This window comes from Solanum pennellii, chromosome 4, assembly GCF_001406875.1.
Source record: "Solanum pennellii chromosome 4, SPENNV200".
In the NCBI taxonomy this organism is placed as follows: Eukaryota; Viridiplantae; Streptophyta; class Magnoliopsida; order Solanales; family Solanaceae; genus Solanum; species Solanum pennellii.
The window spans coordinates 67369694-67441782 of record NC_028640.1 but is presented as its reverse complement, the minus strand read 5'-3'; the positions used below and the strand labels follow the sequence as shown (position 1 = coordinate 67441782).

The following is a 72089-nucleotide window of genomic DNA, read 5'->3' as shown; positions in this document are numbered from 1 at the left end:
ATCTGTCATCTTTGGAGAATGAGGACTCACCACTGATGCTGCTGATGAAGATTGAGAATCAATCTATGCGTAATTTGGAAGATGAGAAACTGAACCTATATCACGCGAAGATGTAGCGCAGAGTATGTGTCAGTACTAGAAAGGTACTGAGTATGCATGATAGAATAAAGCTGAACAATAAACATAACTGAACCAAAGCATATATCTGAGCAATGATAAAAGATAAGCATGACAATATGCTGAGAATACTGAACATGAACTTACCAGATGCAATGACCAAGTTTATAACATGTCGAGACTGAAATCTGATTGGTAACATGGTCAATACAATAGAATCTTACTGTAAGGGAGCTATTAATAGTCGACATAATACCACATGAGCTAAATTTGGAGTCTGATGTATACGCCCCATCGAGAGGACCCAACATACCCTGCTAGAAGTATAAAGGCATAACTGGTGTGCACACTAAAAAGTTATGCCCATTGGGGGAACTTATAAACCTACGGAGGCACGTAGTTTTGGGACTTGAGGGTGATTGAAGCGAGTCCACTCGGTATTAAGTTACTCCCAATTGATTATGTAATTAACAATGTATGACTGAATTTATGTAATACGAGATAGCTCAAAATACTAATGTGCTAACTAGAAATGCAACATTAATGTACTAATATATGAAACATTCAAATCTGAGGCATGTATATCTGAAACAATTGACCTAGCTTGTGTAATTCATGAACTAAAAGAACTAGATAACGAAGGTAGATAACCATGGTTCTGAATTTATGAAAGAATCTACACAAAATGATATAAAAAATCACGATAATATGATTTGGATCATTCTAACAGCTAAAACCCAACAATTTCTAACATGCAAGAAACCCTAGGTCTAGATAATATTAATGAAATCACGATTCTAACTGAATTACTTAAAGGGTGAAAGAAAGTCACTAGTGAAATCCCACATACCTATGACGAAATTCAAGGAGAAATCTTTCGATTTCGGGGCTGGAACTGATGAAAACTCCTTGCGTTCTTGAACTAGGGATTGGTCGACCTTCTCCTCTGATTTGCTCCAAGTTTGATGAATCTTTGGAGAATAATTGATTAGGATAAGTTCTAATTAGTTAACTAGGCTAAAACTGATTAAAACCACATAGTTTAGGGGTCCAACACATAAGGAAAAGACCAAACGACCCTTTACGGTTGTTTTCTTTTTTTTTGGCATCTTCTGCGTTCTGGCTTTCGTAAACAATTCTTATTTCTCTTTTCTCTTCGGTTTTTGCTGACTTATAATTTGTTGAAGCTGCCCACTTGACTAATCGACGATCCGTGGATTGGTCCACTATCCAACTCGTCAATCGACTTTAGAGGATGGGTTCTGAGGGGTCCTGAGCTCTTTACCTACGAACTTATCAACAGCTCGTGGACTGATCCACAATCTGTCCTGTCAGTCCTTCGATCGACTTTAGAAGATGGGTTCTGGGGGTCCTGAAGGTCTCGACCTACAAACTGATCGATGGTCCATGGATTGATCCATGATCCGCCTTATCAGTTTGTTGATTGAATTCTGAGGATGGATTATGGGGAGTCGTTAGGGTCTCGACCTACAGACTGATCGACGGTTCATGGACTAATCCATGATCTGTCCTTTTAGTCCGTCGATCAACTTGAGAGGATGGGTTCTGGAGAGGCTGTATGTGGCCATCCACGGAATTGTGGGTCACCCTACAGTTCGTGGGTTGCACCTGGTTCGGTCTGTTTTTGGATACGAAATATTACAGCTTTCACGCCAAACCCAATGGCACCGTGGATGGAGAGCCCATACACGGGTGTATGCCTGGCTTTGATACCATGAAAAATTACCCTTTTGGGGTGGCTGAGTGGTTTGGGCTTGGGACTTTCATGTTGGAGGTCTCAAGTTCGAAATCCTTTGCTAGCGAAAGCAAGGGTTTGCCTTCTGGGTCGAGCTCGTCGTACCGAGCTTACCTAGTGCGGGTTACCTCTCCTCTATGGGTTGCTAGCTATTGCATAGTAGCGGAGTTTTTATTTTATGCGCACCCAAAGGTTAGCGGCTGCGAGTTCCCCTTGTCAACAAAAAGAAGAAGACAATGGAGAAAATCTCCTTATCGTATTATTCCAAGGGTGAGCTATTTGTTGGTGTACAAGTAAATCTATATAAGAAAATGAAATCATAAAATTCCTAAATATATCCACCTATGATTGTATTATGTATATTATGTTAAAAAACTTCTATATGTATTATATAAATATTTAAAACATTAAATAAAGGATTATACGAGTTGTATAAATTGACAAAGAAAGAATGAGATATCATCTCATTTCTGCACTTTTCTCCATCTTTTCTTCCTCACAATCACGCCAACTCTTCTTCATCAACTTTACCAGGTTAGCTTTCACTTTCTTTCTATATACTCTTTTTTTTTTCTTTTGTTTAGAATTTTTACTATTTGTGATGTTGGATTTTACTCCTAAATTAGGGTTTTGCTTGTTAGAGTTACACAAATATATTCCGGATCTCCAAAATTTTTGCCGCACTCATGTCAGATCCTCCAAAAATGCATTATTACTTTTGGTGGATCTGAACTGCACTATGCAATCTTATGATTTGTCCGACCAACATAGATGTGCTTATATATTAATGGTAATGATTTTGCTCTTAATTAAATTGGATCCACCTCCATTTAGACCATTCTTAGCATCTTCCAATTTTCAATTATTAAAAATATTTGCAGGATGTGCTAAGTTAAGCTTCTTCAGTTTCCAAGTGTTGTGGATTGATGTCAATTGAAAAGGGTGTGGTATTTACTTTTTCATGCTGCTTAAATTACCTGCGAAATGGTTGTGTGTGCTTAATTGAGATGGAGAGTTAAGAAAATAAAATAAAACCATTGGTTGGCTAATGGAAACAATAGAAAACTAAATGACTAGTTCTTTACTATGAGTTCCCATCTTTCCATTTTCCTACAAAAATAACATAAATAGCTGCCCATTGATATAAAATCGTCGGCAGATGTATGTCGCACATGTAATATATGTGTATTTGCTGATGAAAATGACCCCACACCAGATTGAGATGAGATTTATGGACTCATTATAAGGTTTGGACAATCCTTTGAACTAGTTTTTGAAGTGTCAATCCTAATTTGACAGTATTGACTAGTGGATGTTACATACTTTTGACTGAGCGGCCAAATGTGTAATCTACTCTTTTTTGTTTAGTTTCATAACATGTTAACACTTCTGCTTGATTTCTTAATTGAAATTTTGTTCTATTGTTTCATGTTTTCTTGATTTGTCCTCTTTCAATATGATTGTAAGTTGTTTCATTCTGTTTATTCTAAGCAAGAGATCTGCTTATATGTCCAGGTATAAGATTGGGACGCAAACCACCATCGGTATGGATTGTCAGCGTAATTTTCCAGAAGATCTGGTGGTTGATATTCTATCGAGGTTGCCAGTGGAATCACTCTTGCATTTCAAATGTGTGTGCAAGCACTGGTATGGTCTCAGCAAAAGTGCAAGTTTTAAGAGAAGTATTTTAATCCGAAGAACAGTGGTGCCCGTCTCCTTGTCTGCGACTTCAAAATAACAAAGATCCCACCCGTCTTCGTAAAGTCTGTGGTGTTCTCCTTGCTCCCGAAAAAATAGTTCTGGATGTGATCCCTAAACAAAAGTTCTCCTTCACCTTCCGAATGTATTTGATATTAATTGTGTTGCTGGCCCAGTTAATGGATTACTCTTAGTGTAGGAACAAATTTTTAGTGACGGTGTCCGCTTGGGATTATGGAATCCTTCCACTAGAGAGTTTCGGCCTCTGCCTTCTGCGCCTTTTAAGATTGAGCACTATCATCGATTCGGGTTGGGGTTTGACCTGTTGACTCAAGATTATAAGGTTGTATGGATTCAAGATTATAAGGGACATGGCGTTTACCCTCATGTCTCTGTCTGTATCTATTCTTCATGCGACGACTCATGGAATAACCTATAATTCCCTCCTTGTTATACCTCAGGTTTGCCCTTTGGCGCCACTTTTCTCAGTGGGGTTTATTATTGGTGTTTATTGCGTGTTAATGAGATGTACAAGATTCACTCATTTGACATGGGCATCGAACAATTTGGGGAGATGCAACTCCCAGTTATTCCAAATGAATACTGGAAGAAGCTTACATTGCGTGGCGACTCGCTTGCAATGTTATCTGGTTATAGGTCTATGACATTCATTTATGAAATGAAAGAAGAGGAAAATTGGTCCAAAGTTGTTACTGTTCAACCTCGTATAAATCCTCGTTGGCCTTGCGACATCTGGGGGAATGATAAGATTGATTTCGAAATTAGAGAAACTAAACAGTTGGTGCTATATGACCTTACAACAAGTGAGGTTACAAATCTTAGAATTCAAATGGACCGAAAAAATTGTGTTTTCTATCACAAGGAGAGCCTAGCTCTAATAAAGAGCGCAGATGAAACTCAGGATCAGGATAATGTTGTCGAGCAAATTGAACACTTTTCAGCGTCGGATCAACTGAGGACAAGGCGTTGCTTACTATTAGGGGTCGACCTTACAGACGATGAACTTAAATAGTTGGCTTCTTGGTTTGGACACAGATTTTTCTAGTAATAAATAAGATTTTTGTGAAATTAGCTGTTATGCTACCTCACTGTAACATTGTGTGTCAATTTAACATTGTTTGTTATTTTGTTGACGAAAAAATACTTGTGGTATTTTTCTATCACATGATTAGTGCAAAATCTGTTTTCCGATTATGACGACATGCAGGATTTTGGAGTACTTATTTTTATGAATGAAAAGAAAAATAGAGTTGTTTGGATTCGGATTGGGGTTTGACCTGTTGACACAAAATTATATAGTTGTTTGGATTCGAGTATCCTGTGATAATTCATATGTCTTTCTCTGTCTTTTCCTCATGCGATAACTCATGGAAGAAGCTACAATTCCCTTCTAGTTATACCTCAGGTTTTCCCTATTCCGCCACATATGTCGACGGGGTTTATTATTAGATTTGTATGAGAGAACATTTTGGGGGAGGCTTACATTGCATGGTGACTCGCTTGCAATATAAGGCAGTGATAAGTGTATGACATCCATATATGAAATGAAACAATAGGGAAGTTGGTTCAAAGTGTTTACTATTCAACCTCGTATAGATGCTGCTCATTTGCCTTGTGATATTTGGGAGAATGATAAGATTATTGTTTCAAGTAATCAATAAGAGAATGTCCATGATTGACCTCTTCAAAATTACCTATGTAATCCTTAAGACTACTTAAATTTTGATCTTGTCTACATAATCAAACAATTTTCCTAACTAGAGTCATTCTTAAGACTTATCTAGGTAAGATATGAAGTGACCATTCCTATGCCCCCTTCACACCTTAACTAGACAACCCTTAACTACTCTAGGTAAGTACCTATTCATTTAACATGCTTCCTAACTTAAATCATTACATTCATTAGTTCATTTAAGAGACATTCATCACATAAGGACATTCAAGTAATGATCTTGGAGAAGACCTAGGGACTCTCACTAACATCTTTAAAACCTATTGTGCAATGTCTAGATAACGTCCCATACCACCACCTAAACTTCATAGAACTTCTTCGATACTAGTAAGAAACCCATATGATGAGAATATGGAATAACCGACATAGATCATGGTAGCAAAGCATGGAATCTGGAGTTGTAACCTACTCCGATGGAGGGTGTTCTACTTGCCAATGGTCGAACTTGGACACATCCCATGTAGGCACATATTTAAGGAATATGAAGGGTTTCCTTGTACTCTAGTCTCGTTCTTCACTAGAGATACTTCCCAAACCATACTCGCTTGGTGCTAGCCTTTGTTCTCATAGAGTAATTCGCATTAAAGAATCATATGAAGGGGTTACATATCTAGTTTATCACTCAATCACATTCACCCTACCAAAGAGGTCCCCTAGGGCTGCCTTACAATGGAGACGAAGATAGCTTAATGACTTTCCTAAGGATGATATGATGCCATTCCATACAACCAACCTTAAGTCCATCTTAATGACTTTCCTAAGGATGATATGATGCCATTCCAGCCAACCAACCTTAAGTCCATCATTCATTACAAGAAGGATACCGTTACGGCTTACGACTTTCGACTTCAAGGTTCATAACCTTACCACTAGGTTTAAGGTTTCACATAAAGGACCTTCTTAGAATCATTCAAGGTCTCATACATACAAGACTAATAGGCTTTAGCATTCTAAGTCAAGACATATCATATTCACATTCATACATGTATCAAGTAAGGGACACAAGTCAACCACACAAGACACCAATACTTCACTTTAGCACATATTGCATATCATTCTAGAAGCACATAGGAATAACCATTATCATCTATAAGTCACACTATACACTACTATAACATCATCAATATAACCACTCATAGACTCATATTGTCAAGTAGGAATAATTATACATTAACTCTAAGACTACACACATAAGGACATAGTCATAGTCTAACATGATCACCTAACAAAATCAATAGAAGAACACATACTTTCACGTTACTCACATGTAGATAGATGTGATCATACTTCATATAAATCAACTACACAAATCATCATTATATATCAAGTAATTACCGACAAGACCATGATCATCATAATACATAAAGTGATGTCGACAAGACCACATCATTCACATAGCACCGCCACCATAAGTGGACCATACCAATCACAACATAATACAAGAGCTAAATTACATAAAATAAGTATAAATAGGGCAACATACCACCAATCCATTCTCACCACTTCAATCCATAGCTAAATCATCCAATTCAATACAAAAAAGCCCTTACCCATGGCCATGAACATCAATTCAATACAAAAACTATAATACTCAATGAATCTAGGTCAATTCTATATAAATTTATGAATCTAATACAACCTATACATCAATTGAATACAATCCTTACATCATTCAATAGCCCATAGAAACTATACTAGAATTCATAAGCATTAAGACAATATCAAGTCAACCATAAAGTAGTAAAAAACTATGGTTCATCAATTACATGGGTTCATAGGTTAATTGAGTTAAAATCATCTAATTAATATAAATATAATCAATATATAATGATTCAAAACCTTTAATGCAAGAACCCACTGATAGATCATAAAATTGGACAAGTTCATCTTTAGAAAACTTTGGAAATATCTTTCAATTTTGGGCTCCTTGATGACTAGAGTTTCAAGGATCAAAAACCATACCTCAATAATGTTAATTCATGAAATTGATGAATAATCACCACTCAAATCTCCAATCCAAGATCTTCCTTGAGTTTTGACTTCAATGGAGTTCTAGAGAATTTCTTAGAGATTTTGGGGTTTTGATTTGGAAGAATGAATTTATCTAGGTATTTTAGGACTTCTAAACCCACTTAAAATAAAATACCCCTAAGTAACCTCCCAAACTCTTATTTGAACGTTGGATCAATTTACCAATTCATCCTTGCAACTTACAGTGAAGCTGCACAGGAACAGACCCATCAACGACTTGTCCACAGAAGAACCCTTTGTCCACAAACGGACAGTCCTGTCTGGCCGTCGTTTGGGACTGAGACTGTCCATAGGGATCTTGGATCCCTAGGATAAGTCTTGACCAACAAATCCCATCGACGGGGCTTTGACTGGCCAACGAGTCGTCGTTTGCCTCAGTCGATTGGGGCTGGTCTTGACAGCCTTTGGCTCTAGGAAGGGTCCTTCCTCAAGGACCCTTAGATGGTCCTTGGGGACTTTTGCCCAGACATTTCCAACTTGAATATGTTTGTATACGAGTTTAGGACCTCTCATATCAATTTCATCAAAAATGAACATGTAAAATTTGACGAAACATGCTAAGAAACACAAGGTCATTTTAAGGCAAACCTTTCGAACGACATGAACGTTCTTGGACGTTTGACCTCCAAACTTCATGAAACATGACACACTGCCTATAAACACTATAATAACTCATATAAGAACCTCATTAACTGACAAAACACATATATAGGCGCATAACAACACATGAGGCACATAGGTGACTAGTCGTCGAACGTGTTGGTCATCTCTTGACATTTGATTTCCTATTCACCTAATACTTTAGACACTGCCTCAATACCACATTATAAACTATTTTAGGACCTTAGGTTATTATGACAAACATGTTAGGCTCTAACTTCACCTAAGTCATTTTTGAGGTGCCACACAAAGTTATCTCTTATGACTTCCCTAAGCTCATCAAAACAATCCCCGTCAATAAAAAATCTTGGTTTTTGAAACTCAAGCCTGTTTAACTTGTGTTTTGAAATCCTTTCAGACTTGGTTCTTTAGATAGGTATTCCATTAAGTTCAGGCTTATCTTTCTGTTTCTTCATCTTTTTTAACTTTTCCATATGTTAGTGAAGCTTGTTGCAGCTTCCCTAGCATCACTAATGATTCCTGTAAATCAAAGGCTCCTTTCAACAAATCTTTAGCAATATCATTGTAATGTCTTTTTATGGTGATACCCTTAGACCATAAGTCAATCACTAAATGGGTTAATGTATTTTTATTTTGGTTGGATCGGATTTTACTAAATGGGTCGGATAGAATACTAAATAGAAAGGAAAATTTAATTACTATTAAAAATATATACACATGGAGCCACATAGGCTCCATTTAGGTGCCACATAGACTAATAAAAATGGTGACACAACAGTTAACCGTACAAGGGAAGATATGGACCCAAAGTTGGATGGTAAGGGAAAATATATCAACAAAGTATGACGAAGGGTACATATGCCCCTTTTTTTAAGAGTTCAAGGGTATATATGACCCTTTCCCGTTTAATCAAACAATTTAAGGTGTTTTAAGTATATTTTTCTTAAAAGTGTTTTAAAAGGTATTGTAGAAACACAACTGATATTTGACTAGACTCCAAAATCATTTTATTTTGGAAAGTGCCTTTAGTAAAAATATTTTTAAATTTATACTTTTGTAAAAAGTAATTTTTGTTTAACCAAAATCTAAAAAATAATTGATTAATCATTAGTTTCACCAAACTAATAAAAATACTTATAAGTGCATTTTTTTCTCAAAATTATCTTTCTACCTTTTTAGCTTCTATAAAATAATTTTTGTTACTTTTCAAAAAAATTTATTATCTCAGCAAAAATCTAATCAAAGATCTTACTTTCTTAAAAGGCAAAATTGCTCATTACCTCCATGAACTTGAAGCTTTTTATTCATTGTCCACCTAAACTATATTCTGTTTTAATCACCCTCAAACTTGTTTATTCCTCCATCGCGTACACCTTTATTGTCCACCTGCTCCAATCGTGACTACACACACGTGACAGGTTGACAAAAGTGGTGATGTGGACTTTCAGCTGGATAAATATTAGCCACCTAGAGAAATAAATATGGCAAAAATAAATATCAATTCTTCTAACCTAAAACTTTTAGACTTAGCTTCTCGTTAAGCTCAAAACTTCTCACTATGCTCCAAGAAGTGTAATCGACGACGAGAAGTTCTTGAAAATTTCAAAGCTTTTGGCTATCTAAGAAGTGTAATCGACGGAGTAAAGGGCAAATTACGCAGAAATCTTTCTGGATTTGGGTCTTCTTAGACTTGACATTGTTCGATTAAATTTCAAAATTGTCTGAAATTCTTAGCAAGTAAGTGCTACTGTTTGATTCCTTTACTGTATCATTTAAATTTTTCCTTATTTTTCGTTTAAGATGTTGCCATAATTCGACTAGGTCTTCATATTTCCGATTGAGTTTCCGGTTGATCTTCCAATAGGGGTTTGATAGTTTTCAACTAGAATTTTCACTTAAGAATGCATTATTATGAACTGTTCAGCTTATGTATGCCAGAGTATTCGGGTTTCTGGTAATTAGTTCAAATAAATTAGGGCTATTTAGTAAAATTAAGATTCTAGGGTTTTGATTTCAATATTCTATTTTGGTATTTTTGAATGTTGAGTTTTTTTTTGTAATTTCCTTATGTATGTTTGTATGATGTTGAGTAAAATCAATATTTTAGGGTTTTAGGGTTCCAATTCATCTATTATGTTTTTGTATTGTTAAGTATTATAATTTCCTTGTATAATTGTATGCTTATGAGTAAAATTTGGTTTTGTTGCCTCTATTTGCCTGTTGTTGTCTCTGTTTTGGTGTTGTTGCCTCTGTTTTGCTGTTGTTGCATATGTTTTGATGTTGTTGACTTGTAAAATAGATTGATTATTATTGTGGTTATAGGTTGACACTATGACTACTAAGTACCTCTATTTAAGGTTCAAAATTGGGTGTATCTTGGTGAGTGAGGTTGGTCCAGTATATGTTGGGGGTAGGACTGAATATGTAGAGAATGTGAATGAAGATCATTTGTCAATTCCTGAACTTGCAGATTATGCTATGTCTTTTGGGATTAGTGAGTTAGGAAAAACTTATGCAGTTCCAGTTTAAATCTTAAACAAAATATTTCTTTTTTGTATTCTATTATTTTTCAAAGGATGCATGTACATGCTTATATAACTACAACTAAGTTACAATATATGGAAAGAACTAATATCTTCCTATTTTACAAGGATTACTATAATCGAGTTCCTTTTTTAAAAGATTACAAAGTATCTCTACAAGTCCTAAAAATATCTCTACACTCCCCCTCAAGTTGGTGCATAGATGTCGAACATGCCCAACTTGCTCTCAAACCTGGAGAACATTTTACTCGAAAACTGCTTTAGTAAGAAGATCAACCAATTGGTCCTCCGATGAATCTTGGGTAACTCTAATATCTTTCCATCCAACTTTTCCTTGATGAAAAATCTGTCTACTTCTACATACTTGGTATGATCGTGTTGTACCGAATCGTGTGCAATATCACATGCAGCCTTATTATAGCAATATAGTTGGATTGGTGCCTTAGATGGATAAACCAAATCTGTTAAGAGAAGTCTCAACCATAATGCTTCACATTTTCCAAGTGCCATTCCTCTGAATTCCGCCTCCGCACTTGAGTGAGCAACAACCTTTTGTTTTTTTATCCTCCATGTAACAAGATTTCCTCCCACAAAAGAAAAATATCCCGAAGTAGACCGTCTATCATCATAGCTCCAACCCAGGATCTGTACATTTTGTGAACAAAATTCCCTTTGCTGGAGCAGACTTCAAATATTACAAGGTGCACATAATTAACTTACCACACTTAAAGAATAAGCAAGGTCTGCTCTTGTGTGTGTGTTAGGTACATCAATTTTCCTATGAGATTTGATCAGGTTCAACACTTAATATCATGCCTTCTTCAACGTACATGTGTATCATCATGTTGGCAAGCTTTCATGTCAGTTTCCTTTTAACAAATCTAAAGTATATTTTCTTTGGGATAAGAAAATTCTTTTAGATGATCTTGACACTTCAATTCCAAGGAAAAACTTTAATGGACCAAGGTCCTTCATCTCGAATTCTTTAGAGAGGTAGCTTTTGAGAGCTTTCCTTTCTTCAGAGTCATTTCCAGTGACCACCATGTCATCAATATATACAATAAGGTTACCTTGTTATTGTCACATCCGGGAATACACCCTAGACGTAACCAGCGTCGTCATCCTCTTTGAGGACTAAGACTAGCCTCTTAGCTTACATCATTACATTCATAGGTCAAATTTAGAGGAAAATTTAAAACTTTTTATTACTTCTACTCAGAGGTTTACATAGACCTCTACACACATAGTATATATATATCGAGTATACATAGACTCTTTGTATATAAAGATTACTTAGTCTTCTACTTCTATTGCACATAGATATATAGAATATAACATAGTCTTAAAATAGTTGTCTCATCTCATAATCATCTAACAAGAGTATATCAAATTGGGCCTAGCCCATACATCAATTCAATAAGACCACATATAGGTCATACAACCTTTAGTACTCAAATGAAAAGGAAAGAAGCATAAGAGTCTTAATACTAAAAATAACATCATAGGCTTGATAGTGGCATCACCCTCAGAAAGTGAGGACCTACCCAACTTGGATGATCAAGAATTTCAAGTCTTCTTCAAAGTCGTCTTCAAAAGCTCTTCAATGATCGAAACCTAAAGTGTTGGGGAAAAGGAAGATGGGGTTAGTACACTACTTGTACTAAGTATGAGACCATATGCACACATACTTTGAAATCATGCTAAGAAAAGGGACATTTCAATAAGTATGCACTTTTCATTAAAAACCTTTATGCACATTTAACAAGACCATACCAACCAATGGGACATGTTCATTAGGTCATAGGTATGTACATCACAAGAACAACAACATCAAGTCTAGTCAAATCAACAAGCATATCATATAATTGAATACATAGTCAAGTAACTCTTTCATCAATTTATAATAGCAACAAGCATGAATAAGAGTACATTTCATCCTAACAAAAGCAATACACTTACCCATGAACCCTATCAAGTCACAAGTGCAATGACCAAGTAAAGCCTCATAAACTTAATCAATCAAGTAACCCAACAAGAAACATGACCAACATCTTACTTCACATAGCATAGAATTTAAGAGTACATATCATTTTACTTTAACAATGTAGACCAACACATATTCATAAGTGAAACTAATTAACATATAGTATCAACAATGTGTAAGTTCATAATATACATATCATATATCATCATAAGCATATTCATACATAAGAACATCCTCCTAAGACTCCCCTCAAGGATAACTAGTGCAATGTTTAGGTAGAGTCCCATAACCCTACCTAGACTAAGCTAGACCCCTTAGGTTATCTTAGTTAGAGTTCATTCCTTTAGTTAATTTTACCTTTTGGGAACATCTTCCCTAACCGACATAGATCACATGATCTAATGTGGAATCCGGTGTCATGGAACCCTACACCGAAAGAAGACGGACTACTTGCTAAGATAGTACCAAAACATGAACATAGCAACTACGTGGATCCACTAGCTAGTATTCCTATGGGGCAACATAGTTCAAGAACTAGGATATATAGTTGGGACCCTCTTTATGCTACATGCATTGTAGTATCAATCTCAAGAGTACATTAGTGATCCTACCTTCCCTATGTGGGAAGGGACACTCCTCACTCCAGTTCACTCGGTGCTAAGCTAGAGTCTCTTTTGAAATGTCTTTATTAATCATCATAGCCTATTATAGGTCATAAGGTCTAACCTTAGTATAAACATCATCATCATCATAGTTCAATAGGAATTGCATGAGTATTGTCCTTTCATTATAATTCATATAGGTGAGGTTAGCACATTAACATTTTCATATCATGATAACGCACATTGGTAAATCATTCACCATCCTTATAACATATACATCTTAAGCCAACACCTCAAAAATCATAGTCAAGACATTTCAATTCAACATCATACCGCCCTATCAATCCTAATACAAGGCATACTCCAATACAACATCATGACTTAATCACAATTAACCATAATTTGAAGTAAAGGATAGGGATCATAAGACTTACCAAGTCTCCTTCACAATTCATCATCAAGGTCTTACCATCAACCCTTAATTCAACCCAATTAGGATATAACATCATCATAATTCAATGAACAACATGATAACAAGGCTAGAAGAATCACTACATCACAATTCAATACTAGATCATAGCTTAAGACAAAATACTTAGGTCAAACTTACAACATACTCTATGACCTAGATCACTTCTCAAGAACTAGCATGAAATGACTATAAATCACCATAATTCATTCATTTTTAGTATAACAACATCATCTAGTAGTAATTAAACCCATAACCAAGTCAATTGAACCAATATAACCTAATTCATATCAAGATCATAACATAGGGTTAAGGGGTAAATGTCATCTTCGACAAACTAGACCAAACCATCAAGATATATCATAATAAAGTTAAAATACATGTTAATATATTCATAATACCCAAAATAAATAATAAACAAATCAATTCATAACATCAATTTCGAGATTGGATGAAATCCACGTGAAAACTCAACTTCTGAAATCAATTTGATGGAACCCTTTGAGGAAAGAGGTCTCAAAGGTGAATTAGATCCATACCTTACTAATTGATGAATATTGATGGTGAAAATTGACTCTTTGCATCCCTTAAACCTTCCCCTAGCTTGGTCTTCAATGGAGTTCTTCACTAGAGAGAGAAAGAAGAGAGTTTGGGTTTGTGAGTTATGAGATTTTAGTCAGTCTTAATTAGGTTAGGACTTTATATAGGTTGTTAACTAAGATAATTAGACCTCCCTAATCCACCAACTAATTAAATAACCCTTTAATTAATTAATTAATTAGAACTAACTTAAAATGTGCAGAAAATCTCAGCCCTCACATACGAGACCTCGACCAACGGTCCGTCTGTGAGTCGACGACTGACACCCTTCCGTGCTGCGCATCCGTAGGTAAGTTCAGTGACTGGTCCAAATGGACCATTAGCCAAAATGGCTAAGTGTTGGTTGACGGATGACATCGACACCCCGTCGATCTACACACGCCTCATTGACTCTCTTCATGGATGCACACTATCCAGGTAGTGCTTTTGACCCCAAAATGCAAGGGTCCTCCTCAAGGGCCCTTGGTTGGTCCCTGTAGAGTCGTACCCAGGAGTTTCGACCATGAATCAACTTAAACACATGTTAGACACCCTTCCACTAAATTTCATGAATTTTCAACTCCTAAAATCTAGTCAAATAGGCTAAGGAACTCTAGTATCTCCTTGAACTAGTTTTCAGACGTCATGGACGTTCTTGGACGTTTTCGTTTCTAAAATCCCTAAATGACTTATATTCATTAAAATGGACTTTAAAACTGTTTCTAAATCTTATGACACTTATGTTAGGCTCTAGAACACGTCTTGGATTTTAGAAGTGTTACAGTTGTGTCTTCAAGAACAGTGTGATCAGTGTTGCTTTGAGTATAGCCAAATGCCTTCGTAAATTTGATGAATTTTTCAAACCACGTTCTTGGTGATTGTTTCAGTCCAAAAAGGGATTTCTTCAATCTGCATACTTTATGATCATGTGATCTCGATATTCCTTACCCTGGAGGATAGTCCATATAAACTTCTTCAGACAATTCACCATGTAGAAAAACATTTTTCACATCAAATTTGTACTGGCCAATCAAAATTTGCAGCCAAGTATAATAGCACTTGAACTGTGTTGATTTTTGCAACAGGTGCACATGTCTCAGTATAGTCGATTCCATAAGTCTATGTATATCCCTCAGCCACCAACCTCTTTTTGAATCATTTTATCATACCATCTGCTTTGTACTTGAATGTATACACCCATCGACATTGAATTGTTTTCTTTCTTAGTGGACAATTGACAAGTTCTCATGTATCATTTTTTTTCAAGAATTTCATCTCTTCATCTATAGTTACTTTCCACCTGGGATCAGTTAAGGCTTCCTGCACATTGTTAGGAATAGATAATTGATTTAAAATGACTTATTCGATTTCTACAAATGATGATTAGACACAAAATGGCTCAATGGGTATCTAGTCCTACCAGAAATTTCTGGTTCGTAGGTGGGTTTAGGAAGACCTCTATTGTGTGGTGGTGGTAGTTGTTTGACTGATGGTTCAGGTACAAAATCAGAAACATTATGAGTTGGCGACGATTGATTTGGTACATCAGTTGCTTGTTGGGTGAGGGGTTCATGTGATATTGGACTAACTTATCTAATTTCTTGAGTTCCTGTAGCACCCAAATCTTCTTTATCTATTTCCTGATTTTCAACATTACCCAAATCGGATTCTACCATATCTTGGTTATGTCTCATTTCTTGATGTTCACCATCACTAAAATTTGATTCATCTACAACTTGGTTACTAGGTGTAGAAAATATCCAATTTTCATAATTTAGAGACAAAATATCCTTCACGTCCTCCCCTTTGAGTTTTGTTTCATTAGAAAAATACATAGACTCTTCATGAAAAACAACATCCATTGTAACAAACATTCGTTGACTTGGAGGATAAAAATATTTGTACCCCTTTTGATGAGTAACATATCCCAAGAAAACACTCCGCAGTGTACGAGGGGATAGCTTACTGCGTTGATGCTTATGAAAATGTACAAATGCTATACAACAAAAAACACGAGGAGTCAAATTTAGGACTGCCGGTGCAATCACCGCTTCAGCAATAGCTTAAGATGGTGTTTCAAAGTTAATTATGCTAGAAGGCACTCGATTAATTAAATATGTTGCACAACTGAGTGCTTCTCTCCAATAACATTTTGGCAGATGAGCTTCAATCAATAGAGCACGAACAACTTCTAACAACTGACGATTTTTTCTTTCGGCTACCCCATTTTGTTGGGGTGTATTAGGACAACTAGTTTGATGAGCAATTCCATGTGTTTCTGAATATCACTTAAGTTCACAGCTGGAATACTCTCTCCTTTTGTCACTACGTAGAACTCTTACTTGAGCAATATATTGAGTGCAAATCATTTTATGAAACTTTTGAAACAACAAATTTACTTCACTTTTGAACTTCATCAAACACACCAAGTCATTTTAGTACAATCATCTATAAAAGTAACAAACCAATGAGATCCACCCGAAGTATTCACCTTGGATGGAACCCACATCTTAATGTATAATCATAAAAAATTGAACTTTTATTCATTTTTAGTGAAAAATGGACACGATGACTCTTTGAAAGTTCACAAACATCACAATGGAAATCAGAAAAATCAAATTTTGTAAATAACTCAGGAAACAATTTATTAAGATATCCAAAAGAAGCATGTCCGAATCGTGGATGCCATAGCCAAATATCATATTTCCTTGTTTTGTCCTCACAGCTAAACGCATCAACCGATAAAGCTTGGCGCAACTGATTAGAACATTTTGACTCCAAATTCAAGTAATAGAACTTCTCTCGTCTAGTACCATAACCAATCGTCTTTCTCGTCTGGATGTCCTTAAACACACAATAGTCAGGCCAAAATATCACAACACAAGATAGAGTAGTGGTAATTTGAGAAACAGACAAAAGGTTACAGTCCAACGATGGAGCTACTAAGACACTGTCTAAAATTAAATTATTAATGAGAGACAAAGATTCTTCCCCATTGATAGGTTCCGAAGAACCATTCGCGGTGGAAATATACTTTTGTGATGATGGTTTAAGAGATGAATCTTGTCTAGAATCAAATGTCATGTATCCATAGCTCCGAAATCAATTATCCATGTACTATTAGAAACAAGTGCAGATGAATTAAAATCCTTACCATTGTTACCACTCGTTACTACCAAGGCTGTGGATTGTCAAGCAACATATTCCTTGGCATTTGTTTCTACAATTACAGCAACGGAACTCTTGCTTGCATTTCTCTTTCTTAAGGTTATGATCCCACCATTCTGGATATCTCATTATTTCAAAACAATGATATTTTGTGTACCCTGACTTATCACAATGAGTTCACTTATAAGTGGCCTTGATACCCTTAGACCTCATTCGATCTGGTCGATTTTGATTAGATCTATATTTGCTCACCATGGTTGCTGCTTCAGATTTTTCAAGATCTCTATTCACTGTTGCATGCCGAATAGATTCACGACGAACCATTGAGTAACATTCTTCTAATTCTAGAATAGGACCCTTCCTTAAGATTTCCACACGAAACTGTTCAAATTCACCATCCAAACCAGCAAGAAAGATGTGCACCCTTTGTCGTTGAACAGACTTGCGGTAAGAACTGGAATACTTCTCATTTTCCATGATCACCTTATCATAGTGATCCAACTCACACAAAAATTCAATCAATTCTCCATAGTAGGAAGAGAGAGATCTGCCATTTTGTTTGCCAGAATAAGCTTTTTGATTCAAAGTGCAGACATGTAGTTCATCTGCTCCATCATAGAAGGCTGTTGACAGAGTTTTCCATATTGCTCGAGCAGTAGGTAAGCAAATATATCGCTTCATAATCTCAGGAGACATAGACATCAACAACCACCTCTTAGCCTTTTGATTGTCTGTGTACCAGTTCTCATATCCTTCATCTTTTTTAATAGGTGGTTGTGTATTCCCATAAAGAAAGGAGAGTTTTTCTTTTTCAACATTATGCATCTCTATTATTGGAGACCACACATCATAATTTGTTTGATTTAGAACAAGTCCTGAACTGAAAGAGGAATTTTCAGATTGAATGATAATCGGGGTAGAGTTAGAAGCATCTGATTTGCCAATGACTCTGATACCAAGTTCGAATCTTGAACATAATATTTATTTTTTGTATTATATTATTTTTAAAAGGAGACATGTACATATAACTACAACTAAGTTACAATATATGGAAAGAACTAATATCGTCCTATCTACAAAGATTACCAGAATAGAGTTTCTATTAAAAAAGAGTACATAATATCTCTACAAGTCCTAAAAATATCTCTAGAATCTCTAGGGGATGATCTGGTGGTATTGAAAAATGACATGACATTGCCACATTGCATTATTTATGCATGATGGGGACACAATAGATACTTTGTTGCCTTTGTTTTCCTTGTTGTCTCTGTTTTGGTGTTGTTGCCTCTGTTTTGCTGTTGTTGCATATGTTTTGCTGTTGTTTCCTTGTACAATATATTGATTATTATTGTGGTTATAGGTTGACACTATGACTACTAAGTACCTAAATTTAAGGTTCAAATTTGGGGGTATCTTCGTGAGTGAGGTAGGTCCAATATATGTTTGGGGTAGGACTGAATATGTTGAGAATGTGGATGAAGATCATTTGTCAATACCTGACTTGCAGATTATGCTGTCTTTTGGGATTAGAAGTTATTATGCCGTTCCATCTCTAGGGGGTGATCTGGTGGAATTAAAAAATGACATCGGCATTTGTAACATTGCATTATTTATGCATGATGGGACACAATTGATATTAATATGTGTCATGACACTATTCTGGAGGATGTCGGTTCAACTGAAGGTCAAATTAGTCAATATTTAAGTTAAGTGGGTGAGTCTTTTAGTGCACATGGGAAATCTGATGGTTTTTAACTGCACAACCAAAAAGACCATATCTACGGTTAGGTTTCTATTCTTCCTTTCCATCTAGTGAAAAAGTTGAGAATGATGGGGTTGTAGGTGTCCAAGAAGCAACTGATGATGTTAATTTTTCAATATGCTGGACTGATACTGAAGAAGAAGTTGAATAACTGTCCAACAAAAAACTAAACCTTCTATTCAAGAAAAAGTTGAACCAAGTGCCAAGAAAATGCAGAGGAAGATATAGACAATAATTCTATTTGTTTTGACCACTCTATTGACTATGGAAGTGATGTGCATGAGAAGTTGAGGATTGTTAAGGAAGATGTGAGAAAGTTTAGAGAAAGTAGGAGGAGAAAGAAGAAGGAAAAAACAAAAGGTTTTTTAGGTGAACTTGAACTTGATGAGGGTATGAAAATATTGAAAAAGGCAAAAGAAAAAAATTCAAAAAATAAACTAACAGAGGATGAGCCATACTATGACAGTTCTAATTGTGATAGTTTTCAAAGTGATGAAGAAGAACCTATTTCTGATGTGAACTTGAAGGAGGGAGTTTAAGAGGGAGAAAGAAGAGTGATAGAGTGATATATGATTCTACTTGTGATATTGTAATATGGAAGTGTGGATTGGTATTTTAAAATGTAAAGGAATTTAGAGAGGCAATTATAAAATATGTTACAAAAAAAGGAGTTGTGTTAGGCAAGTATGTGAATGAGAGTAGAATTAGGCAAGTATGTGATTGAGGGTACTAGAGTAAGAGTCAAGTGTAAAATGGTTGTCCATGGATGTTGTATGCAAGCTAGGATGGGAGGAGTGAAAATTTCACTATCAAGACCTTGCGTTTATAACAATTAGATTCACAATAAAAATTTCAACGACCTTGCTTATAACAATTAGATTCACAATAAAAATTTCAACGACAAACTAAGTAAAAGAACAATATCAAATTACATATCAAACTAATGTCCAATATCAGTTTTAACATCCATCTACACTACAACTGTTTTTCTTGTTTGTTGGTCTTCTTCAAAAGACCCAAATCACAGTATTCACATGGCTAGGGAATTCTGGATCATATCAATCGAAAAACTTATAAGGAGTTTGAAATAAGGACTTGCATTTCATAAAATCAATGTTTTTAAAAAATTACATAATAAAAATTGGCAAACTAAAAACAAAAAAAAAATGAAATAATACATACCTCATAATGTCTACAATCGAGAAATCTAAGATAAAAATGAAGTCTTACAATAATATTGTTAAGTAGTATAAATATAAATATTACTTGAGTAAGCCTTCTCTAAATTAATTAGAGGATACATGAACCAACAAAACATAAATACTACAAAATCAGCAAGACAACTGAAAGAAAGTGTGTTCTATTTTTCTTTGGTATGTTCTCACTTAATGAAGTCACAATTGATCTAATAAGTGACTTAATTTTTCACCAAGTAAAGATGATACTTGGTCACCAAGTAAAGACAATGCTTTGGTAAGGCAATACTTGGTCACCAAGTTGGATAACAAAGTTGTAGGAATGTCACATGTTAAATGTTATACTTTGGCTCAAAGTAACTAAATCTTTTGAATAATTGTAATATTGCTAACGCAGTGTATGGTATTAGTTGTTTCATCTCCAAATTATTGACAACGTTAAAAACATCTTAATGAACTTAAATACACCTCGGATCTTGAAATACAACCCTAAATGCTCGTTAAATTTAGGTGTGTTTTCAATGCTTTTCTCGGCTTTTTATTAAGAGTCTCTTGCTCCTGCAACAGTTTGAAACCACTTGTTATGTCTTGTGGTAGGTTGGGGTTGTATCTAAGTCTAGTTAGTCAAGTAGATGAGTGTTTTCAAGCCTATCAATAGTTCGAGGATGAAACTTATAATTTGTGCCAAGTTAAGGGATTTTTTCAATACTTCTATCTTTTAACTTCAAGATGAATTAGTTTTTGGTTTTACAGTTTTTTTGACCACTATTTGATAGTCAAAATGATTTAAAGATAATGATTTGTTCTGTTGCCATGTTCTGCCAATGTTAATATAGAGGCTTTTGGTGGTTAAGTATACTTTAACTGTTTAAGTAGTTCTATTACAATGAAAATCATTGCATTAAACCAAGCCTGTTGGTGGATCTAGTATTTACATAAGCTGCTAAGGAGAACGAATACCACATTTACAATTAGTATGCGCAATGTTATCTGAGATGTACAACAAAATTTGGCCAATAGATTTGATACAGTACCATGTCCGTATGTTATATATCTTTATGGAATGATGTGTGTAGGTCATTGTAAAATGTCACTGTATATTCAATCCTCTTCCTCACTTCATTTTGCTCTGTTTGATTTTTTCTCTCATTTTTCTGCTGCAGGTCCTGATCTTGGCCTTGCATTATAATACTCCCTTCAACGGTGAGACTTACTTCTGCTGATATTTCCTATAGCTTGTTATCTTCTTTGAGCTTTTTTTCCTATGGTTCCATTCTACTTGATTATGCGAATCTATACTATAAATAATTTTAGAATCGATCATCAAATGTTATTGGTTTTTTGGACTAATGTTGGGAATGGATCCTCTCGTTAAATGCATGTTTTCTAGACACGTTCTCTTTCAATATGTATCTAAGTTGTCTCATTCTGTTTATTATTCTAAACGAGAGATGTGCTTATATTTCCAGTAAAATATTGGTGAGCAACGGACCACCAGTATGGATTGTTATTGTCCTTTACCAGAAGATATTGTGGTTGATATTTTATTGAGGTTGCCAGTGGAACCACTCTTGCGTTTCAAATGTGTGTGCAAGCACTGGTATGCTCTCATCAAAAGTGAGAGTTTCATAGAGAAGCATTTTCATCACAAGAACAATCGTTCCCGTCTCCTCATTTGCAACTTGAAACTTGAAGCGGAAGAACACATCGACTTTCAGTCTGCTGTAGTCTCCTTGCTACCTGAAAAAATAGTTTCGGGTGTGACCCCTGAAGAAAAAATTCTCCTTTATCTTCCAAGGGTCGATTATTTTAAAATTCTTGCTGGCCCAGTTAATGGCTTATTCTTAGTGCAGGAAATCTTTTTTGAACACGGTGAACGCTTGAGTTTGTGGAATCCTGCCACCAGAGAGTTCCGACCTCTGCCTCCTGCGCCTTTTGTGACTGAGCACTCCTTATGGAACTATGATCATGAATTTGGATTGGGGTTTGACCAACTGACTCAGCATTATAAGGTTGTTTGGATTCGAGTATTCTTTGAGATCCGGGAACAAGGACAGGGACAGAGACGGCGCGCTTACCTTCATAATTTTGTCTGTGTCTATTCCTCATGCGATAACTCATGGAAGAGCCTACAATTCCCTTCCAGTTTTACCTTAGGTTTTCCCTATTCCGTCACATATCTCAACGGGATTTATTATTGGATTTGTAGGAGCGACGATAATAATATATGCAAGATTCAGTCATTTGCCATGGGCAGCCAACAGTTGGGGGAGATGCAAGGCCCAGATATTCCAGGTGAACACTGGGTGAGGCTGACACTGCGTGGAGACTCTCTTGCAATGTTAGTCAGTGATAAGTGTATGACATCCATATACGAAATGAAACAAGAGGGAAGTTGGTCCAAGGTGTTAACTGTTCAACCCCGTATAGATGCTGCTCATTTGCCTAAAGGTATTTGGGAGAATGATAAGATTGTTTTTTACCTCAGAGAAACGTCACAGCTGGTGCTATATGACCCTACAACAAGTCAAGTTACGGATCTTGGAATTCAGCCGAGGCTTATGGGCTGTGGTGTTTTCATTTATCAGGAGAGCCTAGCTCTAATTACGAAAGGGAATTAGTCTCAAGACTAGGATAATACTGATCGATCAAATGAAGTAGTACAACTATTTGGTGGACGAGTGCTAATATATTCGCTGGATGAACCTATTATTATTGGGTTATTGGCTTCTAATCATTCATCATGTCCTATTTATACTTTGGTCATTGATAAGAACATAAAGTTTATTTGTTTCATACATCTGACTAGTTGCTGAATTATTGGCCAAATGTATAATTTACCCTTTTTTTTTTGCTAAGTTTGATAACATGGTAAAACTGCTGCTTGATTTTTTTTCTTGCGCTTTTGTTCTATTAATAATGCATGTTTTCTAGATCTTTTCACATCAATATGTTTGTAAGTTGTGTCATTCTGTTTATTCCAATCAAATATTACCAGGTAAAAGATTGGGGAGCAAACAGCCACCGCTATGGATGGTCATTATCCTTTACCTAGAGATATTGTGGTTGATATTCTATCAAGGTTGTCACTTCCGTTTCAAATATGTGTGCAAGCACTGGTTTCCTCTCATCAAAAGTGTGAGATTCAAAGAGAAGTATTTTCATCAGAAGAACAATTGTGCCAGTCTCCTCATTTAAAGTAGCTTTTGGCACAACACTTATTCATAAAGTATGTTGTGTTGCTGGCTTATTCTCACTGCAGGAAAAAATTTACCCCTCATGTCTATGCCTGTGTCTATTCCTCGATTTAAAATGAGAGGAAACCTCGATTTCTAAACGAGTTCATGAAGTGTTTTTGAGTATCCACAGTAATAAATAACAAAATTATAAAATTGATTTAAGAATTTTATCAATCATTTTCTTCATCTTCTTTGCATGAACCCTCTTGTTTGAGTCCAACCGGACTCCCCTCTCTTATATTTTCCTCTCTTCAAGTCAACCTTATCCGAGTTCCTCATTATTATGTTTCCCATAACCCATAACTTTTGTTAACCTTTTCTCCAACTTAGATAAATCCTTGGGAGTATTTTAATGACTCTACTATTTCGTTATTTGTTTACTTTTAGTATTGAAATTTTCAAAACTCATTTAGTTAAACAATCTAAGCTTATTAGAATAACTTAAACCTTTCATGTTCTTTCATAGTTATTTAAAAGCTTTAATCCATTTGAATTAATTGTATAGTTCAAAAACTTGACTATGGATAAAACTTAAGATTACTCTTGATATTTTTTACAAGTGACGAGAAATTTTTGTCTAATTTTTAGAACAAGATTTTTTAAGGAACCTTTTTATAAAATTAGCCAAATTTTTAAATCCGTCGGTCAACCGCGCGATAGTAGATTTTCTAAGATGTACAAACGCGTCCTTAGAGAATGACATGAACCCTTACCCGACTCTGGTTTTATTTAAAACTAGTGTATTTAGCCGCGCTTCACGCGGTTATAAAAAGGATTAAAATAAATTACATATCAATATCAATAATTACTTTAATAAAATAATTTTTTGTTAATCACATAAGCTATGAAAAATATTTAGATTAAATATGAAATTTATTAACAAATAAATATATGTGAACTTCGAAAAGTTAAATATTAAAAATAAATTTCATAGAGAATAAGGGAAGAATTGGGTAATATTAGAACTATTTAAATGTAAACTTGTGATCATTTTCTTCTTTTTTATTTGAGATTTTCTTAGTATAATTTATATATATTTATGTAAATTGAAATCTGATTGTTCTTTTATGCTTATTTGTAATCTTTTTAATTATATTCTTAGTATACTTTTTCGGCAATGTGTAACTCGGATTGATATTAATAGTTAGTATTCATGACTATATAGTTAGCCAACACTATTATAAATCATTATCCACAATTACTATTACTTGTCCTCGTCATCACCCAGTCATCACAAGTTTAAATTATTTTTATTATACAACATTAGATTAATTTAATATTTGTATTAATAACTTTTTAATAATTAAATTTTAAATAAAGTTTAACAATCTTAATTAGTTAAATTTCATATATTATTATTATTATTATCATTATACTTAGGTTTAGATATTTATATTGGAAAAAAATGTAAAATTTGAAAATAACATCAAAGAGAACAAAAGAGAGAATTAACTACACAAAAAAGATTAAAGAAAACGACACATCCAAAATTCCTATTTCTTTTAATTTTATTTGGCTTAAACACAAAATATTAAAAAGTATATTTCACATTTTAAATAAATATTACCTTTAATATAATACATTTCTATGAATAAAAAGTCACAGTAATTAAGAGGATTAATAATATGACTTTGAACTTTTCTAACATAATAAGAGTAATATTTGTACATTATTACACAAATTAAAAACATTAATTATAGAAAATGAAATGACAAACAAATTAGAGTTATTGAGACAAATATTTTATTATAGGTAAATAGAAAGGTAGGAAACCAACTACACTTTTAAAATTATAAATTAATTGCAATTTTAAAATAACTTTAGAACTCCCGAAAAATAACAAATATGAAAAATATAAAGACTTATTAATAAACAACTTGAAATCTTCTAAAAAGAACAACAAAAATGAAAACTTAAAGAATTGCAATTTTACATATCAATAAATAATTTATTTTAAATAAAACCATGTGTATTTTCAAAATTATAAATTAACTTTACATTCTTATATGTTGTATCATATTTGTTAGAAAAAATTGTTTCACCGGACTATGAAAGTATGTGTACGTATTTCTTTAAGTAACATATCAATATTTATTTACTCATTTTCTACTTTTATGTTTTAAAATATTATGTGTCACAAACACAATAAACTAATATTATCAATAAAAAAGTGAGAGATGAATTCACCTGAACAAATTATTATTTTTGAAGAGTGTTATCATTATAATATAATTAAATTATATAAGAATCATATAGAGGTCTAAAGAGAATAAATTAGATATTTTTCTTAGAAAAACTCAGGATTTGTATCTTCATGAACGCAAATAAATAATATTAAATGTATGATTTAACAAAGAAAGAGTTGTAATTATATTATACATATCAAATTATTTTTCTTGTATACTCAAATTATGCAAAATTATATAACCATTTTCATTATAGATATATCTCCTATAATCGGCATATCTGATTAAATAAGTTAAAAATTATCTACCAAAAGAAGAAAAAGATAAAGAATAAAGAGAAAATTACATTTAAACACATATAATTATTTTTGACAAAACATAAATAAGTCCAAAAGGAAATAATATAATAGAAACATTACTTCTTAAAGACCTAAAAAAATAAAGAATAATCACTATATAGCTCAAAATACATTAATCTCAATATCTGGATATTTTCATTTCATCCTATATACAAGAGTCAAGAAAATAATAACAAATAAATTATTAGTCCTAAAATGAGTCTCAAAGTTAACAAAACAAAATATTATATCTCATAAAGAATAAGGGAAAATTACATTTAATCATAAATTTTCCTACATAATTATTTTTGACAAATAATCAATATATATAGCTCAAAATACATTAATTTTCATCGCTTGATATTATCATTTCATCCTATATACAAGAGTCGAGAAAAATAATAACAAATACATTATTAGTCATCAAATGAATCTCAAAGATAACAAAACAAAATAATTTATCTAGAAGAAACGAAAATATGCTGACATATTAGCCTTACTTGCTAATTGAAAGTAATATATGAAATAATATTTGAAAAATAATGCACCTCAAAGCTTACAAATATTGTAACATGTCTTCCACTGATTCTCTAACCAAAAATGACTACAAAATAACACACAATTTTAGTGTGATTTTATAGTGTTAATGTAACCTTTCACATTAAATAATTAGAAGTTATGAATATGAAAGGTTTGAGAGTTATGAATATTGTTAATACTAATTTAAGAATAGAATTTATGTATTGAAGAGGTATAGGTTTATAAGAAAAAAATAATTGAAAAAAATAAGAAAAAATGTCAAGTAAAAGAAGAAAAATAGAAAAAATGAATGGAGGTCATGGAGAGGTGCCACATCACCTCCTCTATGATCCTCATTTATATAGATATATAGATGTTTTATTTCAGAATTCCCTTTTAAATGGTTTTTCTTATTTTTTTTCCTAATAAAATTAAGCGACGACTCCAAAATTAGTCATTTTTCTAGAAAAATTGATAAATTTGTCAAAGTTGCGAAATCAATTTCGAAACCTTTAGTTCGTAACCGATATGTGTGTGTGTGTTTGTGGGGTTTTCTAGTTATTTGTATTTTGAACAATTTATAAAATTGAATACATATTAAAATTACAACTTGTAATTTTTATGTGTTAATGTAGATGGTTTATTCAATTTTACTATTGTTTTTCGTCTTTTTATTTTAAAAGTTGATAGTTGATTTTTGTAAGAACTGAAAATTGACATTTTGTACGAGATCAATTTAATAAGATGACAATTATCTATTCTCAAATAATTTAATTTTAAAAAGGAAAACATGACAACAAAATTATTCTTCACATATATAGCTAGTTAGAAGGTCATAAAAAAGATAATATTGTCCAACAATTATTTACCTTAAGCCAATTGCATAACAATTCAAAGGTATAGTTGGAAATAAGTTTTTTTTTTATACAGTTTGAATCCAAACGCAAGTTAATGTGGGAAACAATGAACCGACTACTTGGTAAAAATAATCCATGCTCTATTAATCCCAATATTACTAATCCCTGCATTATAAATCTTTGTACGAACGACCCTTGGAATCATTTATACCCTCAGTATACATCAGATTCTACTCGAAAAACACAACTAACAACATCAATCAATCTCAAGAAAACTCCAACAAGACAACCCACAAGAATTCAAATGAATTTCATTAAGAACTCAAGGATTTACTTTCAAATCTAAGAACATCACTGAAATTGAATCATGATTGGCGCGTGGGTGAACTAAGCCAACGCTATGTGATCTCACATACCTTGTAGGGATCACCCCGATGAAATCCACAACGCGATGATCTCGACGAATCTACGTTCTTCTCTTTTCTCCTCTTTTTTTCTCTTCTCTCAAAACCCTAACTCTTTTTCCACAAGAGAAAACTGACTCAATTCAGTTTAGACCCCAAAGTAATTACCAAAAATGAATCAAAATAAAAAGCTACCCTTTCAAAATACGGATATGGACTTTCTTTATCTAACAACCCAACTTCCGAAGGGAATAACTCACTCATACGAATGTGGAATCGCGTAAGCTTAGCGGCGTTTGAAAGATTATTCCAAGAGCTTTCCAAGCATATATGAAAGTACACCTAACTCATCTTGAGATAGAAGTTATGTCTATTTAAAGTTGACCAAAAACTCACTTGGCCTAAATCAAATTCCCAGATTTTCATTATTTCCAAAAATGACTATTTCTAGTTCTTATTTTCTTCCTAGCTTTTTTAATTTGCGAGATGTTACACGATACATGTTATATATGATTAATTTATCGAGTTCGGAAAAGAAAAGGATTGTTAGTATGTTCTTTTATGTTAGGAATAATTCCTTGTTTACTCTTATTAGCTTAAAAAAGAAAAAAACTATTTCCTTAAAAGAAGAAAGAGGATACCAAGTTTCTTTGTTTTTTTAGAAGATGAAAGAAGCAAATAATAGTGTTCAATAGTTATTAATAGCTATTGATGATGTTTAATGACTGTTGATTACCCTTAGTGCTTAATGACTATCTAAATACACTTAATAATATTTTGTGGATGGTGATAACTATTGATCATGGTTACGTTGTTGGAGACCCTTAACGGTGTCAAATACACTTGATGATATTTAATGGTTGTTGATGACTATGGATCATGGTTGTTGAATACACTGAACGATGTCTAAATACACTTTAAGGTATTTAATGACTATTAGTTATGACTAGAAACATTTCATCTTTCAGACCTTCCCTTCTACTGAAAAGTATAAATAGGGTGGTTTTTTCTGAAATTTTCTTGTCATCACAAGACTTGATTGAGATAGTTAGTCAACAATTAGTAGAAGACTACAATCCTGGAGTCTCAAGGTCCCTGAACGAGTTGTGTGAAAGCTACAAAAGATTTTTCGGAATGTATGCGTCCACCAGTGATCACAGAACCAGGTCCCTCAAAAGAATAACAGTGCAGAAGTGTAGAAAATAAATAGCACAATATAAAACAGGCACAAGAGTTTTATGTGGAAACCTCCTTACTCATGGGAGTAAAATCACGACCTGTCAAACAAGATTTTCAAACTGTTTTCACTAATCTTCTCAAGAAAAAGCGAAACACAGTTTACAACCACAATTGTGATATTAACACCCTAATCCCACACTGAGTAGTACTCCTATTACTTAACCGAGCCAAAGCAATAATCCTATTGCCCAATGAACCAACTAAATCTAGTTGATATAGACTTTAAGAAGCCCCAAGGGTAACTCTAGCCACCAATTATGATCTCCAAGACATGATCTAAACAAGCAACAACTCTGCTGCACCACATATCAACTACCTCTAGTTGAATTTCCTAGGTAACTCTACCCAAGAGAACACCAAAACAATGGTGTAAAAAGGCTTGACCAAATCTTAAAAGATTCAACTAACTAACTCTAGTTAATACGACTCAAACTAAATATTTGGACAAGCAAATGATTTACTATCCTTTATAACTTATAAGTAGATTTACAATGTAAGCACATATGACACAAAGCTCAATATACAACAAGACTCTTCTTCACTCCATCTGGTCTCCTTGTTGAGTTGAGCAGTTTTATTCCTTGAAGATTATTCTCTTTGAAAGCTTAAGAATTTTTTTTGCCAAATCTTGAGTTTCTTTTACTGAGAAGAGACTATATAAAATTAACACTAACTCGTTGAGACAACCCTATTGGCTTAAAAACTGTTGTTTAGAAAAGTTGTGCACCTACGACATCATAGATGAGAAATTTTCTGACAGCTATGTTGTCACCTTTACATGTAAGCAATCTTGCAGGTACCAAGTCCCTAGCAATGTTCTTTGTGAGTTCTTGGAAGGCTTGCTGACTCACTCTCTTTTTGAATGAATGAATTAATTTGTTATTTGTCATTTTCATTAGCAAATATACACATATATCACATGTACAATATACATATGCCGACTAGTTTTTTTTGGGGATGGGCAGCTATTTATGTTATTTCCGTAGGAAAATAAAACGATGAGAATTCTTAATAAAGAACTAGTTATTTAGTTTTCTTTTATTTTCATTACCAATCAATGAAAACAATAGAAAACTAAATAACTAGTTATTTACTATGAGTTCCATCTTTCCATTTTCCTACAGAAATAATATAAATAGTTGTTCGTTGATAAAAAATCGTCGGCAGATGTATACAGTACATGTGATATATGTGTATTTGTTGATTAAAATGAACCCACACCGGATTGAGACGAAATTTCTGGACTCCTTATAAGGTCTGGGCAATCCTTTCAGCTAGTTTTTAAAGTGTCAATCCTAATTTGACAGTATTGACTAGTGGATGTTACATACTTTTGACTGAGTGGCCAAATGTGTAATCTACTTTTTTGGCGTAGTTTGATAACATGTTAACACTTCTGCTTGATTTATTTGCTGAAATTTTGTTCTATTGTTTCATGTTTTCTTGATTTGTCCTCTTTCAATATGATTGTAAGTTGTTTCATTCTGTTTATTCTAAGCAAGAGATCTACTTATATGTCCAGGTAAAAGATTGGGACGCAAACCACCATCGGTATGGATTGTCAGCGTAATTTTCCAGAAGATCTGGTGGTTGATATTCTATCGAGGTTGCCAGTGGAATCACTCTTGCGTTTTGTTATAGAATGTATATAGACTTAAATCTAGTAACATAAATAGCTATATTTAGGTAGCAGATTTATAGGAATCACTACAGATTCACAGGAATTAATCTTAATTTCTTTCCTTACTTAGCACCTAATGTATTGTATTTATTCACTGTTAAACTATTGCTATGAGATAAGATTTTCCATTAAATTACATGGTATCAAAGCCTATTGGCTCCTGTCGTTTTGGCTGTGTTACGGAAGAAGTTTGGATTTCTAATCCACTGATTTAGAGTGGTCAGTCTGCGTCACTTCCATCACAGAAGGAAATGAAGTATATTTTCTGACTAAACCAGTCTTCTCTACCATCTGGGTGTGAAGCCACTGACTATCATACAGACTGCTCGTACAGTTCGCCTATTCATCACGCACCAGCACGTGAAGGTGCATGTTCTGACTGAATTTGTTGGGCTTTGAATTTCCGGCATCGGCTCGTTATTTCCAGAGAATCTCAGGTCTGTTCTGATGTTAAAACACGTTCTGGAAAGTTTGTTCTTCACTTCCAGGTTTGTTTCTGCTCTCCGACATTGAATTTGGTCTGTGATTTGTGGTTCCGTGGCTGCTAGCTCCTACTTCAATTCAGATAATTGGTGTTGTGTGGATAAAGTGATGAACTACTTATTTGGGTATTTTATTGTTCGCTGCTTGCTGAATCTACTGGTCAAATAGTTAATTTCCTTTTTTGCGTCGACAATTGGTTTCTTGGTTGATAAAATCATTTGACTCTGTTCATTTGTGTTCGTGGAGTCACAAACTGACGCACATGCTTCTAGTTATACTTGTTATTGATGACTTCACATGCTACTAAATATTTGGATAAAATGACTGAAATTGTGACTCCTAAATCTTTGGATAAAAGAATTTTGGTTTCAGCAAAAGAGTTTGCAAAATTCTCGAATATCAAAACTTACAAAATAAATCTATTTCGTTACTACCCTTGTTGAGTAAGGAAAAGCATGTTTTAAATCCTCTTCGATGAAATGGGTGATCGATTCATGTGCCACAGATCACATGACAGTAATCCTAATATATACTCTAGCTTTCGATCACATGGAACACTTACTCCTGTGAAGGTTGCTGATAGTTTGCTCTGTAAGATTATAGGATATGGAACTGTAAAACCAACATCCTGTATTGCCTTGTCATCTGTATTAGGTCTACCAGAGTTAGCCTTTAATTTGATGTTGTTAGCAAGCTTATCAGAGACCTAAATTGTTATATCTCGTTCTTTCCTGATCATTGTTTGTTTCGTGATCTGAAGACAAATGAAGTTATTGGAAAAGGACATTTATCTGATTAAACTCTACATTCTTAATGAATATTGGGAGCCTCGATTTGCTGCCTGCTCTAGTGTCGTGTCTCCATTCACATTGTAAATTGGGACATCCTTCTTTGACTATGTTGAAGAAGCTTTGTCCTCAATTTCAGAATATTTCTTCACTGGATTGTGAGTCATGTCTATTTGCCAAACACCATCGTAGCTCAACAAATCCAAGGGTTAATAAGCGTGTCGACTCTATGTTTGAGTTAGTTCATTTTGATGTTTGGGGACATTATCCCATTGTTTTCAAAACTGGATATATAAGTATTTTGTCATATTTGTGGATGATTTCTCTCAAATGACTTGAATTTATTTTATGAAGTGTCGTCCTGAAGTGTTTACTCACTTTTGTGCCTTTTGTGCGGAGGTCAAAACTCAATTCAATACTTTTGTGAATATTCTAAGAGTGATAATGCTAAAGAATATTTGTCAAATTGTTCCAATCCTACATGAGACAACACGGTATTCTCCATCAGACTTCATGTGTTGATACACCCTCTCAAAATGGAGTTCCAGAGAGAAAGAATAGACATCTGCTTGAGACAACTCGAGCACATTTGTTCCAAATGAAGGTCTCTTAACAATTTTGGGCTTATGCAATCTCTACAACTTGTTTCTTGATTAATCGCATGCAATAGACCGTTCTTGTTGGTAATGTGCCTCACAATGTTCTTTTTCCAAACAAGCCATCTATTTTCAGTGGAGCCTAAGGTGTTTGGAAGCACATGTTATGTTCAAAATATTCGGCCATTTGTTACCAAGTTGGACCTCAAAGCATTGGAGTGTGTTCTCTTGGGTTATTCTCACCTTCAGAAGGGGTATAGATGATGTGGTATTTTCAGAGTAGACACCATTGTTCTATGCACCTCCCAGTTCGATAACTCAAGGGGAAGAAGATGAGTGGTTAGTCTATCAAGTTACTCATTCTGTGACAAAACAATCAGATGATGTCCTTCAATCTCTTAGTTCCCCTATTGAACACCATTTGACTACTGGGTACACATCTTCTACTCCGGTAAGACCACCAATTGTTTAACTTTATTCAAGAAGACGAGAGATCGATGATACATGTTCCGCATCAGCTCCTTTGTTATCAAATCTTTCTTCACCCGATCCTTCAGATGATCTTGATCTGCCTATTGCTCTTCGCAAAAGTAAAAAGACTTGTCATTCGATGTATTCCATTGCTAATTTTGTTTCTTACGACCGCTTATCCTCTTCATCAAGGTCCTTGGTTGCTTCTTTAGACTCTATCTCTGTACCCAAAACAATGAAGGAAGCTTTGAATCATCTTGGATGGTATGATGCGATGCTTGAGGAAATACATGCCTTAGAGGAGAATCACACGTGGGATTTTGTGGATTTACCTAGTGGGAAGAAACCAATGGGATATAAGTGGGTGTTCACAATTAAAGTAAATCCCAATTGGTTCTATGTCAACACTTAAGGCCAGGCTTGTGGCTAAAGGGTATGCTCAGACCTATGGGGTGGATTATTCAAACACTTTTTCTACAGTTGCTAAACTTACTTCCGTCCGCTTGTCATAGTTGCTTTTGAGAATTGGCCTTTACATCAGTTGGATATCAAAAATGTATTCCTTTATGGTGATCTTCAAGATGAAGTATATATGAAGCAACCACCCGTTTTGTTGCTCAGGGGAGTATGTGAGAGTGTGTTACTTGAAAAAGTGTTTGTATGGCTTGAAACAGAGTCCACGAGCTTGGTTTAGGAAGTTCAGCGAGGTAGTCGTGGAGTTTGGGATGAAAATAAGAAAATGTGATCACTCAATCTTCTGCCCACAATCTGTAGTTGGCACTATCCTACTGGTTGTGTATGTTGATGACATTTTCATCACAGGAAGTGATTATGCGGAGATGTCTTCCCTCAAATATTTCCTGCATACTAGGTTTCATACGAAAGACTTGGGTCAGTTGAAATACTTTTTGGGTATAGTGGTGAATAGAAACGAGAAAAGAATTTTGTTGTCTTAGAGAAAGTATATTTTTGACCTTCTCGCAGACACTGGAAATTTAGCAGCTAAACCTTGCAGTATTTCAATGGTTCCCAATGTGCAACTTATGAAAGATGACGACGACCTCTTTGATGATCCCGAGAGATACAGTAGGTTAGTTGGGAAGTTAAATTACCTTAGTGTGACTCGTCCAGACATTGCTTTTGCAGTAAGTGTTGTCAGCCAGTTTATGTCCTTATCTACGGTAAAACATTGGGCAGCTTTGGAGCAGATTTTATGTTACTTGAAAGGAGCCCTTGGACTTGGGATATTGTATAACAATCATGGTCATACTCGTGTTGAGTCTTTTGCAGATGCTGACTATGTCGGGTCCAAAATTGAGAGGAGATCGACTAGAGGCTATTGTGTCTTTGTTGGAGGGAATCTAGTTTCATGGAGAAGTAAGAAAAAAAGTGTTGTTTTTTGATCTAGTGCAGAGCTATGTCACAGTCTACATGTGAGATTATGTGGATACATCATCTTCTAGCTGAAATTGGGTTGGAACATCATACACCAGCAAAACTTTGGTGTCATAATCAAGTTGCCTTGCATATTGCCTCAAATCTGGTGTATCATGAATGAACTGAACATATGGAGGTTGATTGTCATTTTATTCGTGAGAAGATTCAGGAAAACTTGATTTCCACTGGCTACGTGAAGACAGGAGAACAAGTAGCTGATTTTACTCAACAAGGCATTGAATGGAACTCAAGTTGATTATCTTTGTAACAAGCTGAGCATGATCAATATATATGCTCCAGCTTTAGGGGGTATTATAGAATGTATATAGACTTAAATCTAGTAATATACATAGTTATATTTAGGTAGCAAGTTTATAGGAATCACTGCAGATTCATAGGAATCAATTTTAATTTCTTTCCTTACTTAGCACCTAACGTATTGTATTTATTTACTGCTAAATTACAGCTATGAGATGATTTTCCATTGAATTACACGTTTCAAATGTGTGTGCAAGCACATGTATGGTCTCATCAAGAGTGCGAGTTTTAAAGAGAAACAATTTCATTAGAAGAACAATGGTGCCCGTCTTTGTCTGCGACTTCAAAATAACAAGGATCCCACCAGTCTTCGTGAAGTCTGTGGTGTTATCCTTGCTCCCGAGAAAAATAGTTCTGAATGTGACCCCTGAACAAAATGTTGGGAAAACGCGTACAAGCACAAAAGTATATATGGTAAAAGTAATGGAAATAAAATGGGAAAATAACGACACCAAGAATTTTTCGTGGAAACCCTTCTGAATAAGGGAAAAAACCACGAGCCAAGAGGAGCAACTGATATTACTATAGTAAGGAATTTTACACTGTGTAGTCGCGAATACAATACTCAAAGTGACTACTACACACTCAAAAGGAACAACACTCTTTTGGTTTCCTTCTTACTAAAATATCGCTCACACTCTATTTTTCTTCACAGACTATTTTCTTGTATAGTCTATGGAATACCTCACTTTGCTCTCAAAATGGTTTTTCTCTCTAACTTGGTGTGTTCTACAAATGAGCAAGAATGATCTATTTATAGAAGAATAAAACCATGCTTATGTCACTAATGACATAGGTAAATATAGCAAAGTCAAAAATGGTTGCAAATCTTACCAATTTGCCAACTACCAAATCTTTTCTTTTCAACTCCAATTACTATTCCTTTTTAACAATTGCTTGTACCAATTGAATAGCTAAAGTTGACTAAAACAATGGGATGGATTCAACAAATCTCCCCCTCCAGTCCCATTTACTGGAAGAAGGTATCTTCAACTTCTTTAGAGAGAGATCATACCCACAAGTTCTTTGCATAACTCGAACTTGTCTTTCGGTATCATCTTGGTCAGCATATCTGCAGGATTTTCACTTGTGTGAATCTTTTTGACGTGAAATGATTCATTCTCCACTTTCTCACGAATCCAATGATATCTGACGTCAATGTGTTTTGTTCTTGCATGGTACATGGAGTTCTTGCTCAAGTCTATTGCACTCTGGCTGTCACAATAGACAATATACTCCATCTGATTCAAACCAAGCTCTTGAAGAAATCGCTTTAGCCATATCATCTCCTTGCCGGCTTCAGTAGCCGCAATATACTCAGCTTCAGTTGTAGATAGTGCAACACATTTCTGCAACTTTGACTGCCATGATATAGCTCCCCCTGAAAAAGTAAACAAATATCCAGTAGTGGATTTTCTGTTATCAAGGTCACCTGCCATATCAGAATCTGTATAGCCTTTCAAGATTGGATTTGATGCTCCAAAACACAAGCATTCATCTGAGCTTCCTCTAAGATACCTGAGTATCCATTTCACAGCTTCCCAATGCTCTTTTCCCGGATTTTCGAGAAATCTACTGACAACACCAACTGCGTGAGCAATATCAGGTCTAGTGCACACCATTGCATACATTAGACTTCCGACAACGGAGGAATATGGAACTTTGGCCATGTTCTCTTTTTCCTCCCTAGCTGTAGGACACATCTTCTTGCTCAACTTCATATGACCAGCAAGAGGTATACTCACAGGCTTCGCATTCTTCATATTGATGCGCTCCAATACGCGTTCAATGTACTTCTTCTGGGACAAATAAATCTTCCTTTTATCTCTAAGACGAGTAATTCTCATGCCCAAAATTTGCTTGGCATGACCCAAGTCTTTCATAGAAAAAGACTTACACAACTCTTTCTTCAGCTCGTCAATCTTGGAAGTATTCTTGCCCACAATCAACATATCATCCACATACAACAAAAGGATGATAAAATCTTTGTCAGAAAATTTTTGTACAAATACGCAATGATCTGAAGAAGTCTTCTTATAGCCTTGCTCCCCCATAACAGATTCAAACTTTTTGTACCACTGTCTGGGAGCTTGTTTGAGGCCATAGAGACTCTTTTTAAGTTTGCATACAAAATTTTCTTTACCATCTACTTTGAAGCCCTCAGGTTGTTCCATATAAATCTCTTCTTCTAGGTCACCGTGAAGGAAAGCCGTCTTCACATCCATCTGCTCAATCTCTAAATTAAGACTAGCAGCCAAACCTAGAACTGTGCGAATCGAGGACATTTTCACAACAGGAGAAAATATTTCGTCAAAGTCAATACCTTTCCTTTGACCGAATCCCTTAACAACCAATCTAGCTTTGTACCTGGGCTTCAAGTTGTGTTCTTCAACTTTAACTTTGAACACCCACTTGTTCTTCAAAGCTCTCATGCCCTTGGGCAATTTTACCAACTCATAAGTGTGGTTCTCATGCAAAGACTTCATCTCGTCTTGCATGGCTTCAATCCATTGATTCTTGTGCTCATCTTCCATGGCCTCCTCATAACATTCAGGTTCTCCCCCGTCAGTGAGTAACACATACTCATTGGGTGAATAACGGGAGGAAGGAAACCGCTGTCTTGTGGACCTCCGAAGCGGAATATTTGATTCGTCCACAACTTCATGAGCAACAGGATCATCAATAACAATATCATTGTTATTATCAACATCAACATGTTGATTCGATACATGATTCTGGGCGTCACCATGATTATCAAACCCAACATCATCATGCACACTTGTGTGAGGAACTTCATCATGATGAACTATACCATCAAAATTTGAAGATTCTACCTTCTCCGCTTTGTCAATATCTTCAATTGTTTGATTCTCCATGAAAATAATGTCACGGCTTCTCACAAGTTTCTTTTCAATTGGATCATATAGCCTGTAACCAAATTCATCTAGGCCATATCCAATGAAGATGCATTGCCTTGTCTTGGCATCTAACTTTGACCTCTCATCTTTCGGCACATGTACAAAAGCTTTGCAACCAAATACTCTCAAATGGTCATAGGAAACATCCTTTCCATACCAAACACTATTTGGTACATCACTTTGCAAAGCAACAGCAGGAGATAGATTAATAACATGTGCAGCGGTCAATAAAGCCTCACCCCAAAATGAGTTTGGCAACTTTGCTTCAGAAAGCAAACATCTAACTCTTTCCATCAAGGTCCTGTTCATCCTCTCAGCCAAACCATTAAGCTGAGGAGTCTTGGGAGGAGTCTTCTGGTGTCTAATACCTTGATGCTTGCAGTATTCGTCAAATGGTCCACAATATTCACCACCATTATCAGTACGAATACATTTCACTTTCTTTCCAGTTTCTCTTTCAACTGAAGCCTGAAACTGCTTAAAGACACCTAACACTTGGTCTTTAGTCTTCAAGACATAGACCCAAAGTTTTCTCGAGCAATCATCAATGAAAGTGACAAAGTAAAGTGCACCACCCAATGTCTTTGTCTTCATTGGACCACATAAATCAGAGTGCACTAACTCAAGCAACTCTGTCTTTCTCGAAGGAGGGTAGGACTTAAAGGAAACTCTATTTTGTTTACCAGCCAAGCAGTGCTCACATTTTTCTAATTTAGCACTTTGGAAATTTGACAATAATTTCTTCTTGGCTAGAACATTAAGTCCTTTCTCGCTAATGTGGCTAAGCCTCTTGTGCCATAATGTTGAAGAGCTATCGCTCTCAACCGCATTCACCATATCAACACAAGCAGAGGCCGTAGTCCAGTATAGACCACGACGTTTGTTACCACAAGCCACAACCAAGGAACCCTTAATGAGCTTCCATTTTCCATCACCGTTGGTACTAACATATCCTTCATCATCTAAAACACCAACAGAAATTAGGTGCAGACGAACATCAGGAGCATGTTTCACATTGTTCAAAACTAGTTTAGTTCCAACACTAGTTTCCAAACAAATTGTACCAATACCAACCACCCTAGAAACAGTCTCATTACCCATACTCAAGGTTCCAAAATCACCAAGAGTGTAGGAAGAGAAAAAATCCTTCCTTGATGTCACATGAGATGCGGCACCAGTGTCCACAACCCAGCTTGACTCATCACAAGCAATATTTATCATGTTTGCATCAAGAACGGTAACAAGATCTTCGGTGGTGACGGTGGCTAGGCAATTTTCATTGCCATCTTCTTTAGTTTCCTCTTTGTTTTTGTTCTCCCTCTTCAACTTCCTGCAGAACTTCTTTGTGTGCCCTTTCATGCCACAATGATAGCACTCAATATCCTTAAGTCTGCCTTTGGATTTGCTCCTATTTTGTTCTCTATGCTGAGAACTACGAGTTTTATTTCTCCCTCTGGGGCCAGTTATCAGGACATCCGACGAAGAGGAACCTTGAGTTTTTCTTCTCATCTCTTCGTTCAAGACACTACTCTTGGCGGAATCCATAGAGATCACACCATCCGGAGCAGAATTTGACAATGACGTTCTAAATGTTTCCCATGAATCTGGTAGGGAACCAAGTAGAAGCAAGCCTTGAATTTCTTCATCAAATTTGATGCCCATAGCAGATAATTGGTTCATTATCCCCTGAAAATTATTCAGATGGTCTGTCATCGGAGAACCATCATGATACTTCAAACTCAACATCTGCTTTATTAAGAACATTTTGTTGTTGCCAGTCTTTCGAGCATACAAACTTTCAAGATGCTCCCATAGGGTTCGAGCATGTGTTTCCCCAGAAATATGGTTCAACACATTATCGTCGACCCATTGCCTAATGAATCCACAGACCTGTCTATGCAACAGATTCCACTCTTCATCTGTTTTATTATCAGGCTTTACAGTGGTAAATACTGGTTTGTAAAAATTCTTAACATAAAGCAGATCTTCCATTTTTCCCTTCCAAATGGCATAATTAACACCATTCAAAGTAACCATTCTACTTGTGTTGGCTTCCATTGTTTTCCCCAAAAAATATAGTTATCGCAAATCAAAGTAAATCTTTTCTGATGTGGAAGTTCAGACTGTGCTGCAACCACAGAGCATACTCAGATAAAACCTTGGCTCTGATACCAGTTTGTTGGGAAAACGCGGACAAGCACAAAAATATATATGGTAAAAGTAATGGAAATAAAATGGGAAAATAACGACACCAAGAATTTTACGTGGAAACCCTTCTGAATAAGGGAAAAAACCACGGACTAAGAGGAGCAATTGATATTACTATAGTAAGGAATTTTACACTGTGTAGTCACGAATACAATACTCAAAGTGACTACTACACACTCAAAAGGAACAACACTCTTTTGGTTTCCGTCTTACTAAAATATCGCTCACACTCTATTTTTCTTCACAGACTATTTTCTTGTATAGTCTATGGAATACCTCACTTTGCTCTCAAAATGGTTTTTCTCTCTAACTTGGTGTGTTCTACAAATGAGCAAGAATGCTCTATTTATAGAAGGATAAAACCATGCCTATGTCACTAATGACATATGTAAATATAGCAAAGTCAAAAATGGTTGCAAATCTTACCAATTTGCCAACTACCAAATCTTTTCTTTTCAACTCCAATTACTATTCCTTTTTAACAATTGCTTGTACCAATTGAATAGCTAAAGTTGACTAAAACAATGGGATGGATTCAACACAAAAAGTAATCCTTTACCTTCCGAATATATCTAATACGAAATGTGTTGCTGGCCCAGTTTATGTCTTATTCTTAGTGTAGGAACAAATTTATAATAACGGTGTCACGCTCAGGATAATGGAATCCTGTCACCAGAGACTTTCGGCCTCTACCTTGTGCCCCTTTTGAGATTAAGCACTTTTTTGCAGATCATTATCATCAATTTGGGTTGGAGTTTGACCTGTTGACTCAAGATTATAAGGTTGTATAGATTCGAAATTATAAGGGAAATGGCGTTTACCCTCATGTCTCTATCTGTGTATATCCTTTATGCAAAAACTCATGGAAGGTTCTCGAATTCCCTTCCATTTATACCTCAAGTTTGTCCTTTGACGGTCATTTATCTCAATGGGGTTTATTATTGGCGCTCATTGCCTGTATATGATATGTACACAATTCACTCATTTGATATGGGCAGCGAACAATTTAGGAAGATGCAACTCCTAGTTATTCCAAATGAACACGGGAGGAAGCATACATTGCATGGCGACTCACTAGCAATGTTAGGCAGTGCTAAGTCTATGACATCCATATATGAAATGAAACAAAAGGGAAGTTGGTCGAAAGTCCTTACAGTTCAACCTCCTATAGATCCTCATCGGCCTTACGACATCTGGGAGAACGATAAGATCATTCTCAAAATCAGACGAACTTCTCAGCTGCTATATGACCCTACATCAAGTGAAATTGCATATCTTGGAATTTATTTGGACCATATTGGCTATTGTGTTTTCAATTACAAGAAGAGCCTAGCTCAATTATAAAGAGTGGATGAAACTTTTAGTATTGGGTTATTGGCTTCTACACATTCATCATGTACTGTTTATACTTTGGTCATTGATAAAAACATAAAGTTTATTTGTTTATAGTGTTTTGCTAACATTTGACTACTTTCTGAATTGTTGGCTAAATGTGTATTATTTTATTAAAATAAGCTTTAAGAAACGGTCAACTTTGAAATATTATAGGAATATATCAAGCATTCAAAGTGGAAAAATATTGACATTTGCTTCTGTGTATCTTCCATGGCTACTTGATGTGAGTGTAGAAGCAGAAAAACAATAAGAAATTCATATCGAGCTTAATATTCAGGGAATCAATATGTCAGTCTAAGAGCACAGGACAGTTTGATTGCGTGAGTTGCTAAGCCCATTATGGAGGAAGACATCATAGTATGCTCTTTCTTATTAATTGGCGGAGATAATCGAGTATGGATGCTTGTCGTCCTTTACCAGAAGATGTAGTAGTTAATATTCTATCGAGGTTGCATGTGGAATCACTTTTGCGTTTCAAATGTGTACAAGCATTGGTATCCTCTTATCAAAATTTCTAGTTTCATAAAAGAACATTTTCATCACAGGAATAATCATGTCTGTCTACTCGTTTGTAACTCGAAAGTATCACACTCGCTGAAGAAACCCCTGAATGAAAGACTCTCCTTCAGCTTCCGAGGGACTTTAGTTACAACTCATGAGTGTGGGGGAACGAAAGCCGATGACGAATCCCTTGCTTATTTAAAACAGGAGTGAGCACACAAAATTCGTCGCCATCATCTGTTTGGATATACTTTATGGTGATATTGAATTAATTTTCAACAAGTCCCTCAAATTGAAGAAAAATATGCGAAACATCTGATTTCTTAAACATTGGAAATCCCCAAAAAAATTGCTATAGTCATTCACAAAAACAAGAAAGTAACGATGACCTTTGAAGAAAGAAAAGGAGATGGTCCCCAAATATCCACATGCAATAATTGTAAAAACGAGAAACTTTTATTGCTACTAATGGAAAGATTTATTTTGTTTGACTTGCCAAGTTGGCAACTAAACTTTCAGCATTTCTATACATTGTATAAAATGTGAAGTGCATGTATATATAGTACATATGTCCTAAATACTTTATTAAAGAAAATGTCTAAATAGTTGGACGTAATATTTTTAAAATGAGTTTGTTTTTACATAATGTTATCCAAAAAATCAACCACTTCTTCAATGTCTTAGAGTGAACATCCGGCCATGTTGGTTGTTATCGGAATAATTACATTCAATAGTGTTATATTGTAGGTATTTTGATGATCCTCACAAATGAAGGGATCTGGTCCTTGTCTGAGTTCAGATCTATAATGGGGTCCAACTGTAAAGCTGTCGTGTCAGAGGTTAGTGAGGCGTCAGCGCACTACACCAATCAGAATGGATGAGGGTGTTTGTCTAATGGATAGTAACTCTTTCTTCAACATGACAAACACCATATTAAATACATTCATTCAAAGAAGAAAGTCAATCAGCAAGCCTTTCAAGAATTCATAATGAAGTTTGCAAGGGACCTGGTCCCTGCAAAACTGCGTATGTGAAAGGACGATAAGACAGATGTTAGAAAAGATGCCACTTTTGATGTGGTAGGTGGACGTCCTTCCAGAAAGGTAGAGTCTCAGCCAATGGGTGGTACCAAGGAGTTTGTGTGTATTTGATATGATCTCTTAACACATAACACAAACTCAAGATTTGGCAAACTAAATTTGGATTTTCTCCTCTCTGAAAATTCATAAGCTTACAAAGCGAAAGCCATCTTCAAGGAAGAACTCTGCTCAATTCAACAAAGGGACTTGATAGAGTGATGGAGAGTTCATTGGTTATATGAACAATGCTTATTGTTTATGGTCATATGAATGAATGATTGTACACTCACGTGAGGAGTTATGAAGGTTGTATGTCATCATCAAGAGGTGGAAATTGATAAGTGTTTATGCTCTTAGATGTTTTGATGATATTCTCACAAGTGCAGGGACCTGGTCTTCTACAAAGTATGAAACTCATCTAGGCTTCAAAGTGGAAAACTATAAAAGTTGTCTGCATCAGAAAAGTTGGTGGAGCAGCAGAGTAGATCACAAATAAGGCACGACCAGGTTGTTTGTTTGATGGGTAATAACTTTTCTTGGTATATATCAAACAAACAACAACAAAATTCATTCATTCATTCAAAGAGAGAAATTCAAGCCTCAATAACATCAAGGAAACTGATCGAAGTATTTTCATTGCTTTTTGTGTTTGCTGTATTTTGTTTGCTTGTTATTGTTCTTAAATAGTAGGATTCGTTTCAACTGTGGTAGAAACGTTTCAACCTTGGGTGAATCATTGTAAGATCTTGGGTTACGGGTAACTTAGGCTTTTACTTTTGAGAGCAGTGTTGTGTTTGCTCAGGCTCAGCTAAGTGATAGGGAGTATTACTTAGTGGGGAGATTAGCAGGCTAATCTCTTGTTGTAACTTACTTTTTCGTTTGCTTGCTGAAGATTAGTGAAAGTGGTTTGAAAAATCCTGTTGACAACAGGTCGTGGTTTTCCTCCCTTGAACAAAGAGGTTTCCTTGTAAATTTACTTGTCAATCTTTACGTTCTTGCATTTGTTCTTTACTGTCTGATTTTACTATATTGAGGACCTGGTCCCATTTATATAAGTGGACGCATACATTCCAACAAATATCTTATAAAAAACATCAAATTATGGTAGCAACGGTGATGCTGGTGGGTTATTTATGAATAATAGTAGTTGTCCTAAGAGATTGTATGTCCTACTTTCTGATAAACTTAACAACAAGCAAACAATTTGTTTTTGTTGTTACTTAGCCCTTGCTTAATGAAAGAGGATTTGGAAATTTTGTTGATGATTTTTCCATTGATATATGTATGTGTGTATATAAATTGTTGTATGGAAAAGGGAGTTGCCTAGTCAAGAACTCCCATGCACAAAAGATGCATATTGTTGCAAAGAAGTGGATATGGAGGTGGATTTTCGGTCATACTCGAAGAGATAAAGATTATAAATAAGAATATATGGGATTAGATGGGAGTGGCCTTCCTGATAGATAAAATGAGGAAAGTATAGAAATATGTCATAAAAGCGAGAAAGCTAGATTTTGTTGCCAATGTTAGAACCTATGGAAATGATGCACTTAAGGGATTGATTCAGCATCACCATGTATTCTTTGGTCATGCAATACCATATAACGATAGGAATCGTGTGATGGAATCAGCGTTTGGACATGCAATTTTACGCTGATTCCATCTCATGATTTATTATCATGAGATGTGATTTCATATTCTCCCAAAATCATGATATAGGAATTTCATATCATGATTTGAGATATTTTAAATATAAATATTGATCCACAAGTTTATATTTTGTTAAAACAACCCCACATTTATATCTACTAACCATTTATTTTATATGTAAATAAAATTTATAACAAGATCATTACTTTTTAAAATTTATTATTCTCACCAACATATAGTCACTTTAATTCACACCAACCGATTGTTGAGTAATATAAAATACTATCTTAGTACACTACAATTTATGTTCAATTTTTTTATTGAATTAAAGTTTGATGAAACAATTGCTTAAGTGGAGAACATACAACAATGTAATAATTTATTATGCTATTTTATAATTTTTGTTTATTTGGTAAGATTGAATAAACAGTTGAGTCTATTTTAATAGATTTACAACTTATTAGATTCTTATGTTTACGAGAAAATATACAACACCAAAACTTCATATCGCATATTCAAATAGAACTTCAATTTCATCTCATAATTCTATATTATGATATCATATCATGATTCCATTTCATGATACCATCTCGCATGGTCAAATAGGCGAGTTACCTTACCCTAAATTTTGTTTCTAGTTTTAACAGCTCAAATTCTAGTAATTATTTAATGTGAATTAGTTGTATCAATCAATGAACTAGCACTCACTCTTAAGTGGATCAGACCATCTACTATTATGTTTACATAATTTTCCTTAACAAGGGATAATTTACCAGTGAAGTTAGAAAGTATGAAAAAAAAATAAAAACAGGTACCAATAAGGAAAGTAAGGAGTAATATGTGCGTATCATGCACTCAATGTTCTACTCATAGTTTCGAGCCTATGTTATTGACTACTTAATTAATCCTTTATTGTTATACTTAATTTATTTTACATGACGGATATAAAATTCACATTCAAGAACGTTTAAGAAATAGATTTATTTGGCCCACAAGCTGGTCTTGTCCATATATCTCAATCCCCCACAAATCAACTAACTTATTTAGGTCAGGCTAAAAAACACTATTCTTAAATGGGCTTAAAAAATAGTAGCCCAGTTCTATGAAATGACGAGTTAAGTCAGGCCTGCCCAATGAATCTAGCCCATATAAACGGCTCTACTAAGACATATGATTTTATAGCTAAGAGGGCCTTGGTGAGCCCAAAGGTAATTAAAACCCTAGAAAGGAATTAAGAGGAGTTGTACTTTAAAATAAAATGACAAGAAGTAGGAGGAAGTAGTCAACAATTGAGCTATTTCTACGACACCACTCAATCAATTTTTGACACTTCTACTTCATCAACTTGTAAGGTTAGATTTCTGACTGATTATTTATTTTGAATTTGAATCTGAATATGTTCTATTTGGGGATATAGTGTTTTTCTGCCATTGTTTCTGTTCATGCTAATTCTTTTTATTTCTTTCCATTTCCAAGAATTTGTTGATTGATATTAGTTGAAAAAAGGTATTTAAATTACCCTAGCAAACCACATGACTACTTTACTTGTCTTCTCCTAATTATTGATGAGTCCAATTTACTGTGTGTTCTATTAAAACATGTTTCTATATATGTTCTCTTTAAATATGTTTGTAACATGACTCTTTTTTTAACCAGTATGGATGGTGGTCTTCCTATACCAGAAGATGTAGTGGTTGATATTCTATTGAGATTGCCCGTGAAATCACTCTTGCGTTTCAAATGTGTGCGCAAGAACTGGTGTGCTCTCATCAAAAGTCCGAGTTTCATAAAAGAACATTTTCAATATCGCAACAACAATTGTGCTCGTCTCCTTGTTTGCAACATGAAAATGACACCTGAATTACACCCCATCGTAAAGTCTGTTGTATTCTCCTTGCTCCCTGAAGAAATTGTTCCAGGTGTGACCCCTGAACAAAAAACTCTCCTTCAGCTTCCGAGGGTCACTGATTTCACGTGTGTTGCAGGTCCAGTCAATGGCTTATTCTTAGTGGAGAAGTCGCTTTATGGAGTAGATGTCTGCTTGGGTTTGTGGAATCCTGCCACCAAAGAGTTTAGGTCTCTGCCTCCTGCGCCATTTGAGGTTGAGGGTTTTTTTTCTCACAATAATGATCATCAGTATGGATTTGGATTTGACCTGTCGACTCTAGATTACAAGGTTGTATGGATTCGAGTATTCTAGGATGATCTTGGATTAAGTGATAATAATCTTGTCTATACATGTGTCTATTCCTCATGCAACAATTCATGGAGACGCCTTACTCCCAAATTCCCTCCCAGTTCTATCTTATCTGCACCCCTTGATGCCACTTATCTCAACGGAGTTTATTATTGGCTTTCAAGGGGCCTCGATGACATCTACATGATTCTATATTTTGACATGGTCTGTGAACAGTTTGGGGAGATGCAAGTCCCAGATATTCCAAGGGAACATTGGGGTACACTTACATTGCGTGGCAACTCACTTGTAATGTTAACAAGTGGCCAACCTATGACATCCATATATGATGTGTGGGTAATGAAACAAGAGGGAAATTGGTCCAAAGTTCTTACTATTCAACCTCATATAGATGCTCATTGGCCTATCAACATCTGGGATAACAATAAGATGGTTTTCGAGAACATGGAAACTTCACAGCTAGTGCTATATGACCCTAAAACAAGACGTGTTACAGATCTTGGATTTCAGCTGGACCCTAACATTGATGGCTGTTGGGTTTTCAATTACAAGGAGAGCCTAGTTCCAATAAAGAGAGGAAACGACACTCAGGGCGAGGATAATGCAGTCAAGCAAATTGAACACTACTTCAATACTATACCAGCGGATGAGGCCTCATCTTAGAGATTAGACGTACAAAATATTTATAGTGATAAAAATGGTTAAACAGACAGAGTATTATGATGTTCTTGGTGTAAGTCCTTTAGCAGGGCATATTATCTCAAGGTTTTTCTACTTCTTTCTTAAATTATTATTTTTTTAACTTCTTATGTTGATTGTAGATTTTCTGAGTGTTGGGGTTGATTTAATTTACGTGGCATTAATATGAATTTTGAGATTGAAATTTCTATTATTTGACAGTAAATTTAGATACAAAAGCTTTAAGTTTTTTTCAATAATAATTTTTTTTTTTGGAAATTATGTGAAAAGCATTGTCAATCACAATAATTAACAATTTGAAAGATAAAATCCCAATATCATTTTAATTGAGATGGGGGGAGTATTGTTTAAGTTTCATCTGTTCATGATTTTTCTATCTATATATGTACGTGCATTTTATATAGAGTATGTTTGTAAATTGTTGTTTGGGAATGAAAGTTGGCCAGTCAAGAACTCTGATCATGTCGAGAAGATGCATGTTGCAGAGATGTGGATAGTGAGGTGGATGCGCGTTCATACTCGGAACAATAAAAAATATGAATGATGATATAAATCATAAGGTAAGAGTGGCATCCATGATAGATAAGATGAGGAAAAAGTATATAAATATGTCAATTCAAGCGAGAAAACTAGATTTTGTTACCAATGTTGGAACCTATGGAAATAATGCACCGAAGGGATTGATTCATAAATAGAATCAACCATTGGATATAATTAGTCCTTTAAAACTTCCTATTTCCTAAACGAGAAACTTTTGATACTAATAAGGAGAAGTGAAGTTAATAATGAATATTTCCCTTATCCTATGTCTTGTTTCTAGTTTAACAGTTCAAAAATGTAATAAGATTCTAGTTAGTATTTAATGTGAATGGGCATGTTGGGAAGCGTCATTCCCGAATGGGCCCTACTGTGCGCAATTCGAATTCAATCGGTGTTTCAATAAGGGCTTCAAACATCGGGCAGAAAAAAAGATGTTGATGCCAAAACTCTCCTAGAATAACCTAATCGAAACACCCTGGAGTGGCAAACAAGTATAGTAATAATGAAGGAAGGAGATATCATCCTCGTTTGTAAAGTTAGATTTCAATTTCTTTCTATAATATATTTTTTATTTATTTTTTTTGAATTTGGTAATGTAGGGTTTTGCTTCTAAATTATATCCTGCCCGATTTTGATCATTCTTTTGGTCTTTCAAATTTTAACTTTTAGAAATACTTGCAAGAAGTGCCAACTTAAACTTGCTAAATTTTCAAGTGTTGCTGATTGATCTTAACCGAAAGAGTTGACATATTAATTAGTTATGCCGCTAAATATGTATTTTTAGCGGCAATTGTCACACTTTGTATATGTCCCTAAAGTCTTTATAGACATTTATTCTAATGACACTTACTAATGCCGGTAAAGACTTTAACACTCTTTATTAATGTCAATATTTAATGCCGCTAAAAGTTATTTTTGTTGTAGTGATTCCATCTTTTGCCTTGTATAAAATAATGCATATGTTTTGTTCTCAAATTATACATTTAAACCAGTAGTCAAATACCATACTTGATGTGCGGATTTTAACACGTAAATAACTCACGAACTAACCGGAAAGTCGTTTACTGCTTTATGGCTAATGAAAAGTCTAGACAAGCAAATGGCCAGTTCCTTACTAGAATATCTTGTAAGAATTTCCATTTGTTCTCTTTTCTTGGTTAGTTAACACTAACAGAGGGAGTGTCATCCCTAAACCTGGCCAGTGGCGAATTTAAGATTTTCGTTCAGGAGTTCGAAAAATAAAAAGCCTAAACGTGTGAATAAGCCATCAAAACACAATTCCAAGGAAACAGTAGTGTATAGTTTATAGGTATAAAAAGTTAGTTATGTTTCAAGAGACCTTTTTGTTGGGTTTTAAAAGGCGTGAATGGAAAATGAAGAGTTGCGACTATTATGAAGAGTTGCGACTTTTATGAAAGGTTGTGACTTTTATGAAAAGTTGTGAATTTTATAAAAAGTTGCGACTTTTATGAAAAGTTCTGACTTTTATGGAAAGTTGTGACTTTTATTAAAGGTGACGACCTTTCTGAAAGATTGTGACTTTATTAAAGGTTTGTGACCTTTTCGGTAAGGCACAATAAGAACCTTTTTGCACTACTATGGATGGTGGTCGTCCTATACCAGAAGATGTCGTAGTTGATATTCTATTGAGATTGCCCGTGGAATCACTCTTCTGTTTCAAATGTGTACGCAAGAGCTGGCGTGCTCTCATCAAAAGTCCGAGTTTCATAAAAGAACATTTTTAACATTGCAACAACAATTGTGCCGGTCTCCTTGTTTGCAACACAAAATTAGTTACTGAATTACACCCCATCGTAAGGTATGTTGTATTCTCCTTGCTCCCTGAAGAAATTGTTCCTAGTGTGACCCCTGAACAAAAAACTCTCCTTCAGCTTCCGAGGGTCGCTGATTTCTCGTGTGTTGCTGGTCCAGTTGATGGTTTATTCCTAGTGCAGAAGTTGTTTTATGGAGAAGATGTCTGCTTGGGTCTGTGGAATCCTGCCACTAGAGAGTTCAGGTCTCTGCCTCCTGCGCCTTTTGAGATCGAGTCCTTTTTCTCGCACCATAATCAGCAGTACGGATTGGGATTTGACCTGTTGACTCTAGATTACAAGGTTGTATGGCTTCAAGTGCTCTGGGATGATCTTGGACTAGGTTATTATAATCGTGTCTATGTCTGTGTCTATTCCTTATGCAACAATTCAAGGAAACACCTTACTCTTGAATTCCCTCCCGGTTTTTCTTATATGCACCCCTTGATGCGACTTATCTCAACGGGGTTTATTGTTGGCTTTCTAGGGGCCTTGATGAGATCTACATGAGATGCAAGTCCCTGCTATTCCAAGTGAACATTGGGGGACGCTTACATTGCATGGCGGCTTACTTCTTTCTTAATTTTTTTTTTTACTTTATATGTTTGATTGTAGATTTTCTGAGTGTTGGGGTTGATTAAATTTACGTGGCATTAATTAATCGAATTTTGAGATTGAAACTTCTATAATTTGACAGTAAATTCGAATACAAAAGCTTTAAGTTTTTTTTTATGTAAAATTTATGATTTTGAAAATTATGTGAAAAGCATTGTATTTCACATTAGTTAAAAATTTAAAAGATAAAATCCCAACTATCACATTAATTGAGACGGGGGAATATTGATTAAGTTTCATCTGTTGATGATTTTCCCATCAATATATGTACGTGTATTTTATATAGAGTGTACGTAAATTGTTATGTGGAAATGAAAGTTGGTCAGTCAAGAACTCCCATGTCTAGAAGATGCATATTGTAAAGATGTGGATGGTGGGGTGGATGCGCATTCATACTCGAAACGATAAAAATTATAAATGATGAAGTATGGATTTGGATTTGACCTGTCGACTCTAGATTACAAGGTTGTATGGATTCGAGTATTCTGAGATGATCTTGGACTAAGTGATAATAATCGTGTCTATACCTGTGTTTATTCCTCCTGCAACAATTCATGGAGACGCCTTACTCCCAAATTCCCTCCCAGTACTATCTTATCTGCACCCCTTGATGCCACTTATCTCAACGGAGTTTATTACTGGCTTTCAAGGGGCCTCGATGACATCTACATGATTCTCTCTTTTGACATGGTCTGTGAACAGTTTGGGGAGATGCAAGTCCCAGATATTCCAACTGAACATTGGGGGGCGCTTACATTGCATGGCGGCTCACTTGTAATGTTAACAAGTGGCCAACCTATGACATCCATATATGATGTGTGGGTAATGAAACAAGAGAGAAATTGGTCCAAAGTTCATACTATTCAACCTCATATAGATGCTCATTGGCCTATCAACATCTGGGATAACAATAAGATGGTTTTCGAGATCATAGAAACTTCACAGCTAGTGCTATATGACCCTAAAATAAGACGTGTTACAGATCTTGGATTTCAGCTGACCCTAACATTGATGGATGTTGGGTTTTCAATTACAAGGAGAGCCTAGTTCCAATAAAGAGAGGAAACGACACTCAGGGCGAGGATAATGCAGTCAAGCAAATTGAACACTACTTCAATACTATACCAGTGGATGAGGCCTCATCTTAGAGATTAGACGTACAAAATATTTATAGTGATAAAAATGGTTAAACAGACAGAGTCATTAAGTTTGACAGTAAATTCGGATACAAAAGCTTTAAGTTTTTTTTTTTATGTGAAATTTATGATTTTGAAAATTATGTGAAAAGCATTGTAATTCACATTAATTAAAAATTTAAAAGATAAAATCCCAACTATCACATTAATTGAGACGGGGAAATATTGTTTAAGTTTCATCTGTTGATGATTTTCCCATCAATATATGTATGTGTATTTTATATAGAGTGTACGTAAATTGTTATGTGGAAATGAAAGTTGGTCAGTCAAGAACTCCCATGTTTAGAAGATGCATGTTGTCGAGATGTGGATGGTGGGGTGGATGCGCATTCATACTCGAAACGGTAAAAAATATAAGTGATAAGGTACTCTTTTAGCACGTTTTGTTTTTATATTATAAAAAAACCATAGATTGATCCTAAAACTAAATGAAGACAAGCTACAAAATAAAATGTCCACAATGGGATTCAAACCCTAGCTTGTTCACAATGGGATAAACTCAATCGTATTATCATGTTAATTATCATCATAACTCTAGATAGGAAATCTCACACACATATATATACTAGTCCTCAACATGTGCTTCACACGTGAGTTGCGTGAAAACATTTTATACGGTACAATTAACAAAAATCACACGACAATAAGTATCACAAACTATTCAACAAAAAAATATACAAGTTGAAATATATGAACATCAACATATTCAATAACTTTTTTTATTGTGAGTGAAATGATTATATATTCCATGAACCTGCAAATTGGACAATAAAACTTGGTTTGATAATTAAAGTGATAATTAAATGTTTTTGTTATTACATCCAAACATGTGATATATTACTATGTAACTTACTCAAAATGAATATACAAAAATTGATTAAATGACTTTGATTTGACTGTAGAAAAATATTTATACATATGACTCTATAGTTATCCTCTATTATTTTTTCCAATGATCGATGAGAATCCTGCATATTTTTTATGTTTATAAATTTAACATAAATTCATCACTAATACTAATTATTGATCGAAGTAAAAGTCAATATCTTCTTAAGATGTGAATACCTTTTTAAGTACATCCTTTTTTTCGACATTCACCAACAAATAAAATAATACTTTGGATTTGTGTCAAATTTCAAGCAAATTGAATAACACTAATCATGGAACTAATTTTCAATTGGAATAGGATTCACAAATTTGAAGATTTTATAGAGTGTTTTCTCCGTTGTTTAATAAAATATGTAACTCCTAAAACTAAAATAATTTTTATATTACATAGAATAGTTGAAACGTAAGAATAATATTGCACAAAGCCTTATATATTGTATCAACTTGATGAACTTTGCGAAATTAATGCTCCTAAAATTAAGTTACACTAGTTACTTATAGCCTAAAAATCCTTATCACACAATTACGAAATCAGTATCAAAATTATTTTTCTAAACTGTGATTACAAAGCCACGTCAATATACTGATGAAAAATTTCTATACTCAGAATATAGGCATAAAAAAAAAAAGCAAAAAGAAGGCAATATCACAACACATAATATTTTTGTTGTGACAAATGTCAACTACTATACTTCACTATATAATTCAAAGACTTGCTTTACGTATCTACATTTATATAGGAATACATGAAAGAACACAATAAATTACTATAAATTTAAGCATTTAATTTTGGGTGGTTGTGAACACAAAAAGAATGAAAATTATGAAGATTATTAAAAATATAGGTTATAGAACTGAATATGTGTGGATTATTGAAATGTGACATTTTAATATTGAAAAATCCAAATTAAAAAAATAACAAAACTTCTATGCCGACATATATATGCAAAGTTATTTGTTTCTAGTTTTAACAGTTCAAATTCTAGTAATTATTTAATGTGAATTAGTTGTATTAATCAATGAACTAGCACTCACTCTTAAGTGGATCAGGCCATCTACTATTATGTTTACATAATTTTCCTTAACAAGGGATAATTTACCAGTGAAGTTAGAAAGTATGAAAAAAATAAAAAACAGGTACGAATAAGGAAAGTAAGAAGTAACATGTGCATGCCATGCACTCAATGTTCTACTCATAGTTTCGAGCATATGCTATTGACTAACTTAATAGACTTGTCTCGAATGCAAGAGACACGTAAAAAATTATATACATATGGAGACAAGTCAAACTAGAATGCCATTAGCTCGCCCTTCATCTCACATAACTCCAACAAGTACACAGAAGTAGGGGTGTACATGAACGGACTGATTCGAGTTTTGCTGCCATTGTTTCTGTTTATGCTAATTCTTTTTATTTCTTTCCATCTATTACATTTCAATATTGGGTAAGTTAAAATTGTTCCGTTTCCAAGGATTTGTAGATTAATGTTTCATGCTCCTTAAATTACGTGCAAATAATTATTGACTAGTTATTATAAGATTGGAAAACCAAATGACTATTTCTTTAGTAGTCTCCTCTTATTGACTCTATTTGGCTGATATTATCCGAGGACATTGGAACTTTGGGTGTGTTTGGTACCAAGGAAATATTTTTTGAAAAATATTTCAAGGAAAATATGTGATATTCTTATGCATATTTTGTGTTTGGTATATAAGCAAAAAAATAATAATATTATTCTAAAATCATTTATGTATAATTTAGACAAATACTATGAGAGACAGAGGTGGGATAGATGTGTGATATAGTGGGTATGAAAGCTACGGGAGTGAGGTGAAGAAGTGGTGTCTTAGAGAGTGGGAGGACATAATCAATTGAAATGTGTCACTTATGAAACTTGTTTTTTCTATTTGGATAATGCACAAGTACCCCCTCAACCTATGTCCGAAATTCCAGAGAGACACTTATACTATACTAAGGTCCTATTACCCCTTGAACTTATTATATAAATAATTTTCTACCCCTTTTGGGTCTACGTGCCACTATCTTGTAGGCCAAGCGTGTGTTGACATTTTTTTTCAAACTACTGTCATGTAGGCCGAAAAGGGATAGAAAATTATTTATAAAATAAGTTGAGGGGGTAATAGAACCTTAGTATAGTATAAGTGTGCCTCTGAGATTTCCGGCTTAAGTTGAGGGGTACTTATGCATTTTCCCTTTCTACTTCCTTTAGAAAGTCATTTTCTTCATTTTGAAGTGTCACGTATGAAATTTGTTTTTCCTAAAGAAAATCATTTCCAAAAATTTTGATTAGAAACTATTTTCTATGGAACACACCTTTTATCCGATGTTAAGTTGGATACTTATACACGAAGACCAAGTATGTATTATATTTTTGGCGAAATGGTTTAGTAGACTCTTATACTTGTATCAGTTTGTATTCTGAACCCTTCTACTTATCCTTTTGTCATGTGGACTAAATAAAATATAATATATTAAACTCCTCTGACCATCGACCACGCTTATGTGTCATTAAAATAGCTGAGTTGACGAGAGAATGTGACTACACACATTGAAGGCGATTGAACATCATATTTTAAGCTTTAAATTTTAAAATATTAAAATTATATAATTAAAAAATTCTAATAAAAGAAAAGAATGTATCTTCTTCACCACACCACTTTTTCATCAACCCTCATCCCATCGCTGCCCAACCTCTTTTTTTTTCTCCACACCATAGTTATCATCTTTAGCCCGATTTTGGCATTGACACCTTGGTGACAAGGTTTCATGACAATTATCAATGGAGAGAGAGAGAGAATCGTGTTGCTTTCATGGAGGTACTCGGCGATTCACAATGGTGTGAGACGGAGAGAGACGACTCTAGTCCCTTTTTTTCTATATTGGGAGCGATATTGGTCCTTTTTGCTGCCAGAATGTAAAGCGGCGAGCAACGAGGGAGTTTATAGGTACGCCGGAGAATATGGAGAGGGGAGTTCGCAGGTCCCCACCTTTTTGCTTATCTAACATCCAAATTTCTCCACGCGCCTCAATTGCGTGAAGTCACGGAGTGTGCCACGTAAGACAAAAGGTGCACAAAATTACAAAAAAATAAGTTTGGGGGGGGGGAGTAATAGGAACTTAGTTTAATTAATGTCTGTCTTTGAAATTTCGCTCATAGTCTAAGGGAGTACTTGTGCATTTTCCCTATATTTTTCAAAAAGATAGTCTCTCCGGTTGTATCCAAGTTTACAGTTCACAAAATTTAGCTGAAAGAAGTCAGAAAGAGTTATTACTTATTTATCAAAAATTAAAAAATTTATCAAAAGCATGAGTTATCACTACAACAAAAATGATCTTTAATGATAATTAATAGTTTAATTATCATTAAATATGTATTTTAAGAGGCAATTGATACTCTGTATAAATGTCCCTAAAGTATATAACAACATTGAATTCAATGACAATTAATTAATGTCGGTAAAGGTTGTAACACTCTTTGTGAATGTGCATAATTATTGCCAATAAAAAATATTTTATAGTGTATTTTGGACATTTTTTGGTTTCAAGAAAACTTGATCTTTTATCATGCTGAAATAGAAGAGAAGAAGAAGTATGACAAAATAGTTAACTTACAATAAAAGACGTGGACTAATTGTCTCGATACAAATATTCTATAAATAGTGCAATGACATACAAAATGTTTGTACTACTAACTGTGGCAAGCAAGAGAGCAATCATTTATTTTTCATTTAACAAACTTCATCGTTGGTTCCATATTAGTCATCAAATATTTGTTGTTGTGTGCTATCAAACATAGCACGCCTACAAGCAATTTTCCCAAAAGTATATGAAGGAACCCTGTAAAATGGACAAAAGAGAAGATAAATTTTCAATCTTTATCACTGGAATTTTGAAGATAATTCCAAAAAATCACCAAAATAGCAAAAAGAAGTTGCAATATATACATGAATCACTATGATTTATAGTAAAAAAAAAAATTAAACTTCATGATATAGGACGAAGAAAAATTTGAGAAATTAAATACACTTTATAAGAAACATAGTTAATGCATTTGAATTCAAAAAAAGTACAAATAATAATGACAGAAATAAATGATTTATTTACTAAAAAACCAATGTAATGAATTCAACCATCAACCATTTCAGGAACGTTATAAGTTGCTCTCTCAGAGGTCCAAGAGTAGTAATGTCACATTGCAATTGAAATCAATTTGCTTTGTTTATATGAAGAACCCTGTAGAAAGTGACAAAAGAGAATATCAATTTTCAATCATTATTATTGACACTTTAACAGAGTTAAAAAAAGATCACCAAAATAGGAAAAAGAAATTACCATAGTTAGATGAATCACTATAACTTAGGGAAAATGCACAAGTACCCTCCCCAACCAACCTATGTTCGAAACCTCATACACTCACTTATACTATACTAAGGTCATGTTATCCCTGAACTTATTTTATAAATAAATTTCTACCTCTTTTCGTCCTACGTGACACTATCTTGTGGGTCCAGCGCATGTTGATATTTTTTTAAGCTAGTGTCCCGTATACCGAAAAGGGGTAGAAATTATTTATGAGATAAGTTCAGGGGGTAATAGGACCTAAGTATAGTATAAGTGTGTCTCTGGGATTTTTGTCATAGGTTGGGGTACTTATGCATTTTCCCCTATAACTTATTGTAAAGATTAAGCTCCATAAAAACTTTCAAGAATGAAACAAACTTAATAAAAACTCAATTAATATATTTGAATTTGACTACCCTATAGTGGGAAAAATACCTACGAATTATAGTGGCAAGAAATTCCTCTATTTATAGACAACATAGGGAAGTGTGAACAAACATTTATTGTGCCTTATCAGAAAGGTCACAACTCTTTGGAAAAGTTACAACCCTTCATAACAGTCATAACCTTTCATAAAAGTCATAGTTTTTCATAAAAGTCGAAATTTTTCAAAAAAATTATAACTTTTCATGAAAAGGGATGACTAATTTTTGAAATAAATAAATTTAAAAGGGAATTCTGATTTCTGTTGGCACCACATAGACAGACATAAGGTTCTCTTTTCTATAAATACTAGTATATAGACACGCACTTTGTGCGTGTACCCCTTTCCAGTGAGAATAAGTACTTTTAAAAATTGCATCAATATATAATAAATATATTCAAAAATCAATGACATCCAATATCTAAAGTGCGAATCTTGAAAATTCTTAATTAGTACTAAATTGATTTTAATTTGAGTTTATGAGGTAAAATTTGATATGAATTTGTCAAATTTTAATAGTTTTTATATAGATATTAAGTTTTGATAGAAACAAATAAGTTAATTAAATCCAAAGATTACAGACTTAAGACACTCATATCATCAATTAACCCTTGTCCTACCATCACAATCAATATTACATTTCTAAACGAACATCATTTGATATGACTCATCGCAATTATAATATATTTTAGTTAGAAAAGGAATTCAACATTTCTTTATTTTTTTTGGAACTACATTCCTAAAATTGTACTTTAAAAATAAAAAGACATGATAAAAATAATATTATGACATGTTAGTGATGAGTAATAAAAATTCTAAATGAGAAAGGTAGGGATAAACTATGGATCAAATAACTAAAATAATCAACTAAAATTAAAGCAAAGAAATTAATATAATTTCAAGGGTAAAATAACCAAAATATAACATTGTATTCATCCCTTTCTTTCTTAACATGCATTTTTATCCTCCATTCTTTCTTTTGGATGAAAGCTCCATTAAAAAAAAAAAAATTCAAACAAAGAAAGTGAAGCCGAATAGGCAATGAATATCAAATCACTAACATGTCAAAGCTCATAAATATTTTTTTTATTATTGGGTTATGACGGTTGTTATCAAAATTCAATACTTAATTAGCTTTACACATAAATAACTCACATGAATCTGCATATGAAAATTCAATAAATTTGACCTACTATTGACAAAATAAAATAATAATAATAGTAAAAAAAAAAAACAGACAAAGAATTATGCTAAAAAAGATTATGTTAGAAGGAAATGTCACTTACCCCATTTCTATTGGCACAACTCAAAGTAAAGTTCTATGTGATGTCCTCCTTTTTGATAAACTTAACAACCAGCAAACAATTTGTTTTTGTTGTTACATATCCCTTGTTTAATCGAAGAGGATTTGGAAATTCTGATGATGATTTTTCCATTGATATCTGTATGTGTGTATGTAAATTGTTGTATGGAAATGAGAGTTGGCCAGTCAAGAACTCCCATGTTCAAAAGATGCATATTGTTGCAAAGATGCATATATGGAGGTGGATGTGTGGTCATACTCGAAGTGATAAAAGATTAGGAATAAGAATATATGGGATTAAGTGGGAGTGGCCTCGGATCCGTGATAGATAAAATGAGGAAAGTATCAAAATATGTCAATTCAAGCGAGAAAGCTAAATTTTTTACCAATATCAGAGCCTTTGGAAATAGTGCACTTAAGGGATTGATTCGGCATCAACATGTATACTTTGGCCATGCAATACCATATCACGATATGGAATCGTGTGATGGAATCAACATTTGGACATGCGATTTTATGGTGATTCCATCTCATGATTTAATATCATGAGATGTGATTTCATATTCTCCAAAAACCATGATATACGAATTCCGTGTCATGATTTGAGATTTTTTAATATAAAAATTGATTCACAAGTTAATTTTTGTTAAAACAACCCTACATTTGTATCTACTAACCATTTATTTTATATGTAAATAAAATTTATAACAAGATCATTACTTTTTAAAATTTATTATTCTCACCAACATATAGTCAATTTAAGTCACACAACCGATTGTTGAGTAATATAAAAGACTATCTTAGTACACTACAATTTATGTTCAATTTTTTTATTGAATTAAAGTTAAATGAAACAATTACTTAAGTGGAGAACAAATAATAATGTAATAATTTATTATGATATTTTATATTTTTTGTTTATTTGGTAAGATTGAATAAACACTTGAGTCTATTTTAAAAGCTTTACAACTTATTAAATTCTTATGTTTACGAGAAAATATACAACACCAAAATTTCCTATCGGATATTCAAATAAAAATTCAATTTCATCTCATAATTATATATTATGATATCATATCATGATTACATATCATGATACCATCTTGCATGGCCAAACAGGCGAATTACCTTACCCTAAATCTTGTTTCTAGTTTTAGCAGTTCAAATTCTAGTAATTATTTAATGTGAATTAGTTGTATCAATCAATGAACTAGAACTCACTCTTAAGTGGATCAGGCCATCTACTATTATGTTTATATAATTTTCCTTAACAAGGGATAATTCACCAGTGAAGTTAGAAAGTATGAAAAAAATAAAAACAGGTACCACTAAGGAAAGTAAGGAGTCATACGTGCATGTCATGCACTCAATGTTCTACTCATAGTTTTGAGCCTATGTTATTGACTACTTAATTAATCCTTTATTGTTATACTTAATTTATTTCACATGACGGATATAAAATTCACATTCAAGAACGTTTAAGAAATAGATTTATTTGGCCCACAGGCTGGTCTTGTCCATATATCTCAAGCCCCCACAAATCAACAAACTTATTTAGGTCAAGATAAAAAACATTGTTCTTAAATGGGCTTAAAAAATAATAGTCCAGTTCTATGAAATCACGAGTTAAGTCAGGCCTGCCCAATGAATCTAGCCCATATAAACGGCTCTACTAAGACATATGATTTTATAGCTAAGAGGGTCTTGGTGAGCCCAAAGGTAATTAAAACCCTAGATAAAAGGAATTAAGAGGAGTTGTACTATAAAATAAAATGACAAGAAGTAGGAGGAAGTAGTCAACAGTTGAGCTATTCCTACAACACCACTCAATCAATTTTTGACACTTCTTCTTCATCAACTTGTAAGGTTAGATTTCTGACAGATTATTTATTTTGAATTTGAATCTGAATTTGTTCTATTTGGGGATAGAGGGTTTTTCTGCCATTGTTTCTGTTCATGCTAATTCTTTTTATTTCTTTCCATTTCCAAGGATTTGTTGATTGATATTAGTTGAAAAAAGGTATTTAAGAATTACCCTAGCAAACCACATGACTACTTTACTTGTCTTCTCCTAATTATAGATGAGTCCAATTTACTGTGTGTTCTATTAAAACATGTTTCTATATATGTTCTCTTTAAATATGTTTGTAACATGACTCACTTTGTAACCAGTATGGATGGTGTTCGTCCTATACCGGAAGATGTAGTGGTTGATATTCTATTGCGATTGCCCGTGAAATTACTCTTGCGTTTCAAATGTGTGCACAAGAACTGGTGTGCTCTCATCAAAAGTCCGAGTTTCATAAAAGAACATTTTCAATATCGCAACAACAATTGTGCCCGTCTCTTTGTTTGCAACATGAAAATGGCACCTGAAATACAGCCCATCGTAAAGTCTGTTGTATTCTCCTTGCTCCCGGAAGAAATTGTTCCAGGTGTGACCCCTGAACAAAAAACTCTCCTTCAACTTCCGAGGGTCACTGATTTCACGTGTGTTGCGGGTCCAGTTAATGGCTTATTCTTAGTGCAGAAGTTGCTTTATGGAGCAGATGTCTGCTTGGGTTTGTGGAATCCTGCCACCAAAGAGTTCAGGTCTCTGCCTCCTGCGCATTTTGAGATTGAGGGTTTTTGGTCGCACAATAATGATCATCAGTATGGATTTGGATTTGACCTGGTTACTCTAGATTACAAGGTTGTATGGATTCGAGTATTCTGGAATGAACTTGGAATAAGTGTCTATACCTGTGTCTATTCCTCATGCAACAATTCATGGAAACGCCTTACTCTCGAATTCCCTCCCATTTCTACCTTATCTGCACCCCTTGATGCCACTTATCTCAACGGAGTTTATTATTGGCTTTCGAGGGGCCTCAATGGCATCTACACGATTCTCTCTTTTGACATGGTCAGTGAACAATTTGGGGAGATGCAAGTCCCAGATATTACAACTGCACATTGGGGGGCGCTTACATTGCATGGAGGCTCACTTGTAATGTTAACAAGTGACCCTGACCAACCTATGACATCCATATATGATGTGTGGGTAATGAAACAGGAGGGAAATTGGGCCAAAGTTCTTACTATTCAACCTCATATAGATGCTCATTGGCCTATCAACATCTGGGATAACAATAAGATGGTTTTCGAGATCATGGAAACTTCACAGCTAGTGCTATATGACCCTAAAACAAGACATGTTACAGATCTTGGATTTCAGGTGGACCCTAACATTGTTGGCTGTTGGGTTTTCAATTACAAGGAGAGCCTAGTTCCAATAAAGAGAGAAAACGAGACTCAGGGCGAGGATAATGCGGTCAAGAAAATTGAAAACTTCTTCGATATGATACCAATGGATGAGGCCTCATCTTAGAGATTAGACGTACAAAATATTTATAGTGATAATAATGGTTAAAGAGACAGTATTATGATGTTTTTGGTGTAAGAAGTCCTTTAGCAGGCATATTATCTCAAGGTTTTTCTACTTCTTTCTTAATTTTTTTTTACTTTATATGTTTGATTGTAGATTTTCTGAGTGTTGGGGTTGATTAAATTTACGTGGCATTAATTAATCGAATTTTGAGATTGAAACTTCTATAATTTGACAGTACATTTGGATACAAAAGGTTTAAGTTTTTTTTTTAATGTAAAATTTATGATTTTGAAAATTATGTGAAAAGCATTGTATTTCACATTAGTTAAAAATTTAAAAGATAAAATCCCAACTATCACATTAATTGAAACGGGGGAATATTGTTTAAGTTTCATATGTTGATAATTTTCCCATCAATATATGTACGTGTATTTTATATAGAGTGTACGTAAATTGTTATGTGGAAATTAAAGTTGGTCAGTCAAGAACTCCCATGTCTAGAAGATGCATGTTGCAAAGATGTGGATGGTGGGGTGGATGCGCATTCATACTCGAAACGATAAAAATTATAAATGATGATATAAGTGATAAGGTACTCTTTTAGCACGTTTTGTTTTTATATTATAAAAAAAACCATAGATTGATCCTAAAACTAAATGAAGACAAGCTACAAAAATTAAATGTCCACAATGGGATTCAAACCCTAGCTTGTTCACAATGGGATAAACTCAATCGTATTATCATGTTAATTATCATCATAACTCTAGATAGGAAATCTCACACACATATATATACTAGTCCTCAACATGTGCTTCACACGTGAGTTGCGTGAAAACATTTTATACGGTACAAATTAACAAAAATCACACGACAATAAGTATCACAAACTATAAAAAAAAAAAATATACAAGTTGAAATATATGAACAATCAACATATTCAATAACTTTTTTTATTGTGAGTGAAATGATTATATATTCCATGAACCTGCAAATTGGACAATAAAACTTGGTTTGATAATTCAAGTGATAATTAAATGTTTTTGTTATTACGTCCAAACATGTGATATATTACTATGTAACATCCTCAAAATGAATATACAAAAATTGATTAAATGACTTTGATTTGACTGTAGAAAAATATTTATACATATGACTCTATAGTTATCCTCTATTATTTTTTCCAATGATCGATGAGAATCCTGCATATTTTTTATGTTTATAAATTTAACATAAATTCATCACTAATACTAATTATTGATCGAAGTAAAAGTCAATATCTTCTTAAGATGTGAATACCTTTTTAAGTAAATCCTTTTTTTTTTTTGACATTCACCAACAACTAAAATAATACTTTGGATTTGTGTCAAATTTCAAGCAAATTGAAGAACACTAATCATAGAACTAATTTTCAATTGGAATAGGATTCACAAATTTGAAGATTTTATAGAGTGTTTTCTCTGTTGTTTGATAAAATATGTAACTCCTAAAATTAAAATAATTTTTATATTACATAGAATAGTTAAAAACGTAAGAATAATATTGCACAAAGCCTTATATATAGTATCAATTTTATGAACTTTGCGAAATTAATGCTCCTAAAATAAGTTACACTAGTTACTTATAGCCTAAAAAATCATTATCACACAATAACGAAATCAGTATCAAAATTATTTTTCTAAAATGTGATTACAAAGCCACGTCAATATACTGATATGAAAAATTTCTATACTCAGAATATAGGCATAAAAAAAAAGCAAAAAGAAGGCAATATCACAACATATAATATTTTTGTTGTGACAAATGTCAACTACTATACTTCACTATGTAATTCAAAGACTTGCTTTACGTATCTACATTTATATAGGAATACATGAAAGAACACAATAAATTACTATAAATTTACGCATTTAATTTTGGGTGGTTGTGAACACAAAAGGAATGAAAATTATGAAGATTATTAAAAATATAGGTTATAGAACTGAAGATGTGTGGATTATTGAAATGTGACATTTTAATATTACCCCCTTGCACAAGTACCCCCTTAACCTATGTCCGAAATTTCAAAGAGACACTTATACTATACTAAGGTCCTATTACCCCCTTGAACTTATTATATAAATAATTTTCTACTCCTTTTAGGTCTACGTGGCACTATCTTGTAGGCCAAGCGTGTGTTGACATTTTTTTTCAAACTACTGTCATGTAGGCCGAAAAGGGATAGAAAATTATTTATAAATAAGTTGAAGGGGTAATAGGACCTTAGTATAGTATAAGTGTGCCTCTGAGATTTCAGGCTTAAGTTGAGGGGGTACTTATGCATTTTCCCTTTCTACTTCCTTTAAAAAGTCATTTTCTTCATTTTGAAGTGTCACATATGAAATTTATTTTTCCTAAAGAAAATCATTTCCAAAAATTTTGATTAGACTCTATTTTCTATGGAACACACCCTTTATCCGATGTTAAGTTGGATATTGATACACGAAGACCAAGTATGTATTATATTTTTTGCGAAATGGTTTAGTAGACTCTTATACTTGTATCAGTTTGTATTCTGAACCATTCTACTTATCCTTTTTTCATCTGGACTAAATAAAATATAATATATTAAACTCCTCTGACCATCGACCACGCTTATGTGTCATTAAAATAGTTGAGTTGACGAGAAAATGTGACTACACACATTTAAGGCGATTTAACATCATATTTAAAGCTTTAAATTTTAATATATTAAAAATATATAATTAAAAAATTCTAATAAAAGAAAAGAATGTATCTTCTTCACCACACCACTTTTTCATCAACCCCATCCCATCGCTGCCCAACCTCTTTTTTTCATAGTTATCATCTTTAGCCCGATTTTGGTATTGATACCTTGGTGACAAGGTTTCATGACAATTATCAATGGAGAGAGAGAGAGAGAGAGAGAGAGAGAGAGTCATGTTGCTTTCATGGAGGTAGTCGGCATTTACAATGGTGTGAGACGGAGAGAGACGACTCTAGTCCCTTTTTTGCTATATTGGGAGCGATATTGGTCGTTTTTGCTGCCAGAATGTAAGGCGGCGAGCTANGCGGCGAGCAACGAGGGAGTTTATAGGTACGCCGGAGAATATGGAGAGGGGAGTTCGCAGGTCCCCACCTTTTTGCTTATCTAACATCCAAATTTCTCCACGCGCCTCAATTGCGTGAAGTCACGGAGTGTGCCACGTAAGACAAAAGGTGCACAAAATTACAAAAAAATAAGTTTGGGGGGGGGGAGTAATAGGAACTTAGTTTAATTAATGTCTGTCTTTGAAATTTCGCTCATAGTCTAAGGGAGTACTTGTGCATTTTCCCTATATTTTTCAAAAAGATAGTCTCTCCGGTTGTATCCAAGTTTACAGTTCACAAAATTTAGCTGAAAGAAGTCAGAAAGAGTTATTACTTATTTATCAAAAATTAAAAAATTTATCAAAAGCATGAGTTATCACTACAACAAAAATGATCTTTAATGATAATTAATAGTTTAATTATCATTTAATATGTATTTTAAGAGGCAATTGATACTCTGTATAAATGTCCCTAAAGTCTATAACAACATTGAATTCAATGACAATTAATTAATGTCGGTAAAGATTGTAACACTCTTTGTGAATGTGCATAATTATTGCCAATAAAAAATATTTTATAGTGTATTTTGGACATTTGTTGGTTTCAAGAAAACTTGATCTTTTATTATGCTGAAATAGAAGAGAAGAAGAAGTATGACAAAATAGTTAACTTACAATAAAAGACGTGGACTAATTGTCTCGATACAAATATTCTATAAATAGTGCAATGACATACAAAATGTTTGTGCTACTAACTGTGGCAAGCAAGAGAGCAATCATTTATTTTCTTTTATCAAACTTCATCGTTGGTTCCATATTAGTCATCAAATATTTGTTGTTGTGTGCTATCAAACATAGCACGCCTACAAGCAATTTTCCAAAAAGTATATGAAGGAACCCTGTAAAACGGACAAAAGAGAAGATAAATTTTCAATCTTTATCACTGGAATTTTGAAGATAATTCCAAAAAATCACCAAAATAGCAAAAAGAAGTTGCAATATATACATGAATCACTATGATTTATAGTAAAAAAAATTAAACTTCATGATATAGGAAGAAGAAAACTTTGAGAAATGAAATACACTTTATAAGAAACATAGTTAATGTATTTGAATTCAAAAAAAGTACAAATAATAATGACAGAAATAAATGATTTATTTACTAAAAAACCAATGTAATGAATTCAACCATCAACCATTTCAGGAACGTTATAAGTTGCTCTCTCAGAGGTCCAAGAGTAGTAATGTCACGTTGCAATTGAAATCAATTTGCTTTGTTTATATGAAGAACCCTGTAGAAAGTGACAAAAAAGAAGATCAATTTTNTCACATTGCAATTGAAATCAATTTGCTTTGTTTATATGAAGAACCCTGTAGAAAGTGACAAAAAAGAAGAGCAATTTTCAATCATTATTATTGACACTTTAACAGAGATAAAAAAAGATCACCAAAATAGGAAAAAGAAATTACCATAGTTAGATGAATCACTATAACTTAGGGAAAATGCACAAGTACCCCCCCCCCACCAACCTATGTTCGAAACCTCATAGACTCACTTATACTATACTAAGGTCATGTTATCCCTGAACTTATTTTATAAATAATTTTCTACCTCACATGAATCTGCATATGAAAATTCAATAAATTTGACCTACTATTGACAAATAAAATAATAAAAAAAGTAAAAAAAAAACAGACAATGAATTGTGCTAAAAAAGATTATGTTAGAAGGAAATGTCACTTACCCCATTTGTATTGGCACAACTCAAAGTAAAGTTCTATGTGATCGACATAAGCATCTCATATATTGATTTTCGTGTAACAAAAAAATCATCTCATAAGCTATTGACACAAAATTACAAATTTTATTTTACATAAGAGATCAAAATCTTAAACATAAATCAAACATCATAAACTATATTATAAGTAAGAAGCAAGGAAAAAAATAGAAAATAACTTAAAAGAACATACAATGCAGCATCAGAATGGATAATGTTCAGGTGCTCTCTATCAAACTCATAATAAAATAGAATGTAAAAAATAAGGAGATATACATATATGAAATGAAAAGACAAGGATCACAGAGGAGAATGTAAAGAGATATCAGTTTTTTTAGAAGATTATTAATGAATAATTGTCTTTTTAATGTATTTATTTTATGTAAAAATATATATTTTAAGTACAATATGATATGATTATTATTTAATATTTTGTTAATTAAATATTTTTATTTAATATAGGGGTAAAATATTAATCCAACATTATACTTTAATGCTTCTCACTTATAATAATATATAATATGATATATGATATGATGATATGATTGGCAAGAAAATTGCCATTTAATTTCCACTCTTTACATTCCTTTATTTACTTTCAGTTTTTTTTTTATATGTATAGATTTATTTCATTTGGTCTGTGCTTGAATATAATTAACATGGAAAGATATTTAAAATGTTAAAATATCTTATAAGGTAAAAATCATAAGTTCAGAATACCAACTTTTGACTTTTAGCTTATTTTATATTTTTATGGCATAAAAATAAGTATTTAAGAACATATTTGGATTGACTTATTTTAAGTGATTGAATAAATGTAAAAATTGCTTGTAACTCCTTAGTTTTAAGTCAATAACCATAAGTTAAAATTTCTAATTTATTTTACTTTTAATTTATAAGTCAATGCAAACACAGTGGAGTGGCAAACAAGTATAGTAACAAAGAAGGAAGGAGATCCATCCATCTCCTTTGTAAGGTTAGAGTTCAATTTCTTTATTTTTTGAATTTGGTGATGTAGGGTTTTGCTTCTAAATTATATCCAGCCCAATTTTGATCATGTTAGCTTGGCGTCTTTTATATTTCAACTTTTAGAAATACTTGCAAGAAGTGCCAAGTGTTGTCGATTGATCTTGATGGAAAGAGTCAATACATTAATTAGTTATGCCGAGTTTGGTTATACCATATGTGCTGGTGATTTTAATACATAAATAACTCACCAACTAACCTGCAAAATTGTTGTATATGCTAAGCTGAGATGTAGAGGAAAGCAGAAAGGAAATCATTGATTGGCTAATGAAAAATCTAGAGAAGCATTACCAGTTTTTTACTTGTCTTGTATGAAAAATAGTTCCGGGTCTGACCCCTGAACAAAGAATTCTCCTTCATCTTTCAAGGATCGAGAATTTCAACTGTTGCTAGCCCAGTTAATGGCTTATTCCTAAAGCAAAATTTTTTTTGTGGATACGGTGTCCGCTTGAGTTTGTGAATCTTTCCACCAAAGAAATCCGGCCTCTGCCTCCTGAGCGTTTTGCGACTGAGCACTTCTTATGTGACTATAATCATAAATTCAAATTGGGGTTTGACAAGTTGACTCAGGATGATAAGGTTGTTCAGATTCAAGTATATTGTGATGTTCGGGGACAGGGATAGGGCTATTACCTTCATATGTCTGTTTATGTCTATTCCTCATGTGATAACTCATGGAAGAAGCTACAGTTCCCTTCCACTTTTACCTCAAGTTTTCATTATTACATCACAGAACTTGGAATTATTGGCAGTTGTGTTTTCAATTATCAGGAGAGCCCAGCTCTAATTACGAAAGGAAATGAGTCTCAAGACCAGGATAATACTGATCGAGCAAATGAAGTAGTACAACTATTAGGCGGATCAATGATGTCAAGTATTGAAAACCAATTCCCACCTCCCCCCTTGATCTTTCATTTTATTAGCTGGATGAACCTTTTAGTATTAGGTCATTGGATTCTACTCATTCATCATGTCCCGTTTATACTTTGGTCATTGATACGAACATAAAGTTTATTTGTTTTTAGTGTTTTGCTCACATTTGACTACTTGCTAAATTGTTGGCTAAATGTGTATTAATTTATCAAAATAAGCTTTAAGAAAGCGTCAACTTTGAAATATTTTAGGAATATATCAAGCATTCAAAGTGGAAAAGTATTGACATTTGCTTCTGTGTATCTTCCAAGGCTACTTGATGTGAGTGAAGAAGCAGAAAAACAATAAGAAATTCATATCGAGCTCATTTTTGGGGAATTGATATGTCAGTCTAAGAGCACATGACAATTTGATCGCGAGAGTTGCTAAGTCCATTATGGAGGAAGAATCATATTATGCACTTTCTTATTAATTGGAGATAATCTAGTATGGATGGTTGTCGTCCTTTATTACCAGAAGATGTAGTAGTTAATATTCTATTGAGGTTGCATGTGGAATCACTTTTCCGTTTCAAATGTGTGCAAGCATTGGTATCCTCTCATCAAAAGTTCTAGTTTCATAAAAGAACATTTTCATTACAAGAACAATCATGCACGTCTACTCGTTTGTAACTCAAAAGTATCACATGAAGGACATGGCCTTGTAAAGTCTGTTGTATTCTCCTTGCTCCCTGAAGAAACCCTGAACAAAAGGCTCTCCTTCAGCTTCTAAGGGACTTTGGTTACAACTCATGAGTGTGGGAGCATGAAAGCCAATGAAGAATCCCTTGCTTATTTAAAACATGAGTGAGCACACGAAATTCGCCGTCACCATCTGTTTGGATAGACTTTATGGTGGTATTGAATTGATTTTCAACAAGTCCCTTAATTTGAAGAAGAATATGTGAAACATCTGATTTCTTAAACATTGGAAATTCCCAAACAAAATTGCTATAGACATCCACAAAAACAAAATAGTAACAATGACCTTCTGAAGAAATAAAAGGAGATGGTCCCCAAATATCCACTTACAATAATTGTAAAAACGAAAACCTTTTATTGCTACTAATGGAAAGATTTAATTTGTGTGACTTGCCAAGTTGGCAAATAAACTTTCAGCATTTCTATACATTGTATAAAATGTGAATTGCATTGTATATATAGTGTTGGGATTAATGCATCTATGTTTAGTCTTCTGAAATTGTCTCTTAGTTTTTCAAGAAGTCTTTTTAGAATTTCGTAATACATGTACCTAGTAAATTGTGATACATGTATTTAGTTATTTGTGCAAGACCTTTGATTTACATTATTACTAGTATAAATAAAGATGTAGTTGATGATAGTAATCATCTCAAGTGTCCTTAAGTAGCCTATAATAAACTTGAGCATTCTATAAAGATACTATTTTCTTTCCATATTTCCTACAAATTGGTACCAAGAGCAGGTTTCGTTCTTAATATGAGGTTAGGTGAAGAAAAAATATGGCAGCCAAAAAAATGAAGGTGTTGATTCTTCAATTGTTCGTACTCCATTTTTTGATGAACTGATTTTGAATACTGGAAGATAAGAATGAGAACACATTTAAAAGCTGAAGATTTATGGACTATTGTTGCAAATGGCTTTGAAGAACCAGACAATGATGGTGATCTTACAGCAGTAGAGATGAAAAATCTTGAGGCCAAGTATCGTCAAGATGCAAAAGACTTGAGCAAAATCCAAATGTAAGTCTCAAGAGCATAATTTGCAAAAAAAATGCTACTTGTGAGACTGCAAAGGTAACTTGGGATTCTTTGGAAACTGAGGTGTATGGTGACAAAAAGGTACGCGCTATAAATCTTCAAACTCTTTGAAGAGAGTTTCAAAATTTGAAAATGATTGAATCTGAAAAAGTAGATGAATATTGCACAAGAGTCATGAATATTGTTAATGAAATGAGAAATCATGGTGATATAATATCTGGCCAACAAGTTGTGAGAAAGATTCTAATGAGTGTCACATAAAAGTATGAGTACATTGTAATTGCTATCACTGAGGAGACAAAAGATCTTTCTAAGCTTTCCATCAAAGAGCTAGTTGGATCATTTTGTGCACGCGAGAAGCGAAACTTTTTTCGTTAAGATCAACCCGAAGAGATGACTTTCCAATCTAAAGCAAATGAGAATTTTAAAAATCTCTCAAAAAATCAACATAAGAAGAATTACAAGACAAAAAAGAAGCAGGATCATGATGGTTCTTCCAAGAAGGTTGACAAAAAATTGAGAAAAACTCTAGTTTTTTTTTGTTAAGTTTGGAAAAAGACTAATCACAATGCAGAAAAATATTGAAACAAAGGCAAGCCTCAATGTAACTTTTGTAAAAAGTTTGGCCACATTGAAAAGATTGCTTGCATAAGAAATGGGAGCAAGCAAATTTTTGTGGATAACACAATGAAGAAAGGGAAGAAAACTTTTTCTTTGCTTCTAAATCTTATGCTTCAACAAAAAGAAATGAATGGTATGTTGATAGTGGTTGTAGTTATCACATGACTGGATATGAAAAGACTTTCCTCTCAATTTGTAATAACATCACTACTAAAGTGAGAACGGGGAATGGAGCCTTAGTTGATGCAAAAGGTAAATGTACCATTTCGATCAACATATGAAAGGAAGCGGTAAACAAATTCATGATGTTCTTTATGTTCCTAACTTGGAAGAGAATTTGCTTAGTGTTGGTCAACTCATGAAAAATGGTTATTCTCTTGTGTTTAGATATAATTATTGCAGGATTTATGATAAAATTGAGCCAAATCAAGTCATTGTTGAAGTAAAGATGATAAAAAAAGAAACTTCCCTTTGCAATTTCATTACAATGCATTAAAAATGAAATTGTAGATGATTCATGGCTTTGAAACAAAATATTTGTTACTTTTCATGGTTTGAAACTTATAAGCAAAAGGACATGGTGCAAGGCCTTCCTGAGATCTATGTGAAAGTTGTATAATGGGAAAGTAACATTGGAAGTCTTTCCAAAAGGGGTGTCTTGGAGAGTAAGTGTACTTTTGGAACTAATCCATACCGATATTTACGGACCAATGAAGACTCCATATCTTGGAAGTCAGTTATTTTCTCATCTTTATTGATGATTTCTCAAGAATGACTTAAGTTTATTTCTTGAAAGAAAAGTCAGAAGCATTTTCTACATTCAAGAAAACTAAAGCCCTTGTTGAGAAGAAAAATGTTGCAGCATTAAAACCATTCGCAGTGATAGAGGAGGTGAATACACAAGTCGAGAATTTGAAGAATATTGCAAAAATGAAG

At 33.9% G+C, this 72089-nt stretch overlaps 2 protein-coding genes and 4 pseudogenes across 2 annotated transcripts; all 6 read left to right on the top strand.

The window, feature by feature from the left end:
- The first annotated feature begins 2295 nt into the window (after nucleotides 1-2295).
- On the top strand, nucleotides 2296-4853 carry LOC107016378 (annotated as a pseudogene).
- A 4722-nt stretch (nucleotides 4854-9575) lies between these two features.
- On the top strand, nucleotides 9576-23175 carry LOC107017351 (F-box/kelch-repeat protein At3g23880-like). The gene is made up of 3 exons (XM_015217603.1): nucleotides 9576-9713; nucleotides 21443-21482; nucleotides 21749-23175. The coding sequence occupies exon 3, from the start codon at nucleotides 21779-21781 to the stop codon at nucleotides 22898-22900; it is 1122 nt and encodes a 373-aa protein (XP_015073089.1). The 5' UTR covers nucleotides 9576-9713; nucleotides 21443-21482; nucleotides 21749-21778; the 3' UTR covers nucleotides 22901-23175.
- Nucleotides 23176-46243: 23068 nt separating this feature from the next.
- LOC107017468 lies at nucleotides 46244-47484 on the top strand (annotated as a pseudogene).
- Nucleotides 47485-49620: 2136 nt separating this feature from the next.
- Nucleotides 49621-51596, top strand: LOC107017507 (annotated as a pseudogene).
- A 9199-nt stretch (nucleotides 51597-60795) lies between these two features.
- Nucleotides 60796-61992, top strand: LOC107017536 (F-box/kelch-repeat protein At3g23880-like). The gene has a single exon (XM_015217718.1). It carries the CDS (start codon nucleotides 60796-60798, stop codon nucleotides 61990-61992), a length of 1197 nt encoding a protein of 398 aa, XP_015073204.1.
- Nucleotides 61993-69243: 7251 nt separating this feature from the next.
- The window catches only part of LOC107016967, an 8686-nt pseudogene continuing 5840 nt past the window's right edge, over nucleotides 69244-72089 (top strand).

Bases quoted from the DNA above. Each gene is read 5' to 3' on its own strand.
- LOC107017351 (XM_015217603.1), top strand. From the start codon at position 21,779: ATGGATTGTTATTGTCCTTTACCAGAAGATATTGTGGTTGATATTTTA.
- LOC107017536 (XM_015217718.1), top strand. From the start codon at position 60,796: ATGGATGGTGTTCGTCCTATACCGGAAGATGTAGTGGTTGATATTCTA.